This window comes from Eschrichtius robustus, chromosome 10, assembly GCF_028021215.1.
Source record: "Eschrichtius robustus isolate mEscRob2 chromosome 10, mEscRob2.pri, whole genome shotgun sequence".
Taxonomy (NCBI): domain Eukaryota; kingdom Metazoa; phylum Chordata; class Mammalia; order Artiodactyla; family Eschrichtiidae; genus Eschrichtius; species Eschrichtius robustus.
The window spans coordinates 3693275-3761980 of NC_090833.1; the positions used below are offsets into that span (position 1 = coordinate 3693275).

At 58.7% G+C, this 68706-nt stretch overlaps 2 protein-coding genes across 7 annotated transcripts; one reads left to right on the forward strand and one right to left on the reverse strand.

Annotated features, from left to right (window-relative positions):
* The first annotated feature begins 2867 nt into the window (after positions 1 to 2867).
* Positions 2868 to 49242, forward strand: RALGDS (ral guanine nucleotide dissociation stimulator). 6 transcript variants are annotated; one of them, XM_068553786.1, is made up of 18 exons: positions 2868 to 2941; positions 35191 to 35301; positions 36237 to 36430; positions 36963 to 37094; positions 37925 to 38118; positions 38332 to 38672; positions 39426 to 39641; positions 39822 to 39925; positions 40345 to 40429; positions 41805 to 41873; positions 42278 to 42373; positions 42864 to 42896; positions 43194 to 43315; positions 43511 to 43606; positions 43917 to 44118; positions 44250 to 44492; positions 45746 to 45860; positions 48380 to 49242. In XM_068553786.1, exons 1-18 carry the CDS (start codon positions 2924 to 2926, stop codon positions 48553 to 48555), a joined length of 2547 nt encoding a protein of 848 aa, XP_068409887.1. In that variant the 5' UTR covers positions 2868 to 2923; the 3' UTR covers positions 48556 to 49242. The 6 variants fall into 6 exon arrangements, with proteins under 6 accessions (XP_068409887.1, XP_068409888.1, XP_068409883.1 ...); XM_068553787.1 differs by lacking the exon at positions 2868 to 2941 and adding an exon at positions 3145 to 3160; XM_068553782.1 differs by lacking the exon at positions 2868 to 2941 and adding an exon at positions 25487 to 25669.
* Positions 49243 to 56656: 7414 nt separating this feature from the next.
* Positions 56657 to 65161, reverse strand: CEL (carboxyl ester lipase). The gene is given in 12 exon segments (XM_068553788.1): positions 56657 to 56758; positions 56761 to 57073; positions 57387 to 57584; positions 58777 to 58980; positions 59172 to 59358; positions 60920 to 61037; positions 61137 to 61244; positions 61412 to 61542; positions 62125 to 62322; positions 62504 to 62626; positions 62704 to 62854; positions 65096 to 65161. Coding segments are annotated over 12 exon segments (1899 nt in total).
* Between the last annotated feature and the right edge of the window lie 3545 nt (positions 65162 to 68706).

Consider the following 68706-nt stretch of genomic DNA (forward strand, 5'->3'; position numbering starts at 1 on the left):
CCCTAGTGGGGAGCACCTTACCATGGTGCCTGGACCTGCCCCAGGGTGTGTGTGAGGCCAGCAGTGTCGAATGAGCAGGCCCTGCCTTCAAGGAGCTTCCATGTTGGAGCAGGGAGAGGGCCCTTGATGTGGAGACCAGAGAAGCCCTCAGGAGCAGGTGGCCCTGAGGCCCGGGCAGCGTCATCCTTGCAGCGGGGAAGTGAGCCCCTTCTCACTCCCAGCCCAGCTGATGGGCCCTTCTCAGCCGTGGCCCAAACCCCAGGCACTATGGCTACCCTGGTCTCCATCCCAGGGTGCAGGCCTCAGACACAGTGGAGTGAGTTACAGTGCCCAACTCCTGGACCCAAACCAGGGTCCTGGCTACTTTCCAAAAAGGAGCTGAGGGCTTGGGGCCAGAGCTGCTCCGTGGGTGGGAAGAAGTAAGGGCCCTGGTAGGAGTGGGAGGGGTGGCAGGAGACGGGCCCGACCCAGCAGAGGGAGGGGGAGTGCCGGAAATAGAAATAGACGAAATTACAGATGCAAAATGTCTGCAGTGCCCCCTGCCATGGAGGCCCCTGAAACTTAAAACTTGCCATCCCCTCGTGGCCACCTACCACCTCCCCACTCCCTACGGCCCAGCATCCCTGCTCTGCCACAGGGCCTGGCCCTGCACACGTCCACTCACACGGCCTGCTGGTCAGGCCTCCCTGTCCCATCACCAGGCCAATTCCTGGGGACAAACTCCTGACATCTCCTCCAGGAAGCCTGCCTTGATTTATTCCCTCCTCCAGGGTGGGTGCCTTTCAGTGTTCCCATAAATTCTCATCCCTGTGTCATCATTGACAGTGTTCTGCCCCTCTCCACCCCTTTCCCCAGTTGGTAAACCCCAAGAAGTTACCGATGGCGGTCAGCCACGCTCACCCTGGTACCCGAAACCCAGGAGGCATTCCATGAATGTCTGTTGAATGACTGCATGAATGTGAGGCAGCTGAGAGAACACGGGTTTGAGTCTGTCCTAGCACACAAGGGATGCTGGGCAGGTTACTCCATCTCTCTGAGGCCCTGGGGTGACGATCAAATGGGATTATGGCTGGGAGACCTCCGGGCACTGACTTCTGGGCAGGTACTTGGAGAAGTAGCTAGGTCTGGGACCTAACTAGGCAACATGCCCAACCCTGGGAGGGGGCAGATGACCACCATAGCCCCCACTGTGCACAGGAGGAAACTGAGGCAGACCCCATCCCTGGCTGCATCTCAGGGATGCACGCTTGGGTGGGGTGAATAACGCACCCACTAAGCTCCTTCCAGTTGAGATGCTGTGGCTCTGATAAAACCACGTGGATCGTGCCCCCTGCTGCCCCCAACCTGCAGTGACCCCCAGCTCCTTGCCCCACACTCAGACAGACCCCTGTGTGGTCTGGTCCAGACACCCTCCCCAGTGTGTGCACCCCTCACGCCTACCCCAGCCTCCCTACAGCCTTCCTCCCCCAAGGACCCCACCAAGCCCTCCCCCCTCAGAGCCCCTGCCTGCAGCAGCCCTCCCTGAAGCCCCCCATCCAAGAGGGACTCACCTCCAAGGCTGGGCTCAGAGGCCACCTCCCCAGACTCCTGTGCAAGCACAGCCTTTGGGGTCAGAACGATCTGGGTTGAAACCCACAGCGGGGCCACATCACAGCCCTGTGACAGGCAAGCTCGTGTGGTGACTCTCAGAGCCTCAGTTTCCTCCACTGAAGATAAGGCCGGTCACTCTGACCTTGGGAGGGAGTGCTGGGGATTAAAGCAGGGGGAAGGTGCCCACAGTGCTTGGACTCAGGAGGTCGCCTGGCTGAGGGCGCCCAACACAGGACAAGGCCTCTGATGGTCAGCGCGGGCTCCGTGAAGGTGAAGAGCAATGATTTTGAGTCCCCCGTTCACTTAGAGCTGGTCACTTCGTCACTTAAAGCTGAGTGACCTTCAGTGCTGGGGCCACTGTTCACAAATAAAAAAAGTCAAAATCACTGAGCACCCAGAGGGTGTTCTTACTAACACTAACTACCCCCGACAGCCATTCACCCAGTGGGGGGGCCCCTCCTCCCTGGGCTCCTCCAGCCCCCTTTCAACAGCCAGGGCTGCAGCTGGCGGCAGGCTGGACCTCGTGTCCGGAAGTCCTGCCAGGAAAACAAGGAAGGGAGTGTGGCGGGGGTAGGGGCGGCTTGACCTTCTTTTCTGTACCCCGTGTCCACTGCCGCCTCCAGGACTGCCTGTCCCAGCCATGCACTGAGCTGGCCCCAGCAGGTGGCACACGGGGTAGGACAGAAGGATGGGGGTGCATAATCTCACATCTCCAGGTCTACACTACCACCCGGCCCAGCCCCCGCCCGGTTGGGTTTGGGGCGGCTGGAGGTCCAAGGGGCACAGGAGAAACAGAGCAGGCGGCGGAGGTGGGAGATGCGCTGTGACTCCCGGGTGCGCTGCGCGCGAGCGCGCGGCAAGGCGGGGCTCACGTGCACGCGCCGTCCACGGCCCGCGCAGGCCCCGTGTGCGCTCCCGGCCGTAGACTCTAGGCCCTGCTGCCCCGGCGGAGTCCACCCACGTCACCCAGCGAGAGGGAGACCGCCGCGCGTCCCCGAGCTCGCGCTGCGGGGTCCGCCCCTCACACCTGCGGTGGGCAGGGCAGGGGCGGGGCGGGGCGGGGCCGCGGAGGTCCCCGCCCACCCGGCCGGAGCCCGGGAGCCCGGGCGGAACCCAACAGCGGGGCCCGAGCGGCCGCGCGCGGCGCAGACAATGGGAGCGGCGCTGGCGGCGGCGGTGGCGCTGGCGGAGCCCCGGGCCCGGCGGGGACGGGAGGCCGCGCCATGAGCCCCGCAGCCGGGCGCCCCCCTGCGCCGCGCGCGGGCCGAGGCGAGCGGCCTCTGCGAGCCCTGGGCCCCGCCCTGGGGCCGGCGATGTGCTGCCAGGGCTGAGGATGATGGTAGATTGCCAGGTGAGTGCCCCGCCCGGCCGCGACCGCCCTCCCCATCGCCAGGGGGTGGAGGAAGGACTGCGTGCCCGCCCCCGCCCACACCCCATCCAGCCGGGAAGGAGCACCGCGCCGAGTCCACGCTGAGCGCGCGCTTACGCAGCAGTTCCGCGTCCAACCCTTCCTGGTACAGTTGGGAAACTGAGGCCAGGAGAAAGACACGGACTGGCCCGGGGCCACGAGGTGGGCAGAGTCCAGAAGAGAAGGGAGGGTTCCAGCCTCCAATGCCAGGGCTCAGCCACTACCATGGGGTTTCCTTTGGGAATGAGAGCCCCTAAGATTCTGGGGGACCCCTGTCCACCCCCACCCATGAGGGGCCCTTTCCTCTTGGCATCCCGACGCGCCCACAGGTACATACACACACATTGACTTCACAGGTGGGGACCATGGCGTAGATTCAGAGGAGAGTGGACGCAGAGGTGACAAGGGGGAAAGAAGAAATCGGTTGGAGGCAGCTCTACCACGGGGCAGGACCATCTAGTCTCCTGGCAACATGCTCAGGGCTCAAAGCGTGAGGGACAGAGGTGCCAGGCAGACGGGCTGGGCGTCTCCAAGGTTCCCACGGGTCGGCGTAGGCAGGGACAATCCCCAGGGCAGCCTGGACAGGACAGTTTCTGGGGTCCTGCATCCACCACTCTGGGCACCTGGAACTAGGATGAGATTTACCCCCTAGTGTGGAGGGAATTACAGGAGAGAAGTCCTTAGTTTACTCCACTGTAATTTGGGGTGCATAGATGCGGTGATCCCAAGGGTCCTGCAGCTCGTAGAAGAGTCTTTTGGCCTTGGTTCTCCATCCCTGACCCACTGTGCTCCAAGTCTTCCGAGTAGAAAATGCTTTCTACTCCTTCGAGGTCCTTCTGAGCAGGGGGCAGCCTGGGGGCTTGGGGAACTGGGGACCCGGGTGGTACAGAATGAGGCAGAGCACTGGACCGCATCTTTGTTGGCACCTGGGGTTCCTCATTTGGAAGTGGGTGGAGTCACCGCCCTGGTGGGAGTGAGGAGGCCTCCGGAGTGAACTGGACACCAGGACAGTGGCGGGAAAGAGGGGAGCAAGAGAGGCTTCTGAGGTCCTGCACATCGTCCCTGGAGCCGGCAGGTCCTGCTCCTTTGCCCCTCTGGGGTAGGGAGAGTCGCTGCCTTGACTACACCCAAACAAAGGTGTGTGTTTTGTTTTCTGGTTTTCCTGCCTGGGGCTGCAGTGCTGGGGCTGACCACCAGGGGGCGGGCTGTGCTCACTCTGCTCCATGGAGCAACTGGAGCAGGGAAGGGACACCCGGGAGTCATTCTGGGCATCCCCCTGCCTCCGACCCAACAGGCACCTTTTATTACTAGCCTCCAGGTCCACAATATGAGCTGCTCAGAGGCAGGAGGGGGCTCCAAGATCCTCTGTTGATTCAGCTACTGTGCCCTGGGCACTCACCCGGGAGCTCACAGCTTAGAAGGGCAGATGGACAAAAGCAGGAAAGCAAATCCACGTGAGAGAGAAGAGCAAGCGCTCTAGGGAATGAGTCAGGGCCCTGGAAGGAGGGCCAGGAGCCCCTGGAGGGTCTAAAAGGCCTCCATGGTGACATTGATGCTGGGACCAGAAAGACAAGAGCAGCCAGCCCTGCATACTCTGTGAGCAGTGAGCCTGGGGGAAGGTCAAAGGTGCAGAGACTTGGAAACAGAAGATTTTGTAGCCAGGAGGAAGTGAGACAGGAGCCAGTGTGGCTGGGAGAGCTGAGGAGGAGAGCAGGGAGGAGGGCAGGGCAAGACCTGGAAGGACGTCCCGGTGTCTGTGCCATGTGACAGCATTCCCCTAACTTAGCGCGTGCAAGGACAAACACTGACCCTCTCACTGTCTGTGACCAGGATGCAGGCTCAGCTCATCTGGGAGCCTCTGCCTCGAGGTCACCCAGGAGGCTGGGCTGTGGTCTCAACTGAGGCTCAATCAGGGTGGGGTCTGTCTCTGAGATCATTCTCGGGTTATTGGTGGGATTCATCTAGGCAATGGGTGGGTGCAGAGAGATATTCCGGAAGGAAATGTCCTGTGGTCAGGGTTGATTTGAGGAGGGGAAGTATGATGCTGGAGATGAGGATGGTGATTGGGTCTGGCATCTATTGAGTGCTCACCTGCACTCCATCCTCACTGCCCCGGGTCACCTGCGTGGTCATCAGGTTCCTGGGCTCTGCCTGGAACACTGGCTTGGCTGCACTTGGCCGGGGTAGCAGAGGTGGGACTTGGTCCACTGGAGGTGGGGTGGTGTATTAGTTTCCTTTAGCTGCTGTAACAAAGTACCGTAAACCGTGTGACTCAAAACAACAGAAATTTATTCTCTCTCAGTTCTGGAGGCCAGAAGTCCAAGATCAGATGTTGGTAGCACCATGCTCTCTGAAGGCTCTAGGAGGGGATCCTTCCTTGCCTCTGCCAGCTTCTGGTGGTTGCCAGCAGTCCTTAATGTTCCTTGCCTTGTAGATGCATCCCTCCAAACTCTGCTTCCATACTCACGTGGCCTCCTCTGTGTGTATGTGTCCAGTTTTCCCTCTTCTTATAAGGACACTGGTCATTTGATTAGGGCCCACCCTACTCCAGTATGACCTCGGCCTAACTTGATCATGTCTGCAAAGACCCTATTTCCAGAGAAGGACAGATATCATGTGATATCGCTTATATGTGGAATCTTAAAAAATGGCACAAATGAACTTATTTACAAAACAGAAATAGAGTCACAGATGTAGAAAACAAACGTATGCTTACCAAGGGGGAAAGCGGCGGGGGGGGATAAATTGGGAGATGGGATTGACGTGTGCACACTACTATATATAAAACAGATAACTAATAAGAACCTACTGTATAGCACAGGGAACTCTACTCAATACTCTGTAATGGCCTATACGGGAAAAGAATCTAAAAAAGAGTCGATATATGTAGATGTATAACTGATTCACTTTGCCGTACAGCAGAAAGTAACACGACATTGTAAATCAACTATACTCCAGTAAAAATTAATTTTAAAAAAAAGAGTGCTGCTAAAAAAAAAAAAAAAAAAAAAAAAAGACTACTTCCAAATAAGGTCTTATTCACAGGTGCACAAGGTTAGGACTTCAACTTATCTTTTGTGGGGACACAGTTCAATCCACAACAAGGGCATTGGAGTGATTCTACCCCCGAAAGCCAGGTACCCAGGTGTCCTCAGGGATGGGGGCAGCAGTTGGGATCTGATCAGGTCTCCGGGGCTTGGCCCCCGGCTGGAGGTTTTGGGGTGTGAGTGGAGCCTGGGGGTGCCCTGTCAGGGACAGCCCGGCTCCCCAGCTCGGCGCGTCCTGGCGCAGCACCAGCAGGTGGCGCTGTGCCCTCCTTGCGGCCACCCCGGCGCGTAGACAAAGGTCTCACCTTCCAGTTGCGAGGAGATCACAGACACAAAATTGTAAACAGACCAGGAGCACAGTCAGTTCAGGGGTGACGCGCTGTGGAGGAAATCAAGCAAGGCGGGGACCCGGGGTAGTGACTGGCTGGCGACCTGGATGGGCGGCCACGGAGCCCGGCCCGGTCAGACCCACAAGGGTTAGTTGTTCGTTTCCTGCTTCACCTGCAAGCTGAGCCGGCCCTTCTGAGCTGCTTGCAGGGGCCCTGCAGCTATGATTACACTGGCGGTTTCCAGACAGCTCTCCCATTACCGCCGGGCCGGTGACCGTGCGTCCCAGATGTTGGGGGGAGCACAGAAGGCAGCCATGGGGATGGGTGGGCAGGCCGAGCAGGTGAAGGCTTGAGGGGTCCCTTCCCCAGAGACCCTGCCCAAAGTGGGGGCGATGCTGTCTGAGCTCTCCCACGGCCCGCCTGGTGGGGTTCTGCCCGGTTGTACAAAGCAGGGAGTACCATCTGGAGCTGAGGAGCAGGGCCCCTGGGCTCCCCGAGGCATCAGTGAGATGGAGCAAAGTGCCCCGCGTGGCCGTGGCCCGGGAAGTGGCGGCCGTTTCTTACTGTGTCCTTTGGGCACTTCCGCATCTCACAAGGCCGGGGCCAGTAGCCTTGGCAGTGGGTCACTGAGGGATTTACGCAGCAGATGTTCATCGAGGGCCTCAGAGCTGAGCACTTGGCCCGTGCGGAGCACCTTGGCTCCCATCTGAGGGGATCAGACCATAGACACAAGGGACAAGGGTATAGGACAAGCAATAGATCCAATGGGGAAGGCATTGGACTGGGAGCCTGGGGACCTGGGTTTGGTGGCCACTCGGCCAGCAGTGGCACACTGGCCGTGGGGCCACACTCTGTAGAGTTCTAGGCCACTCCCACACCTCCATCCCGGGCTGCGGAGATGCCTGTTGTAACGACAGCCAGCCCATGGCACCTTCCCTGCGCCCGGCCTTGGGCTGCAGCGTCTCGTTGTATCTGCAAGATCAGCACTGCTGCCATCCTCCCTTTTGGGTGGGGAAACTGAGGCCCTGGAAGGCCAAGGGACTCCCACAGCTAGATAGTGGCAGGGCTGGTGAGGGCGCGTCCCTGCGTGCAGACAAGCCTGGGAGGGGCCCGGCATGGGCACTGGGGGCAAATTCCTTCCAATTACAGTGAGCTCCCAACGGTCAGGGCAGGGCAGGCCCCAAGGTGGTGGTTAACAGCGGGCGTGGAGACGTAGACAGAGCTAATGAACCCCTTTCATCCTCAACCCGCTCTAATGAAGGCCTTGGACTCTGTTCTCTGCATTTTCTTAGGGTTCTGGGTTTTTGAGCCTCAAAGAGTCTTCTCTTAGGGTCACGGCTGAGTGGTCTCCCTGGGGGTGGGGGAATAAGGTTTTGGGGCGTCAATATCTCCTCCCAGGGCAGCCAAGCCAGGGTGAGGAGGTGGAGAGGAGAGGGCATCCCCCTAAAAATGATAAGTCCCAGGAGAAAGGAGAGTTCCCATGGCAACCTGGAGGAGTTGCTTGGCAACTACAGGTCCCCAAAATACTTGCCTGCAGGAAGGCTCAGGGCTGGGGCTTTCCCATGGCCTGTGTGTATGCCTTAGCCACTCTTTGTGGCTGATCCCCCACACCCTCCTCTTCCACCCAGCAGCCTCACCCTCTGGTTCTTCCTGAGGGAAACCCTAGCCTGCTCCCCCCTCCCCATTGCCCCACCCTGCCAGCCAGCCAGCGGGCATCAGGCCAGTCCCCTAGCAACGGCTATTTCCTGGACACCTGAGTGACAGTTGATGGTAGCAGAATGTCATAAAATGCAGGGTCAGAGGGCACAGCAGATGGAGCCCAGTACCAGCCAGAGTTGGGAGGAGCATGGTGTCTTGTGCTTTGCACCCCCTGCATCCTGAAGCCATGAGTAACCTGGGCCTGGAGCAGGATGGCAAGGCAGGGTGTTGCTGGAGGGGGGCGGCGGGTAGAGCGCTGAAATAGAGGATGTCTGTTCTGGGCCACCTTGGAGACTGGCTGTGTGACCCTGGCATGCCCCTTCTTACTAGCCTCAGTTTCCCCATCTGTAGTCACAGCTACCCTTGTACCCGTGTGTTCACCATTCAGTGCATAAATTATGCCACCTGCGGGGCTTTGGGGTGGGAGGGTGAGGGACCAGGACCAGGCCAGCCACTGCTTCTTCATCTGCCCATCTGCATCCATCTCCATGGTCCAGGGGAGGCAGGCGGCCTCGTGGTTAAGGCCATTCACTGGCTTTGGAGATGGACACCTGAGTCTGTATCCCAGCTCAGTGCTTAGCACTCAGTGTCCTGGAACAGGCACTAAACCCGTGGAGGCTCACTGCTCCCCAGTGTGAGGAAACGGGGTGCCATGGGGATGGAAGGCAATCGGCCCTGTGGGCCTCTTAGGGGCTGCTTTAGTTTAGTTTAGTTCACAGGGGTGAGGGCTGTGGGTAGCCAGGAAGGAACCCCTTGACCACAGGACAGCGTGGCGTGTTGGAAGGGAGGAGAGGCTGGTAGGGGCCAGGCTGCCCAGTGGTTGGATTTTGGAGCTGGGCAGGGAGGGGTGGGACTGCTGGTGACACCCCCACCCCCCCCCCCCCACACACACACACACGCACAGGGGTTTCTGGGTGCCCTCAGGGAGCCAGGATTCTAGACTGACCGTGACCATTCACTCTCTGAGTGACCTCGGGCCATCGTCCCACCCCTCTGTGCCTCCCTGGCCGCATCTGTCAAACGGGGAGGGGGCGTGCCCACCTCCGGGGTTGGGGGAGGCTCCGGCGGCACCCGGTAACCCGGTAACCCGGCGCTGGACACCTGTGTTGGGCGTCCTGGCAGCGCGGGGCTTCCGGACGATCCTGGCCTTGACTGCCCAGCTCCCGCACCCCCGTCCCCCGCCCTCGCTTCGAGCGCAGCGGGAGGAGGGGGCGGGGCGAGGGCGGCGCAGACAATGGCCCGGGACCCGGGCGCGGGCAGTGCCCGGAGCGGGGCGTGGCGGCGCGCCCCTGCCGGCGTTCATGCTGGTGGTCCCGCCGCCGAGCGCGCGGGCGGACGAGGTGAGCCCCAGCCCCGCGGGCGGCCGGGGTGGAGGGGCAGGAGGCCACCGGCGCGGGAGGGAACCAAGACGCGGGGGCACTGCCCCACCCACCCCGGGCTTTCTGCAGGGAGGGAGCTCAGTTCACCGAAGTGAGGCAGCTGGGCCCTTCCCCGCCCCCCGCAGGGTAAGAGGGGGCGGGTCCACCCCGGGGCCGGGGGGCACCCCAGATCGTCCCCGCTTTCTGGGTTGGGATCCAGAACCGGTTCACTTGGAGAAGGCACAGGGCCTCTTCTCTGGCACCACCTGCGAGTCCAGGTGTGCCCACCTGACTCTTTGGAGCTGGGGTGGGGAGGGGGTGACCCTGGACGGTGGAGAGGAGAGTCCCCTTGGCCAGTGAGTGACCCTGAGCCCAAAAGCTTACCCACCTCCCGGCCCCTCCCCTCTTGGAACTCCACCCTGACCACAGGCCTTTGTCGCAGGAGGCTCTTTCCCAGTAACTGTCCAGCTCAGAACTGGGAGGGTGAGAATGTGGGGGGGGACGTGAGGACAGTGTTGAAGCCCTTGGGGCTGCCGCCATCTGAAATGAATCTGTTCCAGCGAGGTTCTTGCTGCTACCCGCCCCCATCCGTCTGGGCTGTGGCCCATCTCCATCACCATCTGTAAGGGAGGCCCTGGCCCCCGGGCATGTGGGAGGTGAGGCTGTCTAGAGGTCAAAGGGGAGAGAGAAGTCTGGGGCAGCCTGGGAGGCTGGCTAGGATTTACAGCATCCAGACAGGTAGATGCCTTCACTCCTCCCTGCCTTGGTTGCCTCACCTGTGGACTCCCTGGATGTCAAGGTGTGTGAAATGTCCCTGAAGCACCTGGCACGGGCACAGGCAAGCCCTCTGCAGGTGGCAGGAAATGTCTTTAACCCTTCAAGGGAGGCAGGTGGCCGTGTGGCCCACCAGCTGTGTAGACAAGCAGTGTTGACCACCCTTGGAGAGCTGTGGGCAGGGCGCCAAGTTGAATCCCCGCCTATTTCCAGCTGGGGAAACGGGCCCAGAGAAGCTGAGAAAATTGTCCAGGCCAGGCCGTACGGTGAGCTTTCCCTGCATAGCCTTCTTCCCTGAAGCCAGCGTTCCAGGCCCCTGACCACCCCCCCACCGCCGCCCCCATCGGGTGTGCGGACTGGAAGGTTGCCCTTTGACCTTCTAGTTGCTCGGGGTTGAAGTTCAAGGGCGAGGCAGTCCACCTGGCCTGAGGCCCTGGGTGGCCAGGGAGGTGGCAGCTGCGGACTCTGGGGGCAGGGAGCTGGTAGGTGGGCAGTGCCGCGTCACGGCAGACGACTGCAACGACTGCCATTCTTCAGGATTTCAAGAGCAGTTTCTTTCACAGCCACTTGGGACCGGGACATCCCAGCACAGAGTACGGGCCTCCTTCCTCTCTCACCAGCCCTGCCAGGAGCAGGCATGGGGTGTCCCTGAGGAAGCGTGCTCACTGAGTCTGGGGACGTGGGGTGGCCATCACCTGGCCGTATGGGGTACAGGCGAGGCTCCTGGGGTTGGGTGTCCCATCCCGCACGTGGACATGGGAGTGTCTTGGGAGCATGCCCCTGCCTTTGGGTGAATATGTGCACGTCTGAGTGAATTTGTGACCACGTTTGTCATCATGTGCCAGTAGTGTGCACGGCAGCCTGGCAGTGGCTGAGCGAGCACACGTGTGAAAGGGCATGTGCAGACTCACGACTGGTGCCTGGGGGAGGGAGAGCGTGCATCATGAGAGCACAGGCGTGTGTGCACATGCGCATGCATGCAGGCATCTTGCCTTTTCAGAGCACCAGGCCCGAGCCTTGACCATGAGGAAGCCGGACCCCTCAACCTGTCATCTTTAAATGGGTTGAGAAGTGTGCCCAGCTCACAGGGCTCTAAAGTGCTTAGCACATGCCTGGCACGCGTGGGCGCGCTCTTGCCTGGCGGTCGCGTGGAGACCTATACAGCTCTTAGAGGGTCCCCGGGCAGAGGAGGCCACCTGGTGCCTTGGCGCCCCTGTCCCTTGCCCCAGGTATGAGCAGGTGAAGGCCCTGGAGTCTTGCCTTCTGTGGGAGGAACCAAGGAAGGAGCAAAGTCCAGGGCTTGGCAGAAGGACAGTGGGCGGCGGGAGGGTGGGACAAAGGCCGTGAAACCGTCACTCAGCCCCAGGGCCCGGACACCCAGGGCATCCTCTCGCCCTCCCACCCCCCACCGGCCTGCTGGAGAAGAATTGTGGGAAAGAGGGCAGTGGGCACCAGCCCCACCATCTCCCGCAGCCAGCTGGAGCCCCAGATCCTTTCCAGAGGCCAGGACAGCTCAGGAGGTCCCCCTCTGAAAGGGCAGCCCCGCTTCCCAGGCCCTGGGCCCCCGCAGGCGGGTGGGTGGCGGCGCCGGGTACGCAGTGTCCCTGGCACGGCAGGCAGCCTCCTCACCACAAGAGCCCGTTTGTCCTGACTCCCCTGGCCCTGAAGCCCTGAGTGACCAGGCCCCGCTGGGCACAGGGGCCTGACTGTGGGCTCAGCTCCCTCCCCCACCCCACCCTCAGTAGGCCTGGCTGTGCTTTGGGAAGGGGCTTCTTAGACCAGGCCAAACCACGCCAGAGCAAGCTCTGCTTACCCGATGAGCAGAGACCCATTCCCGAAGAATTGTTACTGAGCTGGGGATTCACGAAGGAGAAAAAAACCCCAGGTTGAACCAGAGCTGAATCGACTGCCCGCCTCCCCACACCGACATCCCCAGGCAGGCTGGCTTCTGGGAGCCTCCAGGCTCCTGTTTTCCAGAAAACCTGGCTTCCCCATTGCTCCGGCCTGGGCATGCCCCCCCACCTCTGCTCCCAGCCTCACTCTCTGGAAAGCGTTTTAATGGCAGGTTGGCAGACGGGGCCTCGCCCTTCCTCTTTGCCATCCCTCAGGCTGCTCTCTAACCTCACCACCTCCTCCAGGAAGCTTTCCTGGTCATCTTCCCAGATGGAGCTCATTGGCCCCGAACCCTGAATATTTTCGAGTCCAGAAACTTAGAAGCCGGAGGAACCACCTGGACCACGGAGTATTTGTTGAGAGCCCACGGTGTGCCAGGGACCGTTCCAGGGGTCGATACGTCAGGGAACAGAGTCTCTGCCCTCAAGGAGCTTAGATCCCTTCCAATTTTAAAGAGAGGGAAGAACTGAAAAAATGTTTAGAACACAGTGCCCTTTGCACTCCTGTGATGGTGTGTGTGCGCATGTGTGAGTGATACAGTCATCCATCTGCCCATCGGCAGTGTGAGAACCCACCACGGGCCGGTCATCAGTCCAGGTACTTGGGTATGAGGGGCGAACAGGGCAGATTGAGCTTACAGCCCAATTGAGTGGGGAGACACAAACCAATCCCACAGTGGATGATTGTTTTATTACCATTTTATTAGTGTTACTTTCTCATCTCATCCACCTTATTTAAAGTTGCAGCTCTCCAATCCCATTACTCTATTCTATTTTTTTCTTCTATAGCATGCTTGCCTTCAAACAAGTATTTTACTTATTATACTGCAGGACCAGAGGCTGATCTTTATCTGTTTTATTCCCTGGCATATTCCCAGCACTTGAGCAGGGCCTGGCATCTAGTACCTGCTCAGTTAATCCGGTGTGGTCTGAGTGTGGTGCTGTAGTTGGGCCCCCGGGGCCACTCTGGTCTGCGGATGGTGCAGGCTGTAAACCCCGTTACCAGTCCCTCAGGGATGCAAGATACACTGAAATTGCTCAGGGATTTTTATGGCAATTGGATGTTGCCGCGACATTTCAATTGCACTTTACGACAGTGTCCGTCAGTCCCCAGTTTGGGGATTAAAAAGGAAAACCACTGATTCTTCCCCACAGAGTGTCCTAGGCTACTTGAGAGTAAGGTTTTTTGAACATGTGGCCTCTGCCAGGCCCCGTCCTAAGTGCTTCCATCCGATACTGCATTTAACCCATGCGAGCTTTTGGAAGCAGAGGTCGTCCCCATGTGTGGCTCAGGACCACGCTCAGCGGGGGGTGGGGAGAAAGTCGCTTGCCAGCTCCCCCCAGCCAGTGAGTGGCAGGCTCTGGGTTTGAGCCCAGACTCCGTCTACCTGGAGCCCCAGCTCGTGGCTGCCACTCTAATCCACAGAGTTGGATGTTGGGCTCCTTGCCGAGCTGGACGCGGGGGCAGGCCCGAAGGGGCGGGGAACTGTCCTCGGCTGCCACGGGAGGGGGCCGCTGGCACCCTTGGCCCGGCTAGATCCTGCTGGGTGCAAAGCCAGGGGGAGCAGCTGGGGCAGGGCCCGGATTCTCGCATCCTCAGCTTCTTGACAACCTGTGTGACTCAGTGGGCTGATAAAAGGGGCCGGCGGGCGGGCCGCCGGAGCAGGGGAGCCCTGTGGCCGGTGAATCAGCAGTCAGAGCAGCTGACCGCTGGCTTGCTGTCCTGCCTGGGGCGGGGCCAAGCCTCAGCTGCCAAAATAAGCACCGCCCCCTCCCTCCCTCCCTCCCAGCTCCCCTGGCAGAGGCTCCCCTATGTCTCTGCCGTTCCCAGGGGTCCCCACGTCTCCCCAGCCTGGAAGAGGGGACAGAGCCTCCCGGTTCGGGCGTGTGGCCTTCCACAAGTCACTCTGAGGCTCTGGCCCCCGATGGCCTTCCTGTAAAGAGCGACCCCCTGCCCATGGAAGGGCACCTCGAGGATAGACTCTCCCTCGGCTCTTATAAAAAGCTGGGAGCAGCTTGGGAACAACAGCCTCAAAGCCAGACTGCTGTGTGGCTTTGGGTGAGTTCAGTGCCGTCTCTGAGCTTCTGTCCCCAAGCTCACCTGCAAAACTGCCTCACACATTGTGACGATTAAATGATATCCACGCTGGCACATCAGTGAACAGCAGAAATACTAGGGAGGTCACTGACTCCGGTTTAGGCATGGAGTTGGGGTGGGGGAGGTGAACAGGGAAATGAATGTCAGAATCTCAAGCTGGGCCTCATACAGCGGACAGACCACCCACCCTGCTGACGGGGACCCAGCAGCCCCAAACCTGCCCGTGCTGCCGGGAACAAATCCACTTTAACCCAGTGCACAGTGGAGGAAAGCAAGCTGCCCTGGGGACCGGACAGGCCCAGGCATATACCTGGGGTTGGCACTGATCAGCTGTGCAGCCGCGGGCAAGTTGTTTGCCCTCTCTGGGCCTCGGTTTTCTGTTTTACAGCAGAGGTAGTTACCATGGCTTCATCTGTTTCACAAATGCTGGGTGGAAAGGTGTTTTGTCTCATCAGTAGCTGCTTCTGCCTGCAAGGCTTCTATTTGCCTTAGATGAACCCCCCCCGGACCTAAGCCCCTCTCCCGGCTTGCGGGGCTGGGTCACTGGCGTGCACAGCTGCGGCATCACCCCTACCTAGCAGAGCCAGGCTGGTAGTGACTGTGTTGAGCGACCTGACGATGGGCCTCAGGTTCCCAGAAATGAGAGGGTGGAGAACCGGGCTGTCCCCACCCCCAGCAGGACCCCAAGTCAGGTCAGGAGGCTGCAGGAAACAGGAACGAAAGCCTGGCCCCAGGCCTCTCCTGCCTGCTTCCTGGACAGGATGTTGTGCTGAGTAAACAACTTGAATAGGAGTCACCGCTCTGGCTCTGAGTCACAGCTCCTAGCGACAGCCACGCGGTGCTTATAAACAGTGTGCTTCCCACCCACCAGGGCCTGCCCCCACTCCCCGCCCCCGGAGTCTGAAGAGGGTGAGAGGACCCCAGATACCGGAGGCAGCAGGCTCCCCTGGAATCCCTCCCCCGCCCAAAGGGCTTGATTCGGGGCACACGTCTGTGCGTACACGTGTGTCCACGAGTGGGGTTTCGCTATGTCTGGGCTCGTGTGTAGCTGACCAGGTGCCTTATCCCGGGGCTACCTGCATCGTGGGCAGAGTGCCGTTTGCAGGTCACGCGACCTTGGTGTCCTGGGACAAGCGTGGAAGCCGTGGTAGCATCTCAGGGCTGGTGTGAATGTTCCCCGAGGCCACGCCCACCCAGAGCTCCGTGCACAGTATAGGGGCACAGGAATGGAGGTGGAGAAGTGGCAGGAGGTGGTTTGCAGGTGGAGCGCCCCTAACGGGTCCCAGCCTCAGAGCCCTGGCTCTCCGTGGCCTGTCTCCGTTCCAGGCCGTGACAGTGATGGTGTGGGGCATGTGGTGACACAAGGCCGGCAAGGAACAAAGGCGCCTCTGCTCTCCCCTACACGGGTGGGAGGAGGGGAGGATGGGCCCCGCCTCTCCCCCCCTCACCCCTCCTCCTCAGGGCTCCTGCCTTTCTTGCCTGCAGCTGGTCCTGTCCTCCCTCCTGGCTGTGACTCAGGCCCTCGGCCTTCCCAGAGCTCAGGGCCCAATGCTCGGGGCCAGCCCTGCCTGGGCCTGGCCTGGCTCACAAAGGAATGGCCCAAATGGCTCTGAGGCCAGGCTGACCTGTGCGGGGGCCTGGGGTCATTGGAGAAGAGCCCAGGCAGCCTTGTCTGGTGCTCAGGAGCTCTGGGAGGGAGATGTGCCACCCGGCACGGATCCTGGTACCCGGGAAGCACTCAATAAATGCCTGTCCAATCAAAGGCATTAACACACAGACACACCTAACTGGGCAGCCTGGCTCCCTATTGGCTCCTGTGACCCCACCCTCGCTTCTTCTAAAGCCCTCTTGAAGCTCTCCGCCACCCCCAGGTATGTCCACACAGTTGGAAAGGCTTTCCCATCCCCTCGCCCACCCGCTCATCCCTGCCACAGCGCTGGGCCCAGGGACCAGGAGGCCATGGCTCAGGGAAGGCCCTCCCCAATTTCATCCAATGCCCCCAAGGCTAGGGAGAGTTCGCTGGTCCACGTCCAGGGCAGCCAAACCGCATCGAGGGGTGCCTGAGGTCACATGGCCAGTCAGCTGTCAACACAGGGGAGAGAGGCCAAGGGTGCGGTCAGCCTAGGCCCCACAGGGCTGCCCCCTGCCTCACCCACGTCCTGCTGGAGCCTGCACGGGGCTTCTCCCCAACAAGACTGAGCACCTGGGGGAGCCCTGCCATGCCAGCCTGTCCTCGAGAAAGTGGACCAGAGTGTGTCTGCCAGCCCTCTTGGCCTCCCCTCTGCCGGGACCAGGGTGACAACAAACATTTCCAAGTTATCCACTGGGATCCGGTTGCAGGGCTGCATGCCGAGCACCCAACAGACCTCACACTGCCATCTGGAGCTTGCTCTTGGAGGTGGAGCCAGGCCACAGTACCCCTGGTGCAGGGACAAGCTCCACCAACATTCACTGAGTGTATATTACATGCGAGGCCCATGTCCATGGGACACGATCAGAGTGCGGGTCCCCCGAGTGCCAGCCACGAACCAGGCCTGTGCTGAGTTCTTGTTGAATCCTGCAGCGTCCTTGTGCCCATTTTACAGATGAGGAAACTGAGGCCACTAAGTCTCTGGCCCAGAGTCCCAGAGCTGCTAATAGAGAGCCCAGTCTCCCAAACCCACCCAGTTTCCCAGAGGTCCAGATTAAGAGCCACCATGCACGGAAGGGCTAAGGTGGCTGGGGAGAAGGAGCAGGGGGTGCCTGAGTGGAGGTGAGCACGGGGCGAGTCAGGGCCGAGTGAGTGGGAGGGGGCGGGGGGCAAGGAGGACTTTGGATTCTTTTGTGGGTTGGACAGAAGCCTTTGGAGGGATTTTAGTGCCGGGGAAACATGCTGCACTCTGGATGCAGGCATGAGGTGGGCACCTGCAGGCAGGAAGGCGGCTGCCTCAGGGTCCACCTGGAAGCCCCTGCCACTCAGCCCCCCCACCTCCAGATGCCCACCCACATCCCCTAGAGAAGCCCCACCCTAGGGGCTCCTGTGTCCGGGGAATCCTTTCTTCCATGAAAGAAATTCTCCTGCCCCAGAGGTGGGGGGGCGGGGAATTGAATTTGAAAACCTCTGTACACCACCACCCCTTCCTATAACGGATCAGGAAACTGAGGCTCAGAGAGAAGAGGAACCTGCGAGTCCCAAAGGGAGGCAGCACTAGGCGGGGGCAGGAACCAGGTCTCCGTTCCCCGGCTCTGAGCTGCCTGCTCTCGGGTCCCCTGCGCCCCACAAAGCCACCGGAAGAGGATGTGAAACGCTTGCTCAGAGAAGCAGAGCAAGTGCTGGCGGGGCTTGGCATCAGGGCGGCATGCTGGGCCCCGGCCACCCCGCCAGGGCCCCGGGGCCTGATGTGCCTGCGGGCCGGCTCTGGACCCCCTGTCCACCCCCTTCTCCTCTCGGCCTCCGCGATCCTGCGTGCCCAGCCGGCTGCCCACCAGGGTCCGAGGAGGGTAAGGAAGCAGCCCTTGGCCTCTGGGTCATCCTGGCATCTCCGGGTCTGGGGATCTGGGCTCTGAATGCTGATGAAGGGAGGGTATGTGGGCCCTGCAGAGGTGCGCACAGACACAGGACCTGGATTCTCCCTGTGACATCTTGGGCAGGTCCCTGCTCCCTGGGGCCTCAGTTTTTCCATTTGTCAAATGTGTGGGTTGGACTCATCCCATGGTGTCCAATGTCTGGTTTGCAGCAAAATGAGAAAAATGGAGACAAGGTCGTGAGTTTTCCTTAAAGCCAAATGTATTCATTTAACAATTATCCATTTTTCTGATCGTATGCCCTCCTTGTTACTTTTGGTGGGGTCTTTTCTGAAACGATGGTAATGATAGTGGTGATAGTGGTAATGATAGTGGTGGCATTTTTTTTTTTTTTTTTTTTTACTGCCCTACTTGGCAAGATAAACAGTTGCCAACCCTAGGTTGGTCCCCGCAGTTTAAAATTAAATCCCATGTCTGGGTGCCAGGGGTGGAGGAGCTCCGAGGGCTGAGTGGCGGGGAAGGCTTCCGGAATGAGATAGTGGCCTAGAGAAAGCGGGGCCTCCTGCGCACCCTCCACAGGGCCTGGCAGGGCTCACACCTGCCTGGGGGCCCCACTGGCCAAGCTGCTTTGACCTCTGTGACATGTACTCGCCACCTTTTCTGACTCTGGGTGGTGTTTTCCCCCCAGGCAGGGGGAACGGGGACAGGGCCTCAGGGTGTTGGGGGCACAGCTGGGCCCAGCCTAAGACAGCAGGTCTGAGCTGCAGCTACTGGCCCGGCTCAGGACAGAGCCCCGTCCACCCACCCTTGGCTGGCCCTCAGCCTGGTAAGAGCGGGAATTCCTGGCCCTGCTCATCACGGGAGCTGGTATGACAGCCACGCGGGTGACACCAGGCCTAGGCACTCGGGCGCCCGACTCCACTGGGGCCGGCAGATGGGCAGACAGACTGGCAGAGGGCCTCCCTGGGAGCCCAGCCCCAGCCTGGCTCCCACCCCATGATGGCCCAGGAAGCCAGGCCTGCCGAGCCCAGAGGCAGGAAGGGTAGGGTGTTCCTCGCCTGTGTCTCTGGGGTGACCACCAGACGGAGGGCCGTCGCCCACCGTGCTGCTCTCCAAAGCTCCACACCTTGGCCGAAGACACCTCTGCTGGCACCGGCCACCGAGGTGAGTTTCCAGGGCAATCGGTGCCTGTGCCGAGAGGCTGGCTAGGCCACCGCCAGGGCCCTTGACTTCCTCCCCTCCCATCAGAAGTGGTTGAAGAAGTTTGGCTGGAAGCTGCCCGGGGAGGCTCCATCTCCCATTCCAGGTGTGAAAGAGGAGGCGGGTGGGGGTGGGGGGGCGGTCACCCTGGTACCCGTGTCTGCCCACCTGGCCGGCCTGTCTACCTGCTCCCTGCCCAGGCGGGTTGGGGTGGCTGCGGCTTGTCCTAGCGGCTCCGCAAATTCATATGATGCTTCTCAGATTACAAAGCGCTCTTGTGCATTGTTTCATCATCTGCTTTCCTGAGAGCCAAGTGGTGGTGGTATTACTACTACTATTATCCCCCCCTCTTACTGATGGAGAAACTGAGGCTCAGGGAGATGGAACTGAGGCTAGGAAGGTGCATAGCAGGGACTTGAACACAAACCTAGGCTCTACATTTTAAGAGAGAGTTTCCCAAACCTACAGGCCCACTCCTCGGTCGTGTGTGCCCAACGTTCCACCGGCGTGGTCCCGGGACCCCTCCCTTTCTGACCTCCCCCTCCGTTATTCTCGTGTTTCAGGCTCAGTTTCCACCTGTTTGTGTCCCCTTCTGGTTCTCTTCCTCTCTCCTCTCCTGCACTCCCACCTCGGGCTCGTCGCACGTTGGATTGGTGGCCTTTGGGGATGTCAGGGACCCCTCAGGGTGCTGGGCCCTGAGCGCTCTGGGAGTGGAGGACAGTCAGAGTGGCTCCTGGTCTCACTCTGTGACCCTGGATCACACGTGTGCTCCCCCGAGTGTCCCCTTAGCATCCCAAGAGTTAGTGTCGGGGCGTCTCCAGGGGAGGACAGGGAGGCCGCCTGGCGAGCTCACAGCTGATCTGGAACGCCCGGCATCCTCGTCCTGAGCCATTTCCACGGCTCCGGGCATTGATTCATCTTGTTCTGGTCACCCTGGGACAGCAACGCCCTGTGAGGTCAGAGATTTGGGGTGATGATGATGTCAAACCCCTCCACCCAGGATGGTCTCCTAGGTGTTTGGAAGCTTCATTTCCCGCCTCCTGACCATTTCTGAGCCTGGCCTCCAGCCTGTGAGGCCAAAGAGGAGGAGGCGGTCCCTGGAAGTTCCCAGGGACCAGTGGCAGAGGAGGTGGGGCTGAGCTGGGCCCACTCGCTGTGCCAACAGCTCCCACGCTCAGCCCGGGTGCATCACCTCCTGCCAAGGTGTGTGCTCCCCCGCCCACAGAGGGCTACCCCAGGACTCAGGCAGCCAGGAATGCTGACATCAGGTCAGGGAAATGACCGAGGAGCCTGGCCAGGCCACACCCCATCCATGACCTCCCCAGGCTCTAAATATAGACCAGAAAAGACAGACAGACCTGGTGACCTCCACCTGCCCAGTGAGAGGTGAAAGGTTTTCCACAAAGGCCTGATCCGAGTCCGGGTACCTGTTCCTCACTGGGCCACCAGCTCCCTCCATCACCTTGGCCGAGCCCAGGCTGGAGGAGGCGATGGCCAAGGCCCTTGTCATCTGGACATTTCCTTGAATCAGTTCTCGCTCTGAGCCACCGTGTGCCTGGTGGGCTTCCCCAGAGTTGCACCCTGGGCCCAAAGCCCATTCCCTGGGACCCTGTGCTGGGCAAAGTGGTGGGTGGGAAGTGGGAAGCATGGGCCAGGCAGAGAGGGGCTGACTCGAGGCTCTGAGGACCGCAGCTGTTCTGCGTGAGCCTCACTGGACGTGGTGAGAGAGGACCCCAGAGGTGCAAGCTGGGGTTGCACCAAGCAGTTGGTCTTTTGTCTGAGGGCGAGAGGGGCTGGGGGGCTTTGAAGGGTCAAGACCCCTCTGGTTGCTGTGCATCAGGGGGACCAATGATCGGATGACAGCGGGTAGGAAAAGGGGCCCCAGAGGTTTGGCCTGAGCACACCTTTCCCTGAAACCGGAGGTGGCTACTCAGGGGCCTCTGAGCCAGGGAGTGATGGGGGGCCCAGGGGGGCCTGGGGCAAACCCACAAGCAGATGGCCCGGCTGGAGAGGACAGCTGCCTGTCAGCTCCCGCCCGGTCTCCTGTTGCGTGGGAACACAGACCCGGTGCGACTGGATTGTCCGAAGTTACAGGAGCAGCCAGAAATGTGGATTTTTATATGAAATCACCTGACCTTTTACTGTTGGCTCAAAAATTGAAAAACACTTTGCAAGCCAACCAAAACACACGTGGGCTAGATTTGGCCCGGTTCTCTTCCCAGCTGTCACCTAGAGACCTGTCTTTTGAGCTTCCCATGTGAGGAGCATCCTGCCTACAGGAACGGTCTGTATGGCGATGTCGCCCAGGGCTCCTTCTGACCCCCAGGGAAGGACAGCTGCACTCTCCAGGGAAAGGTTGTACGGTGCTTTGTGCTTGCTCTCCCTCCCAGCAGACCCTCCATGGGCCCAGGTTAGCATAGACTCGATTTCAGGCTTGCCTGAGATCCCTGGGTTTGCCTCCAGCCCCATCTGAGCTGCATGATTCAGTTTCCCAGCTGCCCACTGCCTCGGGCCCCTTGTGTTGTAAGGATGCTCTGGGTGCCCCTTGGGTGTGGAGTGAGGAACATGGGAAATGGTGAAGATGGGGGGGGTGGTCACTGCGCTGGCCCCGGGTCTGGAGATTGTTCCCCTCCCTCCAGGGCTACTGGGTGCCTCAGCAGCATTAGGGGATAAGTCCCAAACTGTGTCCTTTTTCTTTTTTAACTTCTATTATGGAAAATTCCAAAAAGACACAAAAGTAGAGAAAATGGCATAAAGGCACGCAGCTTTCATGATCACCAAGTGCAGGGGCCACTCTTGCTGCTGCTTCTTCTCTTACTGGCCTCATGTCCTGCCCTCCTTCCCCACAGCAAACGATATTGACACAAATCCCAGGCACATCGTTCCATCCATCAGTATTTTAATATGTTACTCTAATAGTAACCAAAATCCTGTGAGCACACCCCAAAAATGATGTCAGCTATCATCAGATATCCAGTAGTGTTCAAATAATCCCAGTTGTTCCTCAGTGTTTTCTTTTTTTGCTTTCTTTTTTCTTTTTTTTTTAAAACAGTTGCCCTGTTCAAATCACAATCCAGAATCCGCACATTGCATTTGGTCGTATGTCCCACCTTTATTTTATTTTATTTTTTAAATATTTATTTATTTATTTATTTTGGCTGCACCGGGTCTTAGTCGTGGCACGCGGGCTTCTCAGTTGCGGCATGCATGCAGGATCCAGTTCCTCGACCAGGGATTGAACCGGGCCCCCTGCATTGGGAGCTCGGAGTCTTACCCACTGGACCACCAGGGAAGTCCCTGTCCCACCTTTATTTTAATCTACAGTTTCCCCTTTGTGTTTTCCCCTGAAATGTATTTGTTGAAACTGGGTGGTTTGTCCTGTGAAGATTCCCAGAGTCTGGAATTTGTGGGGTGCATCCTTATATGTGTTTAACTTGTTCTTCTGTGCCCTGTCATTCCCCCAAAAGGTTGTTCCATGCAGAGGCCTGGTTGGATTCAGGTTAGGTTTTTGGCAAGGGCGCTTCGTGGGTGGTTCTGTGTTCATCCATCAGGTGGCACCTACTGTCCTGGCCCCCTCTCTTTTGCCCTTGGGAAGAGATCTACCCCACAGCTTTGGGGGAGGATCATGAGGGGACGTGCTTGAGGGCCGGGAAGAGGGCCTCAGTGAATTGCAGTCCCTGTTGAGGTGCTTTACCTGTGCTGTCTTCCCTTTGCTAAACAGGAGAAAACTGTGCCTTGGAGATCAGGTGACTCTCGGGGGGCCGAGGGCTGAGGGGGTGGGTGGCATTGGCAGGGAGGGAGGGTCACACAGTAAGAAAGGGGTGGAGCTGGGCTTTAAACCTAGGTATTTCAGTGCCAGCACCTGGCTTCTGTGCTACCCTGCCCTGCTGGGAACTAAGGGTGTGTGCGTGTGTGTGCGCGCACGTTCCCGCAGCTGGAGCAGCGAACAAGCTTGCCAGGACCCAGGAGGGGAGCCCCAAAGCGGGGGGAACAAGGCGGGGAGGGGGACAGGCACCAACAAGACAGGCACCAACCAGAGGGACCCCCCCCCCCACCGCCCCCTCCATGCAAACGATGTCCAGGTAGTCGGGTGGGAGGCAGCCGGGCCGACTGTGTTGGTGTGTTGTGTCCTGATGGAACTCCCCAGTCCTCACCTCCCCAGCCTGCTTGGGCCCCCCTAACCCCGGCCCCCTTGACCTTCAAGGTCAGAGAGGTAGTGACCTTGGTGCACTCAGGAGTCAGTTGGCCTCCATGGGCCCCTTTCCCCAGCTGTAAAATGGGCACGAGCTTGCTTCCCAGGCCCCTCCCTGGGAGAAAGAGATAAAGGGAGCAGAGAAAAGAGATAAAGTGAGTTCAGGCAGGTGCTGGGTTCTCCAGGCACTGAGAGCTTGGCCCCAGGAGAAGGAGTGGGAAGAGAAGCTTCTAGCCCAAGGCAGTGTCCAGTGTCCAGGTCACCCCTCTCTTGCTCTTTGAAGACCTCATTCCTCTAAATATGTCCCACCCACCTCACCCTCCCCTGGGGCTTCCTCAACAGCCTCCTAGGGGTCTCCACCCCCAGCCAAATCTACCCATCTTGCTTTAAAAACGAAAACAACAAACAAAACCCAGCGTTTATTATTATGTGTGTGTGATTACTAAAATATTTTAGAAAAATTAGCAAATTCTGAGAAGTAAAAAGAAAACAATGTATAGCACTGCCCAGAAATAACCACCATTCCTTTTGCAAAGCAGGTCCCTCTAGTCATATGCATGCGTGGAATGTCAGCTTCTAAAAGCATGCTCTGCATCGTGGTTTTCTGACTTTACAGTTATAGCTGAGCATCTCCCTGTATCATGGTCCTCCTATGGTAGGTAATGGCACACGGGGTCCCGACAGTAAGTCTGCATAGGGTGTTTGAGTTGATTCCTTTGGTAGAGTTGTAACTGAGGTTTCCATAAACATCGTTGTATAGCAATCCACGCCCACATCTCTGAATGCTTCCTTAGGGTTAATTCCCAAGAGTGGGATTATCGAATCAAAGCCATGAGTGTTTTTTTTTTTCCAAATTTATTTTACTGAAGCAGAGTTGATTTATGTTGTGTTAATTTCCGATGTACGGCAAAGTGATTCAGTTATGCATATACACATTCTTTTTCATGGCATGAGTGTTTTTAATGCCTTTAATAGAAATCACCAAGTTGTTTTCCGTGCGTCTTTGTCAAGGCCTCGCCTTGTGCCTGATGGAGAACCGTCCGGCAGGTGCTCAGGCTGCCCACATGGGCACACAAGTGGGTGGAAGCTGCTGGGCCCCCACTGTCCATGGGTATCTGAGGCCTGGCACGCGGTGGGTGCACAAGATATGCTTACGGAATGAGTAGTCTGGACCTGCCCTCTCATTTTGCAGATGGGAAACTGAGGCCCAGCGGTATGGAACCAGTTCTGGGCAGGTTGGTGGCATTGCCGGGGCTGCTGACAGCAATTGCAGGCCTCTGTGAGGGCTGAGGGCTGAGGCCGGGGCAGGCCTGGGCAGTGTGTTGGTGTGAGGGAGGGTCCCATTCATTCATCTGCCTACTTGCCTCCTCACTGGCTTCTAGAAAGAGCAGCTGAGGCTTCCTAGCCCTGGTTCCTCCCCAGCCCTCAGCAACCTCACATCCACCCTGAAGGCTGCCCTGAGACCTTGAGCACTCAAGCCACCAGTGAGTGGCCCCAGGTGACCAGACCAGTGGCAGGTGCCCAGCTGGCATGTGTCCCTCCTGATCCCTCCTCACTCTTGAGTGCAGGCCCCACCTGGTGAGGCCTGGTCTGGGTTCTCCCCCTTAACCCCAACTGCCCCACCTCTGCTGCCTTCCTTCTGCCTGTACCTCCTCAGGGTGGCCTTAGGGCTGAGCCAGTGCAGGCAGAGGCCCCTCCCCCCTGCACCAAATACACACCCCAACCCTCAGGACTTCCAAATGCACGCGTGCACTGAGGACCCGGTCCCAGGACGCGGGAGCACACAGCGAGGCACATGCATCGGCAGAGTGAGTGCTACATATGTCAGTTACCCACTGTGATCCTCTCGGGTGACGAAACTGAAACTCAGACAGGTTAAGCAACTTGTCCGAGGCCACAGAGCTAGGCAGGGGCTTAACTGGAATTTATGGGAGGTGGAGACCCATTGCTTGGCCACACGTCGACACTTACACAAGTCACACAGCTACACAACCCGTGCGCTGCGTCCGCGCACGCACCCACACAAAGGGCCTAACCGTGGTACCCGCAGCCCCACGACACACGCCCCACGAGCACTCCCTAACACGCAAGCCGCCATCACTCCAGCCGGGTTGCGCGCGCGCAGGCGTACACACTCCCCTCCGGCGTCTCTGGCCCGCCCTCTCCTGGCCCCGCCCCCCACGCCGCAGGCCCCGCCTCCCGAGCCCCCGCCCCTGGCGAGCCGGCCCCGCCCCCGGCCTGACCTCAGCGGGGCCGGGCCGCGGGCGCAGAGCGCAGGCAGAGCCGAGCCGCGCGGGCCGCCGCCGCCGCCGCCGCCGCGCGCCGGGCCGGCCCCGCGCCCGCGCCGCCCCAGGTCCCGCGGCCCGGCCGGCCGCCCGCGCCGCTGCGAGCCGCCCATGGTGCAGCGCATGTGGGCCGAGGCGGCCGGGCCTGCGGGCGGCGCCGAGCCGCTGTTTCCGGGCTCCCGGCGGAGCCGCAGCGTGTGGGACGCCGTGCGCCTGGAGGTGGGCGGCCCCGACAGCTGCCCGGTGGTGCTGCACAGTTTCACGCAGCTGGACCCCGACCTGCCGCGCCTGGAGGTGGGTGAGCCAGGCCGGCCCGGCGCTCGGCCGAGCGAGGAGTGGGTGGGGGCCCAGCGTCCTTAGCGGGTCACCCACCTCCGGTGGTGGTGGTCACCACCCCCCAGTCCGGAGGTTGCGGGGGGAGGGTCCTTCCGCAGAAATCCCCCTCCTTGGCGCCAACCCCAAGGCAGCCAGGTGGGCGTAGGGCCTGCCGCCAGCCGGTCCAACAGTTTCGGGGCCAGAACCGGGTCTTCGTGCCCCCCTCTATCCGTCCCAGTGCCTGACCTCACCGAGCCCAGGTGTGCCACTCCCGCACCCCTGCAGCCCAGGTAGACTTCTCCCGCGGGCAGTCGCTGCCTGTTTGCGTCTGTGCCTTTCCCTACAGCAGGGCTGGGCCGTACTTCGTCCCCGTGGCCAGGCTGGGGCCGGCTTAGGCAGTTTGGCTTGGAAATGCAGGTGGTGAACTAGTGATTAGGGCAGCAATCTTCTAGAATCCTCAGAGGCGGCTGGGAGCACAGTGGCCTTGCGGACAGCCCCCCTTGGGGGCAGAAGTGGACTCCGATGTTCCGGGCTGCTCAAAGCGGGGGAGTGGGGAGACGGGCCTCCAACCTGTGGGGCCCGGTGTCCAGGCGGGAGGTTGGGACAAGGGCCTCTCAGGTGGAGGGGTGACTCACTTCTGCTTGATCAGAAAATGCGCCGACACCCTGAATCTGTAAGGATTTGCGAGGATTCAGAACGGGGGTGTGCCTATCGTGCATGTGGTTGGGGGAACTAGGTGAGGGCTGGACTCCTGTTTCTAGTGTGCTCTGGGCAGCGGGGGGCGGGGGAGGAGTGCCCCCCTCCTCCTCCTACCTGACTGTGCACCAGACTCCAACTCCCTGCGGCCAGGGTGGCAGAATCCAGGGTTGGGGCCTGGACAGAGGCCATTCCTGGGTCAGAGGGCTCAGCGGGGTTCCTGAGCCCCCGTGCTGGCGAGGGCCCCTTGGTATCCCCGCTTCGTCACCTTAGGCCCGGGTAAGCTGCAGTTGCCAGCCTGGGTCTTGTGCCTCTGTGTGTACCCAGTGCCTAGACGGGGCCGCAATGCATATGTACCCGAGGATAAAGCGCATCTCCCTGCCCAGAGTGGGGGCAAGGCAGGGGGTGGAGGGAGCTCTTGGTGGGAGAACCTCGGGCCCGGGAGACCCTTTATCGCTGAGCTTGGCTGGTGGCCCGGCCAGGCACACTCCCCGAGCCTCATCCACCCACAGCTCTGGTCTTCATTGGCGGCTGGAGCGAGACCCCTGGGAGGGTGGGGGTGGGCGGCATGACACCAGCCCAGCACTCATCTGACTTTCATTATGTCTGGCAGCTCCTCGGGCTTTGTGTGCTGGAGGGTCCGGCCTGCGTGCTCGCAGGGGTGGGCCGCTCAGCTGCTTCTCTCCCTCCCTCCCTCCCTCCCTCCCTCCCTCTGTCTGTCCGTCCGTCTGTATCCCTGAGGAACCGAGGGAGAGGCATATCTGAGCCCTACCCCTGCCCAAGGGTCTGCCTTCTCTCCCTCTCTCTCTCTCTTTTTCCCCCTCTCCCCCTCTCCCTCCTCCTCTTCCTCACTGGCCCCAGCACTGAGATCCAGGCCATGGCTGCTATTTAGAAATCAAAGGGGAAGCTTCTGGCTGGGGCAGGAAAACCAGGGTCCTGGCAGGAGAGGAGGCCACTGCCGGAAACCAAACACAATGACCATTTACCATGAGCTGGGGGAGGGGGTGGGGAAGTCCCTGTCCCTCCTGCCAGCACCCCCGCCCCCCGCCCCCCCCATCCTGGGGCCGATTTCCTGGTCGCTGGGGCCTGCCAGAGCTGAAGCGGGTGCCTGTGGTCCCTGTCCTGTCTGGAAACCACTAGGCAGTTTCTGTTTCCTTCCCCAGTCCCCCTTTCCTTACCAAGTCTCCACCCCGTCCTTCCCTCTCTGGGCTGCCAGATGTCCTCACACATCTGGGCATCTGCTCATCATCGTACTTCTAAGCCAAGCCACTGCTGACCCAGCTCGGCCTGCACAGTTCTGTGCTTTCTGGAGGTCTCCGGGCCCACGCCCCTGCCTCCGTGCAGGCCACTGCCTCAGCCAGGCAGGAGGAGCTCCGGAGTCCATAGCACCTACTGTCTGCAGACACCACCCCCTCGTTCCAGCTGGCTTTGACCAACCCTCCCGAGTAGGTGCCAACCCCACTTTATAGGAGACTGGAGCTCAGAGAAGTGAAGTCCCTGAACTAAATGTACACACAGCCAGCGAGGATGCAGCCAGGATTTGAAGCTGGGCGGTGTTCTGTGCTGGTGCTGGGCGCCTATTGTGTGCGAGAGCCCACAGGGATCAGAGAAGGATACCTTGCAGGGAGACAATTACACATGCCCCGGGAGGATGGTGGAGCTGTTAGGGGAACGGAACCAGGCCCAGGCAGCCCAGAAGTCCCCGTGCTTGGTGAAGGGTAGGGGTGCTTATAGGCCAGAGGAAGGTGAAAGTGCTTTGGGCCACAAGACACTGGGGAGAGCTTCAAGGAAGAAACAAGCCCACAGCTGGACCCTAAAGGTTTTAAATAATAGCTAATATGAGCCAGCACTTGGTGGGAGGCTGTGTGCTGAGTAGTTTGCATGCATTATGTCTTTTTGGGGTCAGGATCATCTGTCGTCCATTTAACAGATGGAACAACCGAGGTGCTAGATTGCACAAACTCACCGAGCCAGTAAGTGGCAGGGGCGGGATTCCCACCCAGGCAGGGGCCTGCAAGCCCTGAGCGCAGTGCATGTGGGTGGAATGAAATGAGGAAGCCTTCTCGGATCTTCGGGCAGAGACGTGCAGGGGAGATGCGTCTCCCTCCAGCCTCCCGCCTCCTTCCCCGTTGTCTGGTCTCTTGATCTCATGGTGTGCAGGGCTCCAGTCTAACCCCCAGGGCTCACTAGCCTTAGGCCAAGAGGCATGACCTGAGAGGTAGGGGTGTGTGTGTGTGTGTGTGAGAGTGTGTGTGTGTGTGTGTGTGTAAGTCTGTGTACTGTCATCTTCCAGCCGGGCTTCCTGGCAGACTCCAAGGGGGCAGCCTTCAGCAGCTGCACAGCCTGTCAAGTTCAAGAGGGGCCTGACCGGCTGCCACCTGCTGGGCCCCCATGGGCTCTCGGGTTCCCCTCTTGCTTTACTCCTCAGGGGCCAGGCTGGCTGGTACTGGGTCCCTGTTCCTTCTCTGGCGGGGAGGACTTCTCCGGACTGGGCACACTGAGCTGTTTCCCCAGAGGCTCCGGGATGGCCCTGGAGCAGGAGCGGGGCGGGGGCGGGGGGGGTCAGCGCTGAGAGGTGTTAGACCGCTGGCAGGCAGGACTGGGGCCCCATCCTCAGCCTGGAGGTTAGCCGTTTCCAGGCCCTTCTTCACTGCTGGTGAGGAGGGTTTGGAGGAGACTTAGCACTGGCCACCTGCAGCCTCCGAGCAGGCCAGTGGGGGCGGTTTGGGGAGGTGGCACCCCAGGCAGTGGAGGACTGGCTGCCTGTAAGGCCCTCACAGCGTGGCACCATGCTGTGTCCGCCCTGCCTCAGGCTCGGCGTCCGGCCTCTCAGGCCCAGAAGTGCCGCGTTCCTGGACACGTGGCTCCAGTGAAGCCACTGTCCCCAACCCAGGTCTGAGGAGGTGGGAGTTGAAACGTGCAGCCCAGTGCAGGAGAAGCAGAACTTTGAGCGGCCCCCAGTTTCCATCCCCTGACCAGCCTGTAGCGGGGGGCGGGGGAGGGGGTGAGCCGATGATCGCCAGAAGGGTGCTGGGTGAGCAGCGTGAGGGCACCCAGCACGGGGGCCTGCATTCTGGGAGCTCAGGGAGCGCGTGTTGCCCGGCGTTTTCCTCTCCTCCCCGGGGAGCCCCCGGATGCTGGCACAGCCAGCTCTGCGGGCTCGAGGGAGGCATGATGTTGTCCTTTTGACCCAAGGGGCAGCGTTGCGCATGCTGGTCCAGAGCTTGGGCTCTGGAGGGAGGGGAGCTGGGCTGGAAGGCCAGCTCAGCCTCTCGCAGCCCTAGACGTGCTCTCGTTCCCTGAGCCTTGGTTTCCTTATCTGCACTTGATGCCAGTTGCCCACTTAGGCTTCTGGTGAGGACCGAAAGAGGCAGGCAGCCTGACAAGCGGTCCCCATGGTGCCTGGTATTGCGTCAGAGCCGGACAGGCCGTGGCTGCCACGATTGTGTCTTCTGACAAGGTGCCAGGGGAGTGCCCGTGCCCAGGGCTCCCGGAGGACGCTGGCCGGCCTGGTCAGCATGGTGCTTCCCAGGCCTGGTTCTCGTAGCTGACCCCAGGCCTATGGGTGCCCTGGCCATCCTGTGGCAGGAGCCCCGACCAATCCCCTCTCAGTGGGGAGGTGCGGGTGCAAGGGAACTGCCACTCCCCGCCCCCCCCGCCCCCGGCTGGCTGTGTGACCTGAGGAAGCCTGTTCTGTCTCTGGTCTCCCTCCCTCTAGCATGTGTGTGACCAGGGGCTGGACTGCACTTTGAGGCTGTGACCGTGGCAGCCACCGGTGGAGCGAGGCCTAGGTGTGTCTCCACGGCACGTGACTGTCACGGGCCAGGGTTCAAATCCCTGCCCCGGCTGCCTCTTCCTGGCTCCTGACGGGGATGAGCTCCCCGCCTGGCTTTCCTCACCCATCAGGTGAGGTGTCGGGAGGATTAAATGTGATGAGTGTGCGAAGGGCCTGACACCTGGGAAATGCCCTCAAGTGCTGGATGCTGTGGCCAGTGGTGTTGATGGCAGCTGGCCCTCCCTCCACCCCCTCGTGAGAGGCCACCCTCCTCCTCAGCTGTCACCAGCCACGCCCCCTTGCAGGCGTGGCCCCTAGAGGCCTGACGGTCGGGAGCCGGTCCTGGGGGGGGCAGGAGGACGAGGTGGGCAAGGCCAGCCTGAGGCCTGGTCTCTGCTCTCCACTGGAGGCACGTTTCTCTCCTAGATGCCGACGAGTAGCCGGGCTCGGGCTGGCCGGGAAGGTTCTTGGGGAGATGGTCAGCCTCTGTGGAGGCTCAGCACAGGCTGGTCCCCACACTGCAGTTTCTGGGGTCACTGAGCTGCCCGGTTGCCCTGGCACCCAGACACCTCGTGTGGTCCCCTACCAAGGCCACCTCTGGGCTGCGGTGCCTGGGGACCAGGAGCGAGGCCACCCCCATCCAGGGCTGACCTTGAGTCCTCATCGGGGGTCTGTTCATGTCCTCGGGCTCAGGGTGCAGGACACCCACCTGAGGTGGGGGCAGGCCCGAGGGTGGCACCCCGTCGCCCAGCGGGAGGGCCATGCACATTTGGCGTTTTCTTTCTCCCTCCCTGGGCACACAATCTGAGAGATGAACCAGGACTTGGACACTTTCTACTTGACCATCTCTCCTGGGCCTTGGTCTCCACCTCTGTAAAATGGGTGCTTAACTTTGTATTCAAACTGTCCCGGCATCCTGGGATTCGGAGAGACTGAGCAGCCCTCTCTGATCCCTGATCCCTCTCCTGTGTTTTGGCTCCTGCATTCAGACAGAAGGCTAAAAGGTCGGAAAGCCGCAGGCCTGGTTCCCTCCTCCCCACAGTTTTAGGATGACCCGCCCTCCCTTTCAGCTGGCCCTCCTCCAGGTCCCCGGGCATCTGGCAGGTCTCCCGGGAGGTTTTCCCCTGCCCGGTGTCCATCGTCAGCTCCCCAGCCACAGCGTCCTCAGGTCCTGTTCCTGGGTGCTTTGTATGCCTGGCGCCGAGCTGGTCCTGCCGCTCGTGTCCCCTCTTGTGACCCCTGCCGCCTTCGTCCCCTTGGAGAGCTGCTGCCCTTCGCCCATCTCCCAGACAGGCTCACTGAGGCCAAGGGCTGCAGGGCTCAGCTGAGCTGGGAGCCAGAGCCCTGCAGGAAAGACAGTACCTTTGGGTCCGGGGGGCCCTGGAGGAGGGGCCTCGTGTGCCCAGGGCTGCAGGGTGCTGGCGGGTGGCTGGGTCAGGGCCTCGGGTGACCTCTGTGACTCAGTGGACCTGAGCAGCAGCTCAGCGGGGTGCCATGAGGTGCCCGGGCGGTGATCTCATGCACGTGGAGGCCACCACCAGCCCACTCCCCCACCCTCGCCTGAGTGAGACCAGGTTTCTCCACGTGCGGCCCCAGGGAGGAGACCACGGTGTGGCTTCAGGTCCTCCTCCTCCGTGAGCCCTTGGCCAGTGAGGAGGAGCCCGTCTGCAGCCAGAGGCGTCTGTGGGTCTGGAGGCCCCGCGTGGTCTCTAGTTGTAGCTTCCACAGGAAATGTACAGCTGAGCGGGAGGAGAGAGGTCACCAGGATGGGAGAAGGCGCCACCCCCGTGTGTGCAGGCACGAGCCGCCTTCTGGAAAAGGCCCAGTAGGTCCCCTCTGTTCTCTCCAGAAATAAGGGTGGGATCGGCCCCCGGCAACCTTGTTATTCTGTCTTGTGGGAATCGGGGCTCGGCCTGCAGTCAGTTGGGGACACGGCATCCTGCTGGCCCATCACCCCAAGAAGGCTGATCAGGTGACACACTAACATGTCACCCAGGCTGTTTCCTTGTCCCTGGGGCTCCGGGCTGTGCTCCGAGGGACAGCGGGGTGTGGGGCACCCTGGTGCCCATTCTGCCAGCCTCTGCTCACGAGGAGCTGGAGGCATCTCACCACCTTCACTCCAGACCCAAGTGGTGGAAGGCCGGGCGCTGTGTGCAAGGCCCAGCTGCCAGCTGTGTCCCTGGGCCCTGGGGACATCTGCGGGTGCCTGCTTGGGGCGGGACAGGAGGATCTGTCCCCTGAGGACACAGCCACCCACCTGGCATTCTTTTTCCCTAAGAGCTCACTGCTGCCCTGTGGACGCCTCCCCCCAGGGCATCTGCTGTTTGCTCGGCCATGCCCTCCCCCGGGAGCTCCCCAGCCCCTGCCAGAGCATCCCCAGGGACTTGGCGCTGCCCACACGGGCTGCCTGTTCCCGGGCCTGTGTGCTGTCTGCTAACAGGATGGGTCACCTGTGGGGGCCAGGGCCCAGCCCTTCCTGCCCCAGAGGGTCCCGGGGCAGGCGCCAGGGCTGTCGGCCGCTGTCCTTCTCTGTCCCTGGAAGCGCGGTGGGAGCGAGGAGCAGACGCCCCACCCTGCCGCTTTGTGCCCAGGACGCGGGCAGCTCTCTTTGGGTCCCGCTTCGCCGTTGTCTCTTGGTCGACGGTTTAAATGGCGCCTGTTCTCTGCGCTGCTTGGACGATCTGGTTTTGTTCCTGCTGCTGGGCTGCGGTGAAGGGCCCGGAGAGGACACGGTTAGCTCCGCGGGGCTGGAGCAGCTCCCCATCTGTGCCACAGGGCGGTGACTCCCCCTGGCCCAGCATGTGCAGCTCTCGGCGTCCTGCCCTGCCCCCCACCGGGCTGGCAGAAGGGGGCCCCTGGGGTGGGGGAAGGGCTTGGGATCACATGACGCCCGGGCAGGGCAGCCAGCTGCTCGGCTGCCAGCGAGGCCCATGGCTCACTGCAGAGCCGCTGTTTAGACCCGCTCAGGGATGGCGAGGCCTCCCGTTGGTTGGCCTGGCCAGGAAGCGCTTCTGTCCAGCAGGCCTCGATGGGGGCCCCGCTGGGAGCCAGGTGCCGTGTGCGCTGCCACGGGGCTCGAGTCCCGTGCCCACAGGCAGGCAGGTCCAGCACGGGAACTCTAAACTGCTGCCGGTGACTTGGGTGCTCAGGACACTGGCTCCAGGCTGGACCAGAAGTGGCTGGAATCCCCCGGGGAGGGACGGGCCTTTCCAGGGCGGGCAGCAGCCTCTGCGAGAGGCAGTCGAGGACCCCTGGGGAGAGGTGGGGGGGGGGGTGGACAGGGCCCTGGTCTCGCCGGTGGATGGCAGGCCCCTGGCATCACCCATCACCGCGGCCTCTTGTAGGCCGGGGAAGGATGTGTGACCCAGGGGAGGAAAGTGCGCATCTGTTTCAGTTCTCCTGCCTCAGGGGGAGGAGTTTCCCCTCCTCGATGGAAGGGCTGGACCTCCCCAAGCGTGGGCTCTTGAGGTGAGGGCCCTCTACCTGCGGGTTCCCTGCTGACTTCCAAGAAACGCCTGGCTGTGTCTCCGGAGAAGGCGAAGGGTCAGGAGCCCCGGTGTGATTGCACTGGCTTTCCCGTTGGTACGATGCCCAGAGTGGGAGGGCGGCCTTGGGTCAGAGGAAGTAGATTTCCGGAGGATGGCTCCCAGGCCTCCCAGAGCCCTTGAGGCAGGAGGTAAGAGGCCCAGGCCCACCCCCGCTCCCTAGCCCCTGACCCCAGGGGTGCTGGTGTCCGGGGGTACAGCCCACGGGACACTGGGCACCTGGTTCCTACCCAGGGGCCCAGCTTAGGCCGAGGGACTTAGGGAAGGGCTGTCGGTGGGGCCCAGGCTGAGTCAGCACTTCCGCTGGGCCTTCTGTGAGCTCCACGCCCACCCTGAGCTGGGGCAGCGACCCGAGATCCTAGCTGCTGGCATTGACCATGTGACTGATGGCCCTTTGCCAGCTAGCACCTCCCCCCTCCTCCCTAAACTCTCAGAGGTCTGTCTCTTTACTCCTAGGCCCCCCTCCCCACTGCAAGCTCACCCCATCCCCGGACACGGGCAGTGGGAGAGGAGGTGGAGAAGCCCAGGGCAGCAACGACCGAGTGGCCTTGGCCAGGCCTTGATGCAGCCCCCGGGCCAGCCTGCCCAGCAGGGGGGATCACTGCCTTTTAAAACAAGGGTCTTTCTGCCCGGGGTCCAGGGAGCAGCCAGATGACAACCACCCCCCCCCCCCGCCCCCCGCAACTTCCTGGCCTAGCAAAGTCCTGTGGCTTTGAAGTTCCGTGGAACCCCAGGCATCAGCCCGGACGCCGGCACTGTCGTCATTCTCGTGCTGTCCCCACGCACGTGATGACGAACAGGGAACTGGGAACTCCTCTGTTGCCCAAGAAGGCACAAGAGCCTGAATGAGCAGAAAGGGAAGGAAGTGGCCTTGGCTGTGGCCGTCGAGGATGCCCGCACCTGCCCCAGACCCGGGAGACTGACTCCAGGGCTGGGGCAGCTGTTGGCGGGGGCCGGCTGGGCACGTGAGGGTGAGGGGGCCAGGGGCCTCACGCCCTGGGGGAGGCATCTTCTCGGGGGGCCAGAGCCCCCTAGGCGCAGTGGGCTGAGTTAGGGCCTCGGGGTCCCGGCTCCGCTGTTCACTCGCAGCGGCATGGCTTTGGATGGGTTGCTCTTGCTTCGGCTTCTGTGTAGTCACCTGTGAAATGACCGGATAACAGTACTCGCCTTGGGGTGTGGGCGGGAGCGGGGAGACCCCCCCCTGGGCAGGGGCAGGCTGTCGTTGGAACCCCAGTGGGTGCGTCTTGTTCACACCCAGCCATGGCTGGTGGGGTGAGGAGGCGGGTGCTGGGGGCAGTGCCTGCCGCCCCGATAGTAACCCCCGGCCCTCCAGCTGTCGTCCTGTTTCATTCTGGGCTGGAGGTCTCTGTGGCCACCGACCTTTGCCTCATCTAGGGAGCAGGAAGTGGCACGGGGTGTCCCCCTGCCGCACAGCCAGGCAGGCCCTGACACCCCCGCCCGGCATCTGGGCGCTGTCTTTGCAGAGCTCCACGCAGGAGATTGGCGAAGAGCTGGTCAACGGGGTCATCTACTCCATCTCCCTGCGCAAGGTTCAGGTGCACCACGGCGCCAACAAGGGCCAGCGCTGGCTCGGGGTGAGTGTGGCTGGGGGGTCTCCGTGCCCAGAACCCCGAGAAGGCCCGGGATCCAGGGGCCACCCTGGCCACTCCACTGGGCTCCCTCCCAGGGCTTTCCTGCCTGACGGTCCCCCAGTCCTGCTCCCAAAGGAATCTGGGCCCTCACCCCTCCCCTACTGTCCAGCCCTGGGCTGGGCCAAGTGCATAGTTCACTGTTCACTTATTTGTATGAACATCAAAAAAGACACTTTTATACTATTTCCCCTTCATGTTAGGCGGGGATTATTTATGCATTTTGCCCCAGTATTTCTTGTTTTAACGACTGTCCTTCCACACCTTCTCCAAGGCTTTCATCACCTTACTTAGTAGGGCTTTTTTTTTTTTTTTTTTTAACCCAAAAAGGGCTCAGGCTACTATATATGGTTCTCTGCAAGTTGCCGTCACGGAACACAACTCCATGACCCCTCCAGGTCAGAGCGGGGGCCTGACAGATGCGTAACATTTCAGAAGGGAGGCTGGTTACCAACCATTACTCAGCCTTTCACTGCCGTGGACCTTGACGGGATTCCTTTCTGCAGCCATTTCCACAGTGCCGCCCTGAATAGCCTCTGGGTCCTAACATACCGTGCCCTTCCACCCCAGGCTGAGCCTCTGTTTTCTCATCTCTAGAACGGGGATGCTTTGCCAGGGATCACGGGGATTCTGCCCTTAATCTGGCGAGGCGCTATCATTACTCAGCTAACAAAACCACCTGAAGGTGTTGGTATTGCTAGTTTCATCATCCCCCACCTCCAGTTCAAAAGCTGAGACCCTTTTTCTGTTCGGGGCACTCACGTCCCATCTCCGTCCAGAAGTCACCGAGCGCTTGGGACTTCCTCTGAGTTCCAACCCCCGCCCTCCCGGTGGGCCACGGTGCTGCCGCTGACCGTCTGTCCCTCTTTGTCCCACCCCAGTATGAAAATGAGTCAGCCCTGAACCTGTATGAGACCTGCAAGGTGCGGACCGTGAAGGCAGGCACGCTGGAGAAGCTGGTGGAGCACCTGGTGCCCGCCTTCCAGGGCAGCGACCTCTCCTATGTCACCATCTTCCTGTGCACCTACCGAGCCTTCACCACCACCCAGCGGGTCCTGGACCTGCTGTTCCAAAGGTGAGCGCCCCGCCCCTCCCCGGCACAGCGGCTCCCCGTGCACCCACTGGCTGTGTGTCTTGGGAATGTCGCTTTACCTCTCTGAGCCTCGGTTTGCTCACGTGAAGGCCGGGCTGCCCAGAGGCCCGACCTCCCAGGGCTGTCAGGACCGTCGGATAAGCGTGGACAGTGCGGCCCCGCGCCGGCCCTGTGGAAAGGACTGCTGAGGGATGGGGTGGTTTTAATTAAGGTTTTCCTCTGCCCCGTGGAGAAGCTCTCTGCTTCCAGCCCCTGGGCAGAACAGTTTTCCCATTTGTAAAGGAGGTTCCAGATTCTGTCTCAGGGGTCCTTCCTGGGAATAGCCAGAGCAGGGCTGGCTGGGGGCTGGCTGAGGGCCCAGGCCCACTCAGGCATCTGTAAGGTGCTGGTTGGGCTCATTCATTCAGCAGTACATACGAAGCACCTACTGTGTGCAGGCACTTTTCTAGGCATTTGGCTTAATTCAGTGAACGGTGCAGACAAAAATCCCTGCCTTCCCGGGCTTCCATCCTAGTCGGGGGTCAGCCAGTAACACTAGACGTCATAGCAGGTACGGTAGATGTGACGCCCTCACGGCCTCCTCTAGATACGGGTGCATCCTGCCTTATTCCAGCGTGGACGGCGGACCTCAGGACCAACTGAAAAAGTGAGTAGACTTTGCGTCCGATGGGAGGGGCTGGGCAGAACCTGGCTGCCACATATCTTGCGATTCCCGCTAGAGGGCTGAGGTCTGGGGGCTCCTCCTGCAGGAGGAAAGGAGTCAGAGAGCTGTGGCTGGGGTCCCATGTCCCCAGGGAGCAGAGGGGAGGCTGTGGGCTGAGAGCCGGCCCCTGAGAGCATCCATCCCCGCTCAGATCCGGGGCCCAGGACAGGAGGTGTGGGGGGGCAAAAGCTGCTGACACTTCAGCCTCGCAGCCCAATGTGAGTGCTCAGCTGGGGCTCACGGGAGCTCAGTCAGGGCCGGGGGGCCGGCTACGTCCCCACCACCAAGAATAGCGTCCCTGGGAGGACGAGCCCCGCACTCCGGCGCGGAGACCAAGGCAGCCGCCGGTGCGCGAGCCTCCGGTTCAGGTGCTCCGGTTCAGGTGCGCGAGGCCCGTGAAGGCCGGGCAGGGGGCACGCTCTGCTTGTCCCCTCCTCCCTCCCCTGTTTATGCAGCGCCTACTGTGTGCGGCCAGCCCAGCGCAATGAACAGAGCAGGCGCGGCCCTCCCTGCCCTCCTGCAGTTTCCTTTCCAGTGGGGAGGGCCCGGGGGGCTGGGGGCAGACAGGAGAGAGCCAGGCTCCCCCGAGGAAGGGAGAGGTGGTCACCAGGGATGGAGGGCCCCTTCCTACCAAGACTGCCCCTGCCTGGCAGCCCAGTGCGGGTGGGGCAGGGGCGGGCCCAGAAGCCCGGCCCCCATGGGGGAGCCAGGGGAGGGCCGCGTGGAAGGAGAGGCCAGGCCCCTGACTCTGCTGCCCGCCCGCCTGCCCCCAGTGCCGTCTCCTCCATCCTGGGCACCTGGCTGGACCAGTACTCCGAGGACTTCTGTCAGCCCCCGGACTTCCCCTGCCTCAAGCAGCTGGTGGCCTACGTGCAGCTCAACATGCCCGGCTCCGACCTGGAGCGCCGGGCCCGCCTCCTCCTGGCCCAGCTGGAGCACACGGAGCTCACCAAGGCAGAGCCGGAGGGTGAGGAGATCGGGGTGGGTGCGTGTGAGCGTGAGGGGAGGGGTCGGTGCTGGACACGGAGGCGCCCCCGAGGCTGCCTCAGGCCGCCCACGTGGGGACCGCTGTCGGGGAAGACGTCCTGGGCTGGTTCTTGAGCTGAGGCTTGTCTTAGGAGGCAGTGGTGTGTCTTGGAAAAAAAGGCAGGCGTGTTGCTGAACTTTTCTCCTCTTGCAGCTCTGTCTCCAGCTCTGAAACCAACTCCAGCCCTAGAGCCAGTGCCAGCACCAGCTCTAGCACCCAGGCCGGTGCCAGGTCCAGACCTTGAGCCGGTGCCAGGTCCAGACCTCGAGCCGGTGCCAGGTCCAGACCTCGAGCCAGCTCTGGCACCAGCACCAGCACCAGCTCCAGAGCTGGAGCCGGCTCTCTCGCAGACTCTAGAGCTCGGGCCAGCTCCAGCCCCAGAGCCTTCCTGGCCTTCGCCTGTGGCTGCAGAGAACGGGCTGGGTGAGGAGAAGCCTCACCTCCTGGCATTCCCGCCCGACCTGGTGGCAGAGCAGTTCACGCTGATGGACGCGGTAGGCAGCTCGTCTCAGCAGGGCGGGCAGGGGTGCACCTTCCTTCAGGCGTCTGCCCTGCCCTGTCCAGAGCTGATGTCCTGCCCCAAATCCCATTACAAACCGTGTCGCCTGGGCAGGTTTCCTCACCCGAAGGCCTCGACTCCCCTCCAGGCTGTGGACCCGGGCCCCATCCCTTGCACACGGTGTCTGGGTGGAATGAGGTGGAACGGTAGAAAGCTGGGCCGGGTCTGGCCCACCTGGTAGCGGACGGGAGCTCACTCCATGGGCCGCCCCCCCTTGCCCCCCACGTCTGCTGAGGAGGCCTCACCAGCTTCAGCACTTAGCAGGCACCTGGTGCGTGCTACAAGCCGTGGCAGATGGCAGACGCAGCCTCTGATTGTAGTGCCCACGTGAATGGGCATCTGGACAGGGGACAGGCCTGAGGCGTGATCAAGGGCTCAAAGCACCGCCTGGTATGGGCAGGTGTGGGCCACAGCTGGTGCTGGGAGTTAGGGTGGCCTGGGGAAGATGGCCACCTCTCTTTCCTGCCAGGGTCACCCTGGGTCACCTCGTGCTGGGTGCCCACAGTGGGCAGGGAACAAAACGAAGAGACGCCACCTCCCAGCACCTCCCCCGGCCGGGCTCGAGCCGCCTGCCCGGCTTCCAGAGCTCCAGCTCTGACCAGTGACCCTGCCTGGGCCTGGGGGGGGGGGTACTCTGGGCGTTGAGCTGGGGTGCGGCAGAGCCGGGTGACCTTCCCCTTGCCCCCAGGAGCTGTTCAAGAAGGTGGTGCCCTACCACTGCCTGGGCTCCATCTGGTCCCAGCGGGACAAGAGGGGCAAGGAGCACCTGGCTCCCACCGTCCGTGCCACCGTCGCCCAGTTCAACAGCGTGGCCAACTGCGTTATCACCACCTGCCTTGGGGACCGGAGCGTGACAGCCCGCGCCAGGGCCAGGGTGGTGGAGCACTGGATCGAGGTGGCCAGGGTACGCGGCCGCCGAGGGCCCGGGGGAGCCCTTTCTGGCCCTGGGTTGATCTCATCCGACCCCAGGAGCGCCTCCCGGGGCATCTGTCCCATCCGGGAGGGGGGTTCCTCCCTAAGAGGGACTGAAGCTGGAGCAGGCGGGAGCCCAGCCCCCTCTCACAGCCTGGCCCCTCCCTCCCAGGAGTGCCGGGTCCTCAAGAACTTTTCGTCCCTCTACGCCATCCTCTCTGCTCTGCAGAGCAACTCCATCCACCGGCTGAAGAAGACATGGGAAGAAGTTTCCAGGTGGGCAGGCTTCTCCCTGGAGGAGCTCCAGGGTGGACCCGGGGCCTCCCACGGGGCTGGGTGCTGCCTGGAACCTGCCCAGGGACAGTGCATCCTGGGGGGGCGGGGTCTTTCAGGCCCAGCAGTTCTGCCTCAGGACCTGGTCTCCTTGTCTGGCAGGTACTGGATTGAGCCACGTTGGGGATTTTCATGCGTCTGCTTCAACCACGCGATTCTGTGCACTTAAAATCAGAACTAGCCAAAACAGAGCCGCTCAGTCGGCTCTGAGACCCACCCCTCCAGGCCTACCGAGCCCTTAGGGTCCAGCGGAACTCTGTTTGGAAACCACCCATCCAGGCGGTTGGGGTCTCTGGGTCCTCAGATGTTTTCGCCGCTGCCCCCCGCCCCACCGTGCGCTCCTTTCTCCTTCCTTCCCCCAGGGACAGCGTCCGCATCTTTCAGAAGCTGTCGGAGATTTTCTCAGATGAGAACAACTACTCCCTAAGCAGAGAGCTGCTCATCAAGGTGGAGCCCGGGGGCTTGGGGTGGAGGGGCTTACGTTCCCACTGAAAGTTTCTTCGAAAACTTCTCATGAGGTCTCTTGGGTCTGTGGGCAGGTGGGGGGCAGTTTGGGAGACAGGAGGCCCTAGTACAGGGCTGGAGCAGGGCAGCTGGGCTGTTCCAGAGCTTTGGGCGGGGGAGGAGCAGGATTAGAGTCTCCTGGGTCCTCACTGGTCCCGCACCCGGGCGCTCGGGGTGGATGAGGTCAAGGGGGAGGGTCTCTTCCTTCCCCAGAGCAGCCCAACCTGTCCCCACAAAGCCCGGCCCTGCTGCTGCTCTGTCTGCACTCACCTCCGAGGGCCAGGCACCCCGCCTGCCCAGGGATGGTACTGCAGCGGCCGCCCAGCCGTCCCCCAAATGAGCAGACCCAGGAGGTAGATCTGGGGGCTGGGGGCTCTTCCCTCTGCCTCCGGGCAGACACTGCAAAGGAATCCAGGGAGTCTTCTCAGAGTCTCACCACAGGGCCTTTGTTGGCCGTGACAAACGCCCCACATGGCTTGTGGCAAGTGCAGGGGGGGTGCTAATGCATTCACGGGGGTCCTTCCGCAGAAACTTCCATGTAAAGAGGAAGCGAAGTGTCACCACCCAGTGCCCCCAGCAGCCCCAGCTCACCGTCTCAGAGGTGGCACCAAGGAGACCCCTCCTGAGTGGATGAAGGCAGAGCTCTGTGCAGGGGACGTCCCGAGGGGCTCCGTGGGGATGTGAAGGCTTTGGCCCGGCAGACACCCTGCTCAGCCAGGCCCCCCCAGAGTCCCTGTCCCACTCTGGATGGCTCGCCCGGCTGGGGGCCGGCACACACCAGAGGCTCTGAGCCCGGGACCTGGTCCGTGGAGGGCGGGGGCGTGCGCAGCAGGGCCTCCTGCTCTCCTCTGAGTCCTTCTGAGGCCCATTCAGAGGCAAGGCGCTGCCTGTCTCTGGGCCTCAATTTCCTCATCTGGAAAGTGGGGGAATGCTGACCCCGGGGTGCCAACCTCACGGGAAGGCAGTGAGGTTCAAGGGGGAAGGGAAATCTGCGTGAGTCTTGTGCAGGACCTCTGCCCTCCTGCAGAGACGGGGGGTCGGGGGGAACAGCACAGCCACAGTGATGGAGGTGTGGCGCTGAGTCCTTGGAGACCCCAAGGGGCAGGTGTAGTCCTCATCTGTACTTCCCAAGGAGGCCAGGCTGCTGGCCCACGTTCCCACACCCCGTGAGCACCCGAGCAGGGGTGCAGATCTAGGAATAGAGTACGCTGGGGTGGCTGGAGCATTTGCACCAGTGACCAAGGCCAAGGTCGGGTCTGCTGGTGGGTAACGGGGGGAGGGGCAGAAGGCCTCACCGACCCTGTCCTCGGCCCTGCAGGAGGGGACCTCCAAGTTTGCCACCCTGGAGATGAACCCCAAGAGAGCCCAGAGGCGGCCGAAGGAGGTGGTGAGTGCGCCCGAGGCTGGGAGAGGAGGGGCCGCCCCGAGCCCCCGCTCCTGTAGCTGCGCTGCCTGACATGACCCTTAGACCGACCTCCTCCAGGGCCTGGGGGCGCTGCGCCCTGACCAGCTGGTGTCGGGGGGACTCTTGGCCACCAGAGCAGGGGCCTGGAAGCGCTGGGCCCAGTGGGATTTGGGAGGGGGCAGGGGCCAGGGACCATGTATCTTGGGGATTTGCCAAATGCCAGGCCTGGAAGGTGGCTAGAGGGAGTTTGGGTCCATGCACGCTGGGAGGGGGACTTGGGGGCGATGGCTAAAGGTCCCCAGGCTGCTCCAAGTGGGAGGCCTGGGTGGGGCCGAGGGGTTTTCAGGGGAGGGGCCTTGCTCATCATTCCCCCTCCCCCCGCCCAGTTGTCACAGGGTGTCATCCAGGGCACCGTTCCCTACCTGGGCACGTTCCTCACAGACCTGGTGATGCTGGACACCGCAATGAAGGACTATCTGTATGTGAGTGAGCCCAGGGCCGGGGGCAGGGCGGGGGTCCTGAGCCCCGAGCTCTCACCAGAGGGTGCACCTCATCTTACGAGAGACCCCTGGCCGTCCCTGTGTCCCGGGGGCACCTGCCCATCTCAGCAGTGAGTGAACAGAGCTTGGTGCCCGGCTGGTGGGGCTCGGAACTGCAGGGGGTTTGACCCAGCAGGACGCAGCCCCTCCCTCAGGTGGCGGCCATGGGTGGAGAGGCTGGGCCCTCCAAGGTCGGGCACATGTGGCCAACCTGGCCTTCCTGCCCAAGGCCTCGGTCTCTCTAGCTGTTCTCAGACCCCTGAGCCTCGGCGCCCCCCTCCCACCCCGCCCTGGCACCCCAGTCCCACCCAGGTCCAGGTGTGTGCTGTGCTGCGCCCTGGTGTGTGCTCTGGGTAGTGCAGCCTGGGACCCGTGAGGGGTGGTCATGGGCTAGGGGACACTTTCTGATGGACGCTGGCCGTGTGCTTTCCAGGGGAGACTGATCAACTTCGAGAAGAGGAGGAAGGTGAGCAGCCGCAGCCTCACGGGAAGGGGGCCCGTGTGGGGGACGGGATCAGAGAGCCACCTGGCTAGAACACCCGGCTCCGACCCTTCCCTGTTACATTTTTGGGGAGAGTTGGATACAGAGAGAGGGGGAACCTCTCCCACGGGAGGATGGGGCAGGAGGTCGAATCAAGGACACCTTCCTGGAGGGGCTGTTTGAACCTGGCAGTGAGGACAGGGTGGGAAGTGGGGACCCAGAGGCTGGCACAGGCCCGGCCCACCCAGACCATCAGCGTCCTGTCCCTCCCTCTGGCCCCAGGAATTCGAAGTGATCGCCCAGATCAAGCTGCTCCAGTCAGCGTGCAACAATTACAGCATCGCACCCGAAGAGCACTTTGGGGCCTGGTTCCGGGCAATGGAGCGGCTCAGCGAAGCTGACAGGTGAGTCCGGGCAGGAGCTGGGGGGGGCACACGTGGGCTGTCTCTGGGCAGCTCCGGAGAGCCTGTGGCTTGGGATCCTGGGCAGCCTTGGATGCTGTCGCTGGTGACGGCCGGGCCCCTGGCCTCTAGCTGCCGGGCAGGCACCGGGAGGGAGACCTGAGTGCGGCTCCTCACAGCCGCCGCTTTGTCCTGTAGCTACACCTTGTCGTGTGAGCTGGAGCCCCCTTCCGAGTCGGCCAGCAACACCCTCAAGGTCAAGAAGAACACGGCCATCGTCAAGCGCTGGAGCGAGTTGAGTGGCCGGGTGGGCAGGGGCGCTCCCTCGGGGCTCGGGGAAGCTTCGGGCTGAGAGTGGGCTCAGGAGTCAGGCAGCTGGCACTGGGATCCCAGCTCCCCCGCCGACAGCCCTGTGACTGGGCCACTTGCTCCACTCCTCCGGGCCTCAGTTTTTCCCCCTGTGAAATGGGGTGATGCTAAATGATCTGTCGGACGCTGGAGCCAACGGGGTGATTGCCTGAGCACTCGGCCCAGAGTGCAGGGGACAGGGGTGGGCTGTGTCCCAGGAGAGGCCTTCCCCAAGTCAGCCAGCCCTTCCATGCAGCCGCCAGGCCCCCAGCACGGAGCTCAGTACCAGCAGCAGCTGCCACTCCAAGTCCTGTGACCAGCTCAGGTGCGGCCCCTACCTCAGCAGCGGGGACATTGCCGACGCACTCAGTGTCCACTCGGCCGGCTCCTCCAGCTCCGATGTGGAGGAGATCAACATGAGCTTTGTCCCAGAGTCCCCTGACGGCCAGGAGAAGAAGGTGACTGCCCCACCCCCTCCCTGGCAGCCCTTCTCAGCCCTTCCTAGGGCCCGAGTTCCCCGCTCCACGCTAGAAGCCCCCAGAGCTGGACAGTGGCCCGGGGCTTCTGCTGACCGTGCCATCCCCTGCAGTTCTGGGAGTCCACCTCACAGTCGTCCCCGGAGACCTCCGGCATCAGCTCGGCCTCCAGCAGCACCTCCTCCTCCTCAGCCTCCACCACGCCCGTGGCCACCACGCGCACCCACAAGCGCTCCGTGTCGGGGGTCTGCAGCTGCAGCTCCGCGCTGCCCCTCTACAACCAGCAGGTGGGCGACTGCTGCATCATCCGGGTGAGCCTGGACGTGGACAATGGCAACATGTACAAGAGCATCCTGGTGAGCCGGGCGGCCGTCCCCACGGGCCCCTCGCTCTGCTGGGCAGCAAATCCATATTGAACACCATGGACCGTCCCTGCCCTCCAGAACTGGTCTTCTAGTGGGTTGGGAAGGACAGAGGGTCAAGCAGAAAAAGGAATCAAAACAGCTAGTGTGTCGATGGTGATCAGTGCCGGGGCGGTGGACTAGGGGTTTACACCAGCAGTGGGGCAGGACCTCACCCATGACAGGCCGAGTGTAGCGGGGTGGGGGGGGGCGGGAGGGAGCAGCGTGCAGCCTCCCAAGGTGGGAGTGTGCCTGGGGCTTGGAGGAGCGGCTGGAGGTCCGCAGTGAAGGAGCGGGGGTCGGGTGAAGAGTAGGGGTCAGGAGAGCAGGACAGCGTCGGGGGCCTGGATCTCGTGGGAGACAGGAGCGCTGTAAGTTGGAGCAGAGGAGGGGCAGCGGTGACTTGCGGCCTCTCCGTGGGCGCTGGGCTGGTGCCGGCAGATGCAGGGCGGCCAGTTAGGAGGCGGCTGCTGCAATCCAGGGGGGATAGCAGTGGCTGCGCCAGGCTGGCGGCCGTGGAGGTGGCCGGTGGTGTCAGACACCGGGGATAGTTGGAGGTGTTGCGATCTCGCCAGCGGGAGTTGCCCGCAAACACTGTGTATGTTGAGGGGGGGTTGGGGGCTGGGGGGACTCCTCTCATCTTCCGGAACTCAGGCTGCCAGTGAGCCATTTGCACCCCCAGAATCCTCCCCCATCCTCCCACACTGGGTCAGATGCCCTGTTAACGCCGTCACCTGTGTCACCCCGAGTCTGAGGCCCGCCTGTGCTCTGGCCCTTGGGTTCAAGGCAGCAGGGGTTGGCCTGCACTCTCCCCCACTGCAGCCTCCAGCTCCTCCTCTCTCACCTCCAGGGCTGGGACTAGATGCCTTCTGTGCCCAGGTGCAATGATACCGTTGTCCTGGATGGGCAGGGTCAAGGGGAACGGTTAAGGGGAGCAGCCCCGGGGGCAGGCAGTTGCCCTCGGTGGTGTTGGGAGGAGGCGGCAGGCTTGCAGGAGACGGGGGGGTAAGTGATTGGGGTACATGGAGGCCTCCCCAGAGGGGCAGGAGAAGGAGGCAGAACCCCCCTGGACCCGGCATCCGGTCAGAGGCTGTGTGCTCCTGTGCGCACAGCGCCGAGGCAGCTCTGAGGGCCCTGGGCTGCTGCGCCCTGGACCCTCAAGCTACACCAGACCCTTGCCCTGATGGCCTGTCCCCGACGCCGTCCAGGTGACCAGCCAAGACAAGGCTCCAGCTGTAATCCGCAAAGCCATGGACAAACACAACCTAGACGCGGATGAGCCGGAAGACTACGAGCTGGTGCAGGTTATCTCGGATGATCGAAGTAAGTCAGGGCCGGCCAGGTGGGCGGTGGGGCCGGGGGGCAGGGGAGCACGGTGCCCCAGGCCCACCACCCCAGAAGACGTGCCACCAGGGTGGGCCTGGGCTTTGTCCACACACAGACCTGCCTAGGGGCAGCTCTGGATGCCCCCAGTGTCTCCTCCCTGGCCCCTGGTGGCTGCTGGGCCCTTGTCCCATGCCCTTCCCTGGCCGTGAACAGGCAGTGGGAGACCTCGTTCAGTGGTAGCGTCATCGAGGAGGGGAGAGAAAAGGCTTTTCTCCTGGGGCCAGGCAGCCAGATGGCCGAGCCCACAGGCCGTACAAAAGGGCGTTTTCTGGCTAAGATGGGAAATGTGTGCTTCAGAAAGGATCGTGACTACCGTGGATTAAAGCATCGAATTTGTGAAAATCCATGAACGTATGACACTGTCTTAGTCCGTTCTGGCTGCTATAACAAAATACCACCACTGGTGGCTTCTAAATGACAGAAATTTATTTCTCATGGTTCTGGAGCTAGAAGTCCAAGATCAGGGTGCCAGCATGGTCAGGTTCTGGTGAAGGCCCTCTTCTGGGTTGCCGGCGGCTGACTTCTCACTGTGAACCCAAATGGTGGAAGGGCGTGGGGAGCTCTCTGGGGTCCCTTTTATAAGGGCACGAATCCCATTCGTGGGGCTCCACCCTCCACCCTCACCTCCTAATCCCATCACATTGGGGGTTAGGATTTCAACGAATTTAGAGAGGACACAAACTTTCAGCCCATAGTAGATACTAAACACAGAGGCTACTAGGGAGCAGCTGGGTATTCTAAAAACCGGGAAAGGGAAAGGATCAAGAACAAGCACAGACTTGGAACCAGACAGCTACGGCTTGTAGACCTCGGGCAAATTCCTTAAGTCCTCTGTGCCTGTTTTCCCATCCCCACAATGGAGATAAAATAGGTAGGGAGTTGATCCATATATACATGGCTTATATGCTCATGTGTGTACATGTACCATAGATGTGCCATAACTGCAAAGATTATTGTCACTCTTTCCTTTCCCATGAGCTGATCCCGCATTCACAGCCATTACCCAGACAGTTAGCAATGACCTGCCACGATCCCTAGAAGTTGTTTCCTATATCCTCTCTTACCTTGTTGCACCATTTTGGTGAGGTAAGCAAGGCAGGTGGGACGCCCATCTTACAGAAAAGGAAGACTGAGACCTAGACAGGTTAAGGACCAGAATAAGAGACACACGATGGAGCCCAGAGTACACATGTTCCAGCCTAGCAGTGGAGAATAGCAGGCTCAAGGCCAGAGGAGAGGATGGGAAACAGAGCCAAGAGCAAGTACCTGCTGGGAGCCTGGCACCCTTTGAAACCCTATGCAGGAGGCCTGGGGCAAAGCCCGCCCTTCACTTGGCCCCAGAGCCCTTGTCCTGAGTTGTGCAGGATTCCGGGGAGGTGGTCTAGGTTCTAGAAAGCTTATTGCAGCTGGAGCTCCTGATCAGTGAAGGCAGTAGGGGGCAGGCTGGGATGACCCTTTACCAGCTGCAGACTGAGGTGGGGCTTCCTGGAGTCGGAGTCCTTTCTATTTTTATTTTTATTTTATTCTTATTTTTGGCTGTGTCAGGTCTTCGTTGCTGCGCACAGGCTTTCTGTAGTTGTGGCGAGCGGGGGCTACTCTTCGTTGCAGTGTGCGGGCTTCTCATTGCGGTGGCTTCTCGTTGCAGAGCGCGGGCTCTAGGTGTGCGGGCTTCAGTAGTTGTGGCACGCGGGCTCAGTAGTTGTAGTGCATGGGCTTAGTAGTTGTGGCGCGCAGGCTCTAGGGTATGAGGGCTTCAGTAGTTGTGGCACATGGGCTTAGTTGTTCCATGGCATGTGGGATCTTCCCGGACCGGGGATGGAACCCGTGTCCCCTGCGTTGGCAGGCGGATTCTTAACCACTGCACCACCAGGGAAGTCCCCAGAGTCCTTTTTTATTTGAATTCCTTTTTTCTTTTTTTTTTTTTTAATTAATTAATTATTTATTTATTTTTGGCTGCGTTGGGTCTTCGTTGCTGTGCGCGAGCTTTCTCTAGTTGTGGCGAGTGGGGGCTACTCTTCGTTGCGGTGCGCGGGCTTCTCATTGTGGTGCCTTCTCTCTTTGCAGAGCATGGGCTCTAAGCGTGCAGACTTCAGTAGCTGTGGCACATGGGCTCAGTAGTTGTGGCTCGCGGGCTCTAGAGCGCAGGCTCAGTAGTTGTGGCACATGGGCTTAGTTGCTCCGCGGCATGAGGGATCTTCCCAGACCAAGGATCAAACCCGTGTCTCCTGCGTTGGCAGGCGTATTCTTAACCACTGTGCCACCAGGGAAGTCCCTCAGTGCCTCAGCAGAGTCTGTCCCAGGCAGGTGTCATTAAGAGGGGTCCTTGGTGGTCCTGGAGTTGCATTGAGGGGTCTCAGGTCTCTGGATCAGGCCTGCCCTCCTGGGGGCTCTCAAGTGGTGGGGTGTCCAGTGGGGCCCCCATAAGCACAGCTGACCTTCTGCCCCTCCCCGACCAGAGCTGAAGATCCCTGACAACGCCAATGTGTTCTACGCCATGAACTCTACTGCCAACTATGACTTTGTCCTAAAGAAACGGACCTTCACCAAGGGGGCAAAGGTCAGGCATGGAGCCAGCTCTACCCTGCCCCGCATGAAGCAGAAGGGACTCAAGATTGCCAAGGGCATCTTCTAACTTGTCCCTAGCTGGCCAGCCACAGAGCTGCCCTTTCCAGGGTCTAGCTGGCTGGGCAACTAAGCACTTACAGACTGCAGTGGCTCAGGCCAGGTGGGCACCTGTGCCCAACCTGCCAGCCCAGGCCACCCCCAGACTCCAGTTTCCCCCTGAACCTCTCCTGCTGCCGGGATTGATGCCTGCCAGTCGATGGGCTGACCTGGCCTCCCGTGGACCACTCGCTGCCTTAGGTGCCTTCTGCTTTCTGGAACCAGAGGACTAGCTGACTTTTGCCAAGCAGCACTGCCAATGGGCACGGAGCCCTGCATGCCGCCGGGCACTGCCCTCCGTATACTTCCCTCACACCTTGCCAGGTGTGGGCCACTGCCACCTGTGCCCATGGGCACCCCAGGGCATCACTCATCCACCAGGTCTGACCACTGCAGTTCTCTCCTCCCACCATTGTGGCCTTCCTCAGGCTGCACCAAAGATTCCATCATCAGGGCCAACTGAAAGTGAGGGAGTCTCGCCCACTGCCCACTCCAGCCCTCCCCTGGCAGAGGAGAGAGACACCCCCTTCACGGACCACACTCTTAACCGGTGAGTGAGGACGGTCTCGGCCAAGTCCCACTGATGTGAGATTTCATGACACTGCAAGTGCCATTCACCACTGCATCCTGGGCTTTACGAGACCACACGAGACGGGGATTGGTGGGAAAGGAGGGTTTCGGGGGGAGGGGAGGGGGATTGAATATTTGTATAAAAGGTGAAAAAAAATGTTTACCAGTTGGGGAGGGGCAATATTTATTTGTTGTAAATAGCAAATGCTAGACTTGAATATTATATTAAAATCCTGTTTCTACTATAGCCTGGGAGTTGTGGTATTGTTCTTTCATTGCCTGTGCTCATTGAAGTGAGATACAGACTCTCACATTCCATGTTCAAATAGGAAATCTTGCAGGGTTATTGGTTTATTTTACGCAGGAAATAAAGAAGGGCAGGAAAAGCAAGAAGGGCCAGCCACACTTCTCTGGCTCACTTAAGGAAACAGAGAAGTCCACCTTTCACAGAGCACATGTTCACTTCAGTATCATTAAACTGGGCCATGAGCTGAGACAGCCCCTCAGAACCCCTGGTATTTGAAATTGGAAGTGCTTTCACACGGCATAGCAGCAACCTATGAAATTCCAGTGTTTTTAAAAACAACGTTTTTGGGACTTCCCTGGTGGCGCAGTGGTTAAGACTCTGCACTCCCAATGCAGGGAGCCCGGGTTCGATCCCTGGGCAAGAAACTAGATCCCACATGCATGCCGCAACTAAGAGTTTGCATGCCACAACTAAGGAGCCCGCGTGCCACAACTAAGACCCAGTGCAACCAAATATATAAATAAATAAATCTTTTTTTTAATAAATAAAATAAATAAAAATAACGTTTTTAACAGAAAATGGTGGAGTAAAGATCAGTCTCTCCATGGAAACAACAGTTAAGCTGGGGGAAAAAAAGCAACTATCAGAATCAACGATTTTGGGACTCTGGAACCTCATCAGACACAACAACCAGGAGAGTGCTTGATGAAGGGTGACGCTGCTGAACTTCAACTGTTAAGGAAATCTCTGCCAGGTCACACACTGACCCCTGAGACAATGGGGCAGAAGCTGCAGTGACTACACAACAAAGAATACAGGCCTTTTAAAACCAGTTTGGAAAAGTCACTACAGAAACGGAAGACAGCAGCCCTCAAGCAACAGAAGCGATCCCTGAGGAGGGGGAGAATCTGATTTCCAGAGTTACGATATCATAATACTCAATATCCAGGTCTCAACAAATCACAAAGCATATCAAGAAACAGAAAAATAGGGCTTGTTCACAGGAAAAAAAAAAAAAAGAATTGGACAGAAACTATCCCTGAGGAGGCTCAGACATTAAAATTACTGGTCAAAGACATTAAGTCAACTGTCTTGAATATGCTTGGTGAGCTAAAAGGAACCATGGACAAAAAACTAAAGGAAATCAAGAGAACAATGTAAGAACATATAGGGAATTTAGTAAAGAGATAGGAATTATAAAAATAAACCAAGTGGAAATTCTGGATCTGAAAAGTACAATAACTGAAATGAAGAACTCACTAGAGGGGTTCAGTGGCAGATTTGAGCAGTCAGAAGAAAGAATCCGTGAACTAAGGCAGTTGAAATTATTCTGCCTGAGGAGCAGAAAGGAAAAAGAATGAAGAAGATTGAACAGACCCAGAGGGACTATGGGGACACCATTGAATGTAACTGCATATGCATAAAGAGAGTCCCAGAAGGAGAGAGATTATTTGAAGAAATAATGGCTGAAAACATCTCAAATTTGATGAAAGACATAAATCTACACATTAAGAAGCTCAATGAACTCCAAGCATGATAAACTCAAAGAGAGCCACACAAGACACATTACAACACAATTGTTGAAAGACAAAAAGGAAATCTTGAAAGCAACAAGAAAGAAACAATCACGTGCAAGGGGTGGGGTGGGGTCCCTCCACAATAAGATTTAACAGCTGATTTTTTTCATCAGAAACTATGGCAACCAGAAGGCCGTAGGGTGACATAGTTAAAGTGTTGAAAGATGAGAATTCCCTGGTAGTCCAGTGGTTAGGACTGTGTGCTTCCACTGCAGGGGGCACAGGTTCAATCCCATGTCAGGGAACTAAGATCCTGCATGCCGAGCGGCGTGGCCAAAAACAATAAAATAAAAAATAAAGTGTTGAAAGGAAAAGAATTCTATATCTAGTAAACTATCCTTTAAGGATGAAGGGAAATTAAGATGTTGCCAGATAAACAAAGTTAAGGCAGTTTGTTATTAATAGTCCTGCCTACAAGGAATGCTAAAGGGAGCCTTTTGGGTTGAATGAAAGAGCACTAGACTGTAACTCAAAGCCATATGGAAAAGTAAAGAACACTAGGAGAGGTAACTAATAGGTAATTCTAAAAGCCTATATTGTTGCGCTTTTGTTTGTACCTTTTCTTTTTTTTCTGTATGACTTAAAACGCAGATTCATAAAACAGTAAGTGTAAGTCTGTGTTAATGGGAACAGAATGTATAAAGACATAATCTGTGACAACAACAACAAAGGGGGAGGGATGGAGATCATAGGAGCTGCATGTTTGTATACTACTGAAACTAATTTGGTATTATTCAAACTAGACTGTTATGAGTTTAAGATGTTCCTTGTAATCCCAAAGGCAATAAGAAAATATTTTTTTAGAAATACACAGGAAAGAAAGGAATCAAAATGGTGCACTATTAAAAAAAAATCAACCAAGGGAATTCCCCAGCAGTCCAGTGGTTAGGACTCTGCACTTTCACTGCCGAGGGCCCAGGTTCAGTCCCTGGTCAGGGAACTAAGATCCCACAAGCTGCGAGGTGTGGCCAAAAACAAAAAAAAAATTTTTTTTAATTAAAAAACTAAAAAATAAAATCCTTAAAAAGCAATAGTGGTGGAATTGAGGAACAAAAAGCATAGAAGACATACAGTTATACAAACAAATAGCTAAATGGAAGAAGAAAACTCTTATCAGTAATTACTGTAAATATAAATGTGTTAAACTCTCCAATTAAAAGTCAGAGTAATAAAATGGATTTTTAAAACACCTGATCCACCTATCTACAAAGATATGAAAAACTTGAAATAAAGGATGAAAAAGGATATTCTATGAAAATAGTAAACAAAAGGTCACTGAACGGCTATATTATTATCAGACAAAATAGACTAAGTCAAAAAGGTAACAAGAGAGAAAGTATATATCGCTTAAAGATTCAATCCATCAAGAATATAGAACAATTGTAAACATATAGACATCTCCAAAACACATGAAGCAAAAATGGATATAATTGAAGAGAGAAATAGACGGTTGGAGACTTCAGACCTCACTTCCAATAATGACTGGAACAACCAGACAGAAGACCAGTAAGGAAACAGGGCTTGAACAGCACCGTACATCAGATCAGACCTAGCTGACGTGTACAGAATATAACAGAGAACACACCTTCTCAAGAGCACGTGGAGCATTCTCAAGCATAGACCACATATTGCACCACAAAACAAGTCTCAGTAAATTTTAAAAGATTGAAATCATACAAAGTATCTTTTCCAATCACAGTGGAATAAAGCCAGAAATCAACAGGAGAAGAAAGCTGGAATACTCATAAATATGTGAAAATTAAACAACACACTCTTTAACAACCAGTGGGTCAAAGAAGAAGTCACAGGGATATTAGAAAATGCCTTGAGATGAAAGGAATCAAAAACAATGTACCAAAAACTTACAGGATGCAGCAAAAGTAGTACAAAGAGGAAATTTTACTCCTGTCAATGCCTACATTAAAAAATAAGATTTCAAATCAGTAACCTAACTATACACCTTAAAGAACTAGAAAAGGAGCAAACTAAACCCAAAGCTAGCTGAAGGAAGGAAATAATGAAGATTATAGCGGAGAGAAACAAAACAGAGGAGTAGAAAAATAGAGAAAATCAACAAAACCAAAAGTTGGTTCTTTGGAAAAAAAAAATCAGCGAAATTGACAAACCTTTAGCTAGATTGACTAAGGAAAAAAAAGAGGAAAAAGACATTGAAATTACTAAAACCTGAAATGAAAGTGGGAACATCACTACCGACTTTACAGAAATAAGGATTATGAGAGAATACTATGCACAATTGTACGTCAACAATATGCATAGGAATATTATTCAGACGTAAAAAGGAATGGAGCTCTGATTCATGCTACAACGTGGATGGACCTTGAAAACACTGATTCCACTTGTAAGAAATATCTGGAACAGGCAAATTGATTGGAGCAGAAAGTAGAAGAGATTACTGGGGTGGAGGTGGGGAGGAATGGGGAGTTATTGCTTAATGGGTACAAAGTTTCTGTTTGGGGTGATGAAAAGTTTTGGAAATAGTGCTGAATCATACTTTTAAAAATAAAATATTTGGGACTTCTCTGGTGGGTCCAGTGGTTAAGAATCTGCCTTCCAGTGCAGGGGACGTGGGTTCGATCCCTGGTCGGGGAACTAAGATCCCACATGCCGCAGGGCAACTAAACCTGTGGGCCACAACTAGAGAGCCTGCGTGCCGCAACTACTGAGCCCGCGTGCTCTGGAGCCCACGCACAACAACTAGAGAGAAGCCCGAGAGCCGCAACGAAGACCCGACGCAGCCAAATAAATAAATAAATCTTTAAATAAATAATCTATTTAATAATTTAATATTTAAATAAATGTTCATTTGTTTATAAAATTAACATTTTTATGTTATATATATTTTTATCCCAGATTTTTAAAAAATAACTTCCTCCCAAGCTGCTTTTCTTTTTTTTCTTAGTGGCAAAATTTTTTTTTTAATTAATTTTTATTGGAGTATAGTTGATTTACAATGTTGTGTTAGTTTCTGCTGCACAGCAAAGTGAATCAATTATACATATACATATAGCCACTCTTTTTTTAGATTCTTTTCCCATATAGGTTATTACAGAGTACTGAGTAGAGTTCAGAATGCTATACAGTAGGTTCTCATTAGTTATCTATATTATATATAGTAGACTGGGATTGACATATGCAAGCTGATTTCTACAGCTTTCGAGGAAGAGGGAACATTTTCTCCTTGTCCTGTTAGAGTGTCTTGACCACCAGTCTACCACTTGTAGATTTCAAGGTCAAACTCTGGAATTTCATCAGCACTAAGTGGGGAGAAATTGTCAACAGATCAAAAAGTGCAATGTGGGAAGGAACAGGCCAGGGGGTCATTATTAGCCAGTGGACTATGGACAGCAGGGGCTCTGCATCCTCCAGGGCCCTGTGATCGACCCTTGACCTCCTGGAATCCTTGTCTCTGACATCAGAATTCCTTTTCCTGCTGGTTTCACATCCGGGGGAAGTATTTGTGATGCAGCTTTTAAGGCTACAGCTGGGCCTCGTTCCTTAAGCATTTCTGCTCGTGTGAACTAGGATTTCCAGCAACTCTAGGATTTTCTGCAACTCTTCATACAATTGATTTCACTCAGAAACTCGCTAGAAGGCGTCCTGCCTCTCTGTGTCCGGCACGTGGTGGCCACTCATCCGGGCTGGCGTCTGATGAATCCCGGGTGAGTGCTGGTTTGCCAGGATAAGGAGGCTGATTCCTGCCAGTGAAGGACCCCTGCATTGTCCCTCTCTAGCCAAGATAAAGTCAGAGGCCGTGTGGTTCTGAGGTCCACCGTCTTACGCACTCACCAGTTTACAAGTGCAGTTGTGTTGGTACTGACTTTGTCCTGAAGGTTAGCTGGGCCGGAGCCCTTAGAGCTTGCAGTCCCCTAGAATGGCTGCATTCTTTGTCCAAGTCTGTGTTTTGGTTATATCATGGGGAGGGGGGTTGTTTGAACCTTTCCCGTGGGGAAAGTTGAAAGATGAGGCGTGGGAGCGGGGAGGGGGGGATGCCCCCGGGACTGCCAACCCACAGACACGCTTGGGCACAGCCTTGCCAACGACATACGGAAGCACCACGTCTCGTCAGGGTGATAAGCAGACTCTGACCTGAGCTCACCTGTGTGTTCCCCCAGGGCTTCATCATGATAGGAGTTGAAGGGTTACCACTTGGCCCATCAGGGAGCCTCCAGGACTCTGGACAGGCCTCTGGCCTGCACCTTGGTATTTTCAGCTTCATCCCCTGGATAAAGCCTGGAAAGGCAAGAGTCAGATGAATTACGAGGCGTCCCCAAGTTGTCCCGACGGCTGCAGGTGTCACCCAGACACACGGCAGGGCTCGCGCCTGCCAGGGAGGCCTTCTCCGTGCAGCCTAGGGACTGAGCACACAGCTGGATGCCGGCCATTGTGATGTGGCCCAGCCATCCAGGGACATGATTTCCTGAATGATAGGCACAACTGTTCTCTCCCCCAGCAAGGGAGAGAAGTACCATGTCACAGCAGTGTCCAGGCCCAGAGGAGGCTCCTGAGAGCAGACCCAGCAGGTAGAAACACTTAGAGAAGTCATGTGCGTGCAGAGCAGGGATACATTGCATCCTTGGGCTCCATCGGCCGAGAGCAGGGCTAGTCACCGGGAGAGCCCACACTGCAGAGAGGGGCTATCTCCCTCAGTCTTTTACACCCGACCAGGCCAGGAAGCCCAGAGCCGCCAAGGTGGTCACAGGCCAGCCTGGGGTGACCCCTGCTCCTCGGGGGGCCAGGTTTGCCCCCTGTTCAGCTCTGCTGCGTGGGGCTGCAGGACTCGCTGCCCAGGCTCAGACTTCCATCTGTGGCTGGAGAGGGAGGGTGGCCGGCTGACCCCCGGTGCTGCTGCACCCCCCCCCTCCCACCCCCCAGCCCCGAGGCTGAGCTGCTCAGGACTCCGGAATCTCTGATCCCTCACCCCCACCCCACAGTGACTAAAGAATGGAGGGGAGCGGGGAGAAGAAGCCCCAACATGGTTGCAAGCACTGGCTGTGGCGTCGCTGGGTTTGAATCTTGCTCTGATGACCTTGGGCATGTGCCTGGGCTAGACTCCCAGAGGTGGACATGACCCTGACTCTGACCTCTGCCTGCCCCCCGCCGACTCTGCCAGAGACATCGGGCACTGCCCAACGCCCAGTTCTCCTGCACCCTTGGCTTCTGACCCTTCCAGTACAATGCTTCACCCGCTCACTGACTCGCATCCAGCTGAAGGCAGAATTCGTTTCTCTCACCAGACCGTAGTTAGAACACAGAGGTCCCTCCCCGCACCCCAGAGGACCTGGCCGTGGCTGGGCTCTACTGGTCCAGAGGCGGCCACCGCCTGCAGAGCCCAGCCCCTCGGAGCCAGCAGCCTTGTGTGGAGGGATCCACACCAGAACCCCAGTCCTGGCCCTGACGCTTCACTTCTTTGAACCTGTTTCCTCCTCTCCAAAATGAGGATGGTCCTGTCGGCTTCCTGGAGCTTGAGGGCTGACAGATCAGGGTGAAACCCTTGGGCTGGGTGCTGTCACTAGAGCCGAGGTCCCCCCTTCCTCCAGCTGGGTCTTGGGAGCAAAAAGAGATGCCAGACAGAGGGGGATGAGGCTTTATTCAGGAAGAGCTTGGGAGGGAAGGTGGGCCCTGGGGTCCCACCCTGTGGCCTCTGGAGGCCAAGGACATTAGAAGCCGATGACTATGGGCATCTGAGCCACCTCAGAGTCGCCCGCGGGGGTCGCGGGGTTGGGCTCAGAGTCGCCCGCGGGGGGACACGGAGGTGGCCTCAAGAGTCGCCCGCGGGGGTCGCGGGGGTGGCCTCAGAGTCGCCCGCGGGGGGCGCGGGGGTGGCCTCAGAGTCGCCCGCGGGGGTCGCGGGGGTGGGCTCAGAGTCGCCCGCGGGGGTCGCGGGGGCGGCCCCCTCGCCGGTCTCCGTGGGCAGTGCCTGGTAGGTCACGGTCCAGTACTGCAGGTAATTGGTCCTTAGGTGCTGCTTCATGGAGCTGCCATCCATCTTCTTATTGATTTCCAGGTAGTTGCCGCTTTCCAGGGTGTAGGGATACCAGTGCGTGGGCACAGCCGAGTGGCCCATGTTAGGATCCCTGCAGAGTGAGAAAAAAGGCTGGGTAGCTGGCTGGGGCCGAGGGGCTCACGGCAGGCTGTAGACCCAGGTCCCTGGCCCAGCTCTGCCCCGGCTCTCCTGGGCAGTCCTCCACCCTTTGCCCCGTAAGCACTTCCGTGTCTCCTGGGCACTGGCTGGGCACGTGTGCATCCTGAGGCCCAGCCAGGAGCTCTGAGCCTTACACAGACGGGGGTACCGAGGCTCAGAGAGGATAAGTGTAAGTGAGGGAACAGGGACTGGACCCCAGGCCTGCAGGACAAGGTGGCAGGAGGCCACCCTCACCGCTGCCTTACCCAGTTCTGGCAAAGTTGGTCCAGTAGGCGATCATGGCCTTGGAGACAGTCCTGTCTTGGGACCGGTAGCCCAGCGGGGTGGCGAAGGGCTTCCCGAAGACGTACTGGAGGTCGTCTGCATGGTCAGCCCCCACCCAGCTGGGGTAGAAGGGCATCCGAGACGGGTGGGAGAATAGGTAGGTGTAGGTCTTGGCGCTCCTGAGGAGGGCATGGAGGCCACCCAGGTTGGCCGGGTCCTCACCTGGGGCCGCCCGCCCCGGACATGGGGCCCCAGGGGAAGGCCATGGGGAGAGCAGGGAAGGGTCTGGGGAACTCCCACAAGACTCAGAAGGGGACTTCCCTGGTGGTCCAATGGTTAGGACCCGGCGCTTTCACTGCCGAGGGCTCGGGTTCAATCCTTGGTCGGGGAACTAAGATCCCGCAAGCCACGCAGGGAGGCCAAAATAAATAAATAAATAGATACATAGATAAATATAAAGTATTTTTTCAAAAAGGACTCAGGAAGGATCTGGATCATTACACCTGGGGGAAGGAGAGCTGTGGCCACATTTATGACTTCATGGGTTCTACAATTTCAATTGTATTTATACTTCGCCTCCACCAAACGTAGGGAGGCATCTTCCTTTCATAATTCAGGATCAAGAAAGATTGTTTTTGTGACTTCCCTGGCGGTCCAGGGGTTAAGACTCCACGCTTCCACTGCAGGGGGCACGGGTTCAATCCCTGGTCGGGGAACTAAGATCCCACATGCTGCATGGCACAGCCAAAAAAAAAAAAAAACAGATTGTTTTTCTCCGCAAGTGAATTTGTATTCTGGATTTGATTGGACAAGGTAGTATATCCCCTCAGATATTTCCCTTTTTGCTTTGACTGACAGGAACCTCAGAGCTAAATTTATTGCAAAGCTTTCATCCCAGACTTCTAGGTGTAATTTTATCTTTCTGCTTTTTAAACATTCCTAACTTATTTTTTATTTTCACTGGCTATCATTATATGGAGGTTTTTAATGTGGCCACAGGCTTATTTTGAAAGTTGGCAAATTCGAAACCCACAGGCGAGAACATCACCCAGTGTTTCCCTCCTTCTACACAGCATGAGGGATGGAAGGCGGACTCAAGGACTTTCCGATGGGAAGAGCTGTGGGGTGTGGGAGAGCATGCAGGGCTGCGCTGGGCAGAGGGTCACAGGAGGGTTTTGTAAAGCCCTCAAGGCTGGGAGGGGAAGAGGGGCCCTCTCAAGCTCCGTCAGGCCTGGCAGATGGTGCAGGCACAGGCGGGCACTGAGCATGCCTTTCCCAGGCCTCTCGGACACCTGGGAGCCGCCCACCTGCCAGGCCTCGCTGGGAAGGTGGGTGATCCCAGGGGGGCCAGCCCCGCGCCCCCCTCCTCACTTGGCCTTGGTCTTGTGCTGGGCCACGGCGATCTCCGTGGGCATCAGGAAGAGGACGTCGGTCTCAAAGTGCACCACGGTCTTCTTCTTGGTCTCCTGGGACGAGTCTTGGGCCCAGGGCTTGGTGTAGACGTCAAAGGTGGCGTTGGCACCTCTGGGCCCCTTGGTGATGGTGAGCCCGCTGACCAGCTTGTAGAAGTCCTCCCTGCAGAGTCCAAGCTGGCACTGGATCCTCCACCCCATGCCCACAGGAGGGTATCTGCACCCCTATGTTGCAGGAGGCCACGGGCGACCCCCCCCCCCCCCCCGTCACTGCCACGGTGCTGACTTCCTCATTCTGTCGATGCCTCCCCCAGCTGCCCTGGGGCACCGTCCCTGTGCCAGCCCCCCACTTACTCTGTGATGGCCTGTTTGTCCTTGCTGATGGCTGGCATCTCGACGCTGGCAAAGATGTGGCCGTCCATGTCGTTGGTGCCTGCTATGTAGTCGATGTCGGCAGCGTTGGCGTACAGGTTGACGGGGTCACTGGGGATGAAGTCTCCATCGATGACAGGGAGGAAGCCCAGATAGTGCAGCAAGGGGTCTGGGGTGGGGGAGAGCAGCAGGTTTTCACACCTTCCGGTACCCACCTGCCCCGCCCCTCAACCTCCGGGGCAGGAGCTGACTCCATCCTGAGGCCGCTGCGGAGACCTGCCTCCTTTGACGGAGACCAGGGCTCCTCGGCTTCAGCGCTGCTGCCATTCGGGCCCGATCATCCTGTCGTAGGGGCCGTCCTGCACAGTGCGCGGTGTTTAACGGCCTCCCTGGCCTTGACCCACTGGACACCAGTAACACCCTCTCCCCAGCTGTGACCACCAAAAGTGTCTCCAGACTCTGCCACGTGTTCCCTGGGCACAAAATCGCCCAGGTTGAGAACCACTGGTCCAGGGGCCAAGACTGTCCTCTCGCTGCAGCTGATGTCCCTTTCCTGTCCCTCTTTTCTTGCTGGGCCTAAATCAGGGAGGAGGAAGCCCTCGAAATCATTGAGGGGAACGATGGAGAAAGAGTGCCCCCTCTCCGCGCTGGGTTCCAGTGTGTTAGCCGGAAATGGTGCGAGACCCCCTGAACTGGCCTGGAAAGGACCATATGGCTGGCTCAGGGCAGAGGGTTGCCCTGCCTTCATGAGGCCTGGCCCGTTTTCCCTCCAGTTCAGCTCAAAAGGAAATAGAGTCGCATTTCTGCAAATCCACGGGTATTGCTACCAGGACACCAACATCCAGGTGCTCCAGTCTCTTATATAAAATGGTGCAGTGTTTGCATGTAACCTACCCACATTCACCCGTGTACTTTAAATCATTTCTAGGTTACTTATAATACCTAATACAATGTAAATGCTATGTAAATAGTTGTAAATGCCATGCAAACTCTATGTAAATAGTTGCCAGGGAGAGGCAAACTCAAGTTTTGCTTTTGGGAACTTTCCGGAATTTTTTTTTTTTTAATGTTTTCCATCTGCAGTTGGTTGACTCCCCAGATGCGGAACCCTCGGATATGAAGTTGGTTTGCATTTGGGGCCATGTTGTTTGCTTTGGTTTCGTTTTGCCTAGCACTTATGGTTTAATTCACATTAGGTGAAATACAGATGATGGGGTCCCATTATGCTTTGCCTTAGAAGAAGGAGCAAGAGAGAATCCTCACCTACTGGGCTGATGAGACTGACGCTCACAGGATTCTGCTGCTGGGGTCCCCCTGACCTTCCCGGGGTACAGAGTAGCAGAGCTGGAAGGGCCAGATGCTACAGCGGGTGTTCAGGAAATGTTGTTGAATGAATGAGCGGAAGAAAGAATGAATGTTCGTTTAGTACAGAGGCTCTTGGTCTGGGGTCCATGAGTCTGCCAAAAATTGTGTACAGATGACTGCATATGTGTGCATGGTTGGGGGATGGGGACTAAACATTCATCAGCTTCTCAAAGGGGTCGTGACCCACCGAAGACAAGAGGAAAGAACGGCCCCTCCTCCCCTTACGGCCGAGGCCACTGAGGCCTGCAAGGGCAGTGGTGGCAGCAAGCTGCCTGGGGACGCCAGCGAGCTGGCGACAGAGCCAGGATCAGACCTGGCGTGCAATGTGGAGCCCCCGTGTCCCCCGCCCAGCAGCCCTTACTCACACTTCGTGCCTGCCAGGGGCATCTTATAGGCCAATATCAGGGCACGGGGGTCGGTGATCTTCAGACACCTGGCCATCCTGCCAGTATCGTTCAAGGGGCAGCCCACCTTCTCTGCGATCTGGGGGTTGGGGAGAGGCAGTGCTCAGGGCAGAGAACACGGGGTCCAGGACAGAGAGTGGAAAGGAGGAAGGCTCCTCCCCCCACAGCTCCTCCTTACCCTTTTGGCCCAGAAGAGGGGGTTCTTCTGGATGGCCCAGGGGCACAGTGCCACGCCACTCTGGCTGATGGCTCGCTTGATGAGGCCCTTGTTGTAGGGAGAGAGGGTCTGCAATACACAGAGGTCCTGTCACCAGCCTCGCCCCCACCCCGCCCCCCGTCTACGGGGCTCGGCCAAGGACACCCCACACGTCAGCTCCAGCCCCGCTCCTCGCCATCCACATCACCTCCCTCCCACACCCTTGGGGGCAGGCCCCCCATTAGGGGTCCCCAGACCTGCAGAGAGGCGCTGGCACCTCCGGCTGATTCCCCAAAGACGGTGATGTTGTCAGGGTCTCCCCCAAAGGCTGCAATGTTCCTCTTCACCCAAGCGATGGCCATGTGCTGATCCCGAAGGCCATAGTTACCTGGGGACAGGTAGGGAGGGGCCTTCATCGGGGACCCTCAGCCCAGAACGGGGTGCTAGGGGCCTGGCCCACGCAAGGTGCGCGGTCCGTGTGGGCGGGATGAGGATGTCCCCGACTGCGGAGACCCTCTGGAGCCCCAGGATGTTACGTCCTGGTGCGTCCCCGGGAGGCTGGTTGGGTGGGAGCTGGGGGAGCGGGTCTCAGGCTCGGGACGGGGAGCAGGAGGGCCAGGGCTGCTCAGCTCTCTCCCGCTGGGCCATAGTCCCTCTTGTCTATCCTGGGGCTTCTGTGTCCCCGAGTCACTGCCTCGGTGTCCCAGCTCCTGTCTCTTTCACTTAGCTCCCTGCCCCTGCCCCCCGGGTCTCTCTGGGTCTGGCTGGCAACCTCTTCTCTTTCGCTACAGCTGTGTCTCACGGTCCAGCTCCAGCTCCCTCACTCTGCAGATAGGATTCTGGGCCTTTCTGGGGGGATGTCGGGAGTTGTTTCAGGACAAGGGTTGCTGAGGGGCGTCCCCGCTGGGCTCAGAGCTTAGGGGCCGGGCACGCTCACTCCCACCCCCAGTGCCCCAGGTGCCCAGCGGACCTGGCAGGTTGGAGTCCCCGGTGCTGAGGAAGCCCAGGGGGCCGACGCGGTAGTTGAAACTGACCACGATGACGTTGCCCCGAGTGGCGATCTCCTCCCCGTCGTACAGGTAGTTGCTGAGAAAGTTGGCCCCGTGGCTGGACCCCATGAGGAAGGCACCTCCGTAGATCCAGATCATGACAGGCAGGTTCCGGGAGACTGAGGTGGGGGGAGCAGGCACGGGGACCCCAGATGAGCCCCCTCCCCGCTCTGTGCTGATGTCAGGGAAGTTCAGCTCTGAAGCCCCCAGACACAACCCAGGGGCAGGGACCCGGCCTCTGGCTACTTGGGGGCTTCCTGCAGGGCGAGGGGAGCTGGAGGGTGTGTGGGGAGAGCAGACCTTCCTTCCTGCCCTGGGGGACCCAGATGTTGAGGTAGAGGCAGTCCTCTTTCCCGTAGGTGCTGTCCTGGGTGATGGTGGCCTGCAGGCATCGCTTCTTGAAGTTCTTGGCCTTCAGGGTTCCTGGGGACGGCCGGAGGGGTTGGGGTGAGGATGGGCCCCCCAGCCACAGGGCCTGCCCCACCCTCACCCACTCCCACCTTGCCAGCCGGGGTGTCGCTGGGGGTTCTCCAGGGGCTTGGGGGCGGCGGCATAGGGGATGCCCTTGAAGATGTCGACATAGTCGCCGAGGAGGCCCAGCTTCTTGTTGACGCCTTCCACGAAGCCGCCCTCCGTGTACACGGCGCCCAGCTGGGATGGGAGGCAGGAGATCAGGGGGGCTTGGGCTGGTCAGCCCCTGGGGGCAGGGAGCCCACCCGCAGGCCCCGGGTGCCCAGAGGCTCCCCAGAGACAGCTTCAAGGAGGGGCCCATCTGCACCTGAGACCGAGACCCCTGCCACCTGCCCCCATTGCTTGAGGAGGGGGCTCACTCCCCACTCGCCCCCTGGGTGTCCTGCTCCCTGAATCTCAAAGGAGGCTGGTTCAAGCAGTGTGTCCTCAGGAAAGCCTTCCAAGAAGGCCGGGACAGGTGGGGTGGAGGTTTGGATTCGCACTGTGGCCGCCTATGCCCTTGAGCCTCAGTTTCCCCTCCTGTAAGATGGGTGACGACAGTATCTCCCTCGTGGCCCGTTTGCTCGTCCAGCTGCCAGCAGTGGTAGGTGCACCATGGACACTGAATGTTTCACGCCCAGCCGTGCTCTCCCTGAGCGGTGGGCCCGTCTTTCTCGTCCGCTCATCTCCCCCGACGGTGTCCCCTCAAGTCCTCACAGCCCCTGTGCTCCAAGCCGGGAAAGAACCCTGCCCCCGAAGGCCGCCGGAACCGCCGCTGCATATCCAGCCCTTGCGCAGAGCTGGCCCCCCGTGGACCAACGCGTCCCATCCTCACCAGCATCCTGGGGGCTGGTGCTCATCTACCCATTGTTCCTGGAGGGAACACTGAGGCTTTCCTGTTTGAAGTCGCTGCTGGGAAACTGCTGTCTGAACTCAGAGCCAGGCCCTTCTCCCCTCCCAGTGCTCTACCCCGTGGTCCAGGGTGAGCACAGGTCCATGCTTCCTGGCTCTCACCTGCTCTAGGTTCTAGGTGGGCGAGGGCAGGGCAGCCCCACATCCCAGGCCTGGCGGGATCCCAGCTGCCCTCTGAAGTCTGTGCTGAGAGGGGCCCCCTGCCCTCCTGGGGTGGGGATGAGGCCGGCTGGAACTGGAGAAGAAGGGGCTGGAAGCAACACCTCCCAGGTGCCTGGGGGTTGGGCCCAGGCGGCAAGCCCAGGCTGGCTCCTGTCTCTCTCTCTCTCTCTCTCTCTCTCTCTCTCCCCGGTCCCCGAGGAGCCTCCACGCCCCCGGCCTCCAGGCATTTTTCCTGATCAGCCTCCCTGGCTGCTGGGAGAGGGCACGGGCCAGGTCAGCGCCCGGCGGGTAGCAGCCCAAAAGTGTCTCTGTGTGACTGAGATCAGCCTGAGGGCCCCGCGGTGGGGCAAGGCATGGGGACCCCGGCCATCGAGGCCGGCGGGGAGGGGTGTCGCTGGCTCTGGAGCAACACGGAGGGAACCAGGGCCCCCTCAGCACCCAGAAGAGAGCTCCCCTGAAGGAGAGTGACCTTCTCTCGGGGGCAGAAGGCGCCCGGAACCAGGCAGCAGGGGTTCGAACCTCCGGACAGCAGGGGTGGGAAGAGCGCGGCCTGAGAGAGCAGGCTGAGGGGTGGAGGGACCAGCTCAGTCCCGTCTGCGTGCGGCTGTTTCCTCCACCCTGGAAGTGTTTCCCTGCCCTGTCCCGCACACTGCAGGAGGGCAGTGAGGGAGGTCAGACGTTATGGCTGCCCCGGGAGGGTCAGCTGGGCCTCCTGACTCTCGCTGGGGAGGGGAGCTGTAGCAAGCTGTAGCAAGCAGGCGGCGGGAGGGCCAGGAGATGGAGGTTACACTTCGAGCCGGACTCCAGGGCTGGACTAGCCCAGGTTCCAGATTCCTGCTCAGCCACTGTGGCTGTGTGATGTTGGGCACACCCCTTGTCTGCTCTGGGCCCCTGTCTCCCCTTCTGGAAAAGAGGGACAACGTTGACATCTCTAGAGAGAGGAAGGAGCCAGAGGGGTGTTGTGGGTCAGGTGGCCGACTCAGCAAATAAAAATTCAGGTTGCCCAGTTACACTTGAATTTCAGATAAATAATGATTTTCTTTTTTTAGTGTATGTCCTACATATTGGGTGGAACATATACCAAAAATTACTCGTGGTTTATGTGAAATTCAAGTTGAATTGAGCACCCAGTATTTTATCTGGCAGCCTGAGTCATCCTGCGAAGGGCAGAACACAAAATGCAAAGTGCCCGGGAAAGGCTGGTACGTCTGTTGTTGGGTTCTCTTTCTCAGTCTGGCTCTTTCTGCCAGCGACTCTGTCTGCCTGTCTTCCCTCCGCTGGGCCCTGTCCCCAGTTTCCAGGTCTGGCTCAGCGGAGGAGAGAGGGACCCCTCCCCTGGCCCGACCCCTCTGCTGGGCTCTCACTTACCTTCGCCGCACTCGCTACAGCCAGCCAGCAGGCGAGGCCCAAGACCACCGGCTCCCAGCGCCCCATGGTGTGTGGCCCTCCCTCTGGGCCTGAGGGTATTTATGGGGCTGGAGCCAGCCCAGAGCTGCCTGAGGAGGGACCCTCTCCCCCGCCCCCTACCGTTACCCTTTCCTCCAGGCTGGCCGAACTCCAGGTGGTGCACCTGGGGTCAGGAGACAGCTGATGTTTCCAGCCGGGCTCGGGCTGGGCCAAGGTCACGTGCAAACACACACACACACACACACACACACACACACACACACACACACACACACACACACACACATATATACATACACACACACACACACACACACACACGTGGGGACAGTCCATCTTTCCCGGGGTCGGCTGCTGCCGTGTGACCTGGTCCCCACAGGGCACCTGTGCAGGTTACTGCCTACCTGGGAACAGAGGCAGATGGCACGGGTGCAGGGGGCGTGGGGAGGGCTGGGGCTTGGCTGGGTGCAAAGTGTGCTGCCTTCTGGCGCCTTGACAGGGGCTTGCTTTCGCCCCTGGGGAAATGGGCATGCTTCGTCCCCATGCCCTGCCTGCAGCTCAGCAGTGGGCGCTGAGAGGCGACTGGGCGCGTGACTTCTGGGACAGAGAGGGCCACGGGCTACTGGGCAGCGGCTGGTGTGGCGGCCCTTGTTACCCAGGACGCCCTGGCTGTGCGGTTCGAGGGGGGTGGGGACCTGAGCATCATGAGGTGGCCCCGCCCTCGGAGTGTGGGGGCTCCTCACTGTCGGCAGCACAGTCCTGGGAGGGCAGGACGAGAGGTCCAGCCCAGCCTTGAGGGCTTCCCGGGGAAAAGGAAGGGCCGGGCTTGCTGGCCACAGGGAACCTACGGACACACAGCTGTCCATCTGTCTGTCTGCCTGTCCGCCTACCATTTCCTGCGCCCAGATTTTTTGTGACGCAGAGTGAATGGAGAGAGGCTGGAGAAAGGTGGGGAGGGTTGGGCGGCTGTAGGTGGGAGGAAGGAGTTAGGACACTGGGAAGAAGGGGCCGTGCAGGCTGGGCTGGCGAGTGTGGGGCCGGGTGCAAAGGTTTTGAGGGGTGCTGCCAGTGACAAGGAAATGCACTTGTTGACTCACACCTTTGCCCAGCTCCTCCAGTTCTAAGAATCTGTTCTAAAGGAGGTAATTCTGAATAGGGGGGAGGGGAACGTCCAAGGACATTCAGTGCAGTGTTATTTACAGTAGCCGAGGAGGAAAGGAAGGGGGCAGGTTCAAGGCAGAGGGAAGGAGGCCTGCAATTCACTAATAGGGGGCGGCTGCCTCTTCATTTAATAGTGAGGGCCTCACCTGGTCCTGCACAGAGTAGGCGATCGACAGACACAGGACGAGCATGCCCAGAAGTGCCTGGGAGGGTCTAACACTGTCTGTCCAGTAAAAAAAATCCGCCCTGGCTTCCTGGCTGGGTCTGTCCAATGTGTTCATTGGTTGACCCTGTGTTAGAGACCGACTTTAGGGGCATTCATCTCAGCCAAGAAAGCTTTGGCCACTGTCTGAGGTCTGACAAAGATCCTCTCCTTGACCAAACTCTACTCAGGCTCCCTGACCTCTTCTTCAACCCTGCATTGTCCAGTTTTAGCAAGAATCTCGCTAAATTGCTTTAACCGGAATGCCCCACCCTCCATATCCACCCCGCCTTGATCTCTGATTGGGGTCCCCATCCTCTGCCATCCCCCGCACCGATGATCGCTGACCGCCCTGGTCTGTCTTCAGCAAGAATCCTGTTAGGTCAGTCTCTCCGGAAGCCCCCTCTCCCCTGGTGTTTCCTCTTAGTAAGTTTCCATCCACAGATTCTCACCCTTTTTTGGCTAGGAAACCCCACTCGCCCAGGCTGTATTTGGACTTGAGCTCAGCTCTATGTGGAAGTCTCTCTTCCCCTATTGCAATAATCCTGAATAAAATCTGTTTTGGGGAATTACCTGGCGGTCCAGTAGTTAAGACTCTGCGCTTCCACTGCGGGGGGCCTGGGTTCCATCCCTGGTTGGGGAACTAAGATCCCACAATCCGTGCGGCGTGGCCCAAAAAAAAAAAAGTCTGTTTTTACTGCTTTAACAACTGTCCAGCTCCATGTGTGTGTGTGTGTGTGTGTGTGTGTGTTTAATAATTTTTATTGGAGTGTAGTCTGGTTTTTCTTTGACAGATCTCCCAGGAGCCCTGGGACTCTAAGCTGGAAGAGGGGCTGGCCTGCGTGCCTGGGCTAGCTCGGTCCCCCTGCTGTGGATTGTGTGGGATTTGCTGTGCACGGCCTCGGCTGTAGCTTTCTCCTCTCTGAGGCAATCTTCTGACTCCTTGGTTCTCACAAAAGAAAACTGGGAAAATCAGACAAAACTTGGAGCAGTGTGGTTGTTACGTATCAGCTGCATTATGGTAATTTGGTGGAGAAAATTTAATCCAAATGTCTGAACTGGGAGTTTTGAATCCTGGTCCATGGACCTGTTAGGAAGTTTAAGGACAGGCCATGGGAGCCTAGATGCCCCTGAAACTTGATGCACGTATTTGTGGGTAAGCATATTTTCCTTCAGAAAGACTCCATGGTTATCACTGTATGCTTGGAGCATCTATGACCTTCCAAAGAGTCTAGGTTGGAAGTATCAAAAGTTCTGAATTGGTGTAACTGACAAAGTAGAAAACTAATGAAATTGATTTAATGGCACAAATACTTTTTAAAAATGTTTTTCTGGGCTGGAGCACATTCTGTAAGGGCAAATGCACCTGTGTTAACATTTGCAGACATTGTAAATCAGACAGACGCAGGTCCAACCCTGACACCGCCACTCGATAGCTGTGGGATCTGGACATGTGTCTTTACCTCTCTTAACTTCCCTACTGATACCTTTGCTCAGGGAATGACGTCTGAGAGGTTCATAGCACAATAATTATCAGGGTCTACAGTTCTTACTGTTTACAAGGTGCTCAAAAGGAACATTTAAAATTGGTTTTCAGGCAGAGAAACGTCCATTTTAAGTTGTAGGGAACCTAACTATATCAGTAGATGTTCTAGCCACAGAGAAAACAAGTTACTTCAAGTGACTCGGAGGCATGACTGCATGTTCACAGCAGCATTTGTCCTAAGGAGAAAGCAAGTGCAACACACTCTTAAATGATCTTTGATGGTCATATTATTTTATCAACTATTACTTTATATAATTTATCACTTCTTATTTAAATTTGTATACTTGATAATTTATATGACCTATTATAATATTTTCTATTTTGAAAATATATGTATGTTATAGGAGAAAAAGTAATTATGCTAGTGGTATAAGATTTTCAGCATAGGTGGAAAAAGAAATAAGAGTAAGATCAGAGAGGGACTTTCCTGGCGGTCCAGTGGTTAAGACTCTGCACTTCCAATGCAGGGGGTGTGGGTTCAATCCCTGGTCGGGGAACTAAGATCCCACATGCTGCACAGAGAAGTAAAACCTTATAATCTTACATTTTCATTGGGAGATATCTATATGAACTCATAACTTTTTTTTTTTTTTTTTTAAATGTCCGTTTCCTAGCTCTGTGTAATCCAAACCCTAGAGGGAAAGAAAACCCAGGAGCAACAAG

Bases quoted from the DNA above. Each gene is read 5' to 3' on its own strand.
- RALGDS (XM_068553782.1), top strand. From the start codon at position 25,487: ATGGTGCAGCGCATGTGGGCCGAGGCGGCCGGGCCTGCGGGCGGCGCC. The intron at 41,874-42,277 runs GTGAGTGCGCCC...CCCCCCGCCCAG, and splicing joins AGAGGCGGCCGAAGGAGGTG to TTGTCACAGGGTGTCATCCA. The intron at 43,316-43,510 runs GTGAGTCCGGGC...TTTGTCCTGTAG, and splicing joins CGGCTCAGCGAAGCTGACAG to CTACACCTTGTCGTGTGAGC.